At 53.8% G+C, this 68,963-nt stretch overlaps 3 protein-coding genes across 3 annotated transcripts; 2 read left to right on the forward strand and 1 right to left on the reverse strand.

The window, feature by feature from the left end:
- The first annotated feature begins 18,852 nt into the window (after window positions 1–18,852).
- On the forward strand, window positions 18,853–24,506 carry MAPK7 (mitogen-activated protein kinase 7). The gene is made up of 7 exons (XM_026521114.4): window positions 18,853–19,546; window positions 19,840–20,076; window positions 20,732–20,897; window positions 21,500–22,578; window positions 22,685–23,346; window positions 23,734–23,867; window positions 24,015–24,506. Exons 2-7 carry the CDS (start codon window positions 19,845–19,847, stop codon window positions 24,166–24,168), a joined length of 2,427 nt encoding a protein of 808 aa, XP_026376899.1. The 5' UTR covers window positions 18,853–19,546; window positions 19,840–19,844; the 3' UTR covers window positions 24,169–24,506.
- Window positions 24,507–24,623: 117 nt separating this feature from the next.
- On the reverse strand, window positions 24,624–27,748 carry MFAP4 (microfibril associated protein 4). The gene is made up of 6 exons (XM_026521116.4): window positions 27,663–27,748; window positions 27,264–27,345; window positions 26,847–27,001; window positions 26,278–26,374; window positions 26,018–26,200; window positions 24,624–25,706 (listed from the first exon to the last, which is right to left on the reverse strand). The coding sequence occupies exons 1-6, from the start codon at window positions 27,666–27,668 to the stop codon at window positions 25,459–25,461; spliced, it is 771 nt and encodes a 256-aa protein (XP_026376901.1). The 5' UTR covers window positions 27,669–27,748; the 3' UTR covers window positions 24,624–25,458.
- A 28,688-nt stretch (window positions 27,749–56,436) lies between these two features.
- On the forward strand, window positions 56,437–61,124 carry RNF112 (ring finger protein 112). The gene is made up of 14 exons (XM_026521113.3): window positions 56,437–56,588; window positions 56,769–56,809; window positions 57,385–57,670; window positions 57,858–58,064; window positions 58,196–58,324; window positions 58,557–58,661; window positions 59,108–59,158; window positions 59,473–59,529; window positions 59,610–59,684; window positions 59,824–59,941; window positions 60,099–60,265; window positions 60,351–60,404; window positions 60,497–60,571; window positions 60,654–61,124. Exons 1-14 carry the CDS (start codon window positions 56,535–56,537, stop codon window positions 61,122–61,124), a joined length of 1,890 nt encoding a protein of 629 aa, XP_026376898.2. The 5' UTR covers window positions 56,437–56,534.
- The last annotated feature ends 7,839 nt before the right edge of the window (window positions 61,125–68,963 follow it).

Consider the following 68,963-nt stretch of genomic DNA (forward strand, 5'->3'; position numbering starts at 1 on the left):
CAGCTAGAATCCTTACCGCCGGTTCGGGTGGGCCGGCGGGAGCCTTGGTGCACTGGGAGCCCTCAGGCAAGCTGACGCGCAGGTCAGGACAGTCGGGGTGGAGGTGAAAGGCGTCTTTGCAGGTGTGGGTGTGCAGTGGTCTCAGCGGGACACTAGCAGCTGTCGGGGTGGGATGCAGGGATCTGCTCGGGGAGGGTGCGGTGGGGGGCGGTGGGGGGCAGACCCTCAGCCAGGACTGATATCCAGCAGGTTTGCACCATTTCCTGCCCTGCCGGTTATTGGCATCCTGCAGAATTTCCCTCCCTGCCCTGAACGTCCTCCCTGAGAGTCCTCCCCGAAACCCCCCTCTACTAGGGCTCCATCCTCCCCTGCATCCTCACAGTCCTCCCAGGGAAGCTTTAAGCCTGGGTAGGGGACCAGGAGAGTGCCCAGTGCCGGCCACTGGGGCTGGGAGCTGACTCAGGCAGAGCAGGGTGTCCGTGCTCAGCTTCCCCCCCTGCATCGATCGGCTGGCCAGAGCCAGGCTGTTCCCTGGGGCTCAGGGACCCTGGGGATTACTGCTTCTGCAGGTGCCCAGGGCTCCCTGGCTGCCTGCCTCGCCTGGTCCAGCGCCCCCTGCTGCCCTCAACCGTCCCAGGCCTCTGCTCCCATCTTGTGGAATCCACGTCAAACACTTGGGCCCAGCAGAGCTCCCAAGGGGGGTGGGGGGTGGGGGGGAGGAAGGGTTGGGACCGGGTGGCCAGAGGGACAGGCTGCACAGCACTGCTGAGAGATGGTGGCCTTGCCAGCAGGGCCAGGGCCAGGCCACCAGAGCCAGAGCCCTCCCACCCTCCTGGGGACATGCTCTAGAAGTGTCTGGGCCCAGGGTCACCCTGAAGTGGGACCGAGGCCAGCTTAGAAAGCAGCAGGTGGTGAGTCTGGGGGCATCCCTCCTGGAGCCCCTCTCCACCACCCTCCCAGGCCCCCGCACCCATCTACCAAAGCAGCTGGTGCCCGTGAGCACCCCCTCTCGGGAGATGAGGGCCCCTGCCCTGGTACCAGATGTCCAGGAAGATGCTTGCCTGCCAAGGCCACGAGGCCGGGCCCTTCCTGCTGCTGTAGGCCTCAGCCAGCCTGGGTCCCGCACCTCAGGAGAACGAGCCTCACAGCTCCGCTCTGGGGCCCCCGGACTCGGGTAGCCTTCCTCTCTTTCCTATCTGGCACCCCGCCTTTCCATCCAGGCCCCCGCTAAGGTCTGCAGCCCCGGCTCCTACCTCTCACCCCTCCAGCTTGAAGTCAGACTGCCTGCCGTGTAATCCTGGGCGACTTGGAACAAGTTGCTTAACCTTTCAGAGCCTGTTTCCTGGTGACACCCAGGGGTTCGTTCTCAGGATTAGATGTGATGATGTAAGACTGAAGCTCGATGCATTTTTAACTCTTCTTATTAAAAGCAGCTCTTGGAATACTCATGCCTTTTCCTGCTCTTCCCTCTGTCCAGCATACCATCTCCTCCCTGCCCACCCAGAGAACTCCTATTCACCCCTCAAAGCCCACCTCCGTGAAGTCTTCTCTGGACTCCTCTCCCAGCTCCTCACCATCTTCCTCCCGGGAAGATTTTATCACCTTCCTGCCCAGAAGCTGGTTTTCGGTAGGGTATCCAGCTCTGCTTGCTTTTCTCTCAAGACAGGGAACTCACTCGTGACTAAGGCAGCTGGGTCTCATTTAGGTGCCCCACGCCGTCCATCTGGTCACACGCTCAGGATCCTCAGAGGTCAGGTCCCATCTACATGGAGCTCCTCCCTGCAGGCTAGACGCCCCCCCCCCCACTACCTGTCACCATGTCTGTCCCACACCCAAGTTCCTGTTACTCGAACCCAAGTCTGGGTTACCAGTTTTAAGAGAATGTGGACTCCCAGCCCTCAAGGGATGGGTGGCCCCGCTCGCTCCCTCGCCCCCATCCCAGCCCCCTTCCCGCAGCCCCTCACCAGAGAGCAACTGAACGAGCACAGGCAACATTTATGCAGCCGGCCCTGGGTCTCTGTCCCCGCGGGGTCTGGCCTCCTCCCTTTCACCCCAGGACGTTGAACCTCTCCGGCACCCCCTCCCCACCACCCACACAAGGCGCACGTTGGTGGGCAAAAGGGAACTGGTGTGGGGAAGAGGAAGCTTCTATGGCCCGGCTGGCAGGGGGCAGGTGTCCCTCTTACAGACCCAGGCCCATCCGGGTGACTCAGGCGACGGAGAGGGTAGCCGGCCAGAATCCACAGCAGTGGTGACACTCCCACCCTCCCTCTCCTGACACCCCACGGAGCTCCGGGGCGCCCGCATCGAGGGTCCCCCGCAGCAATGCCACAGGAGCAGTGCTCCAGGGCAATTGAGGTCCAGAGAAGTGACTGACTTGGCGAGATCGCTGTGTTGGAGGCCAAGTTGGATTCAAACCACTGTCTGTGCGACTCCAAGTCTCCATATCCTTCCTCTCGTAGCCCTTATCGCTCCCCCTTCCTGGCTCAAGCTCTCAGCTCTTCAGTGGAGGGGCTGGACAGATGGGGAGATGCAAAGGCAGGCCCTCCTGCGGCTGCCCCGCCATCCCCTGCCCCCTAGCCTCGCAGTACTGCACCCCTGCACACACACCGCCTTCTTACAAAACCCATGTATTTATGTTTCGTTCAGGTGGAATTCACGTAAACAAAAATAACCATTTATTTTAAAGATTTTATTTACTTGAGAGAGACAGGGCATATGTGCACACACACGCGAAATGCAAGGGGGAGGGGGGAGGAGCAGAGGGAGAGGGACAAGCAGGGCTCAATGCCACGACTCTGAGGTCATGACCTGAGCCAAAGTCAAGAGTCTGGACCTCAAGGTGTCCCCTCCTTCAGCCTGCCTTTTTCCTGTGCCCCGCCCCATGTTGGTGCAGGGGCTTTCTCTGGACCCCTCAGCCCCTCAGCACAGCCCCACCATGAAGAAGCTGTGGTCCGACTTGTCTGGACCACACTGAGAACTCCATGAGCGCCCATGGAGGGAGGGCACATTAGAGCCCTTGTCAAATGACTGCATGAGCGAGTGAACGACTGGAGGTCTTTGGGGGACACTTTAGAGGGCGGGGCTGGAGGCTTAAGGACCAGGGCTGAGCCCTCAGATTCCAGCCAGAGAGAGGGTGTAGATTCAAGTTGGGGGGGCAGGGAGAAGACTCAGGGACCCCAGCCTCCAGCAGCATGACAGAATAATCAGGTCTGGGTCTCGGGCAGAGCCCAACCTAGAGAGTAGGGCCCTCGGTTCCCATCTTCAGCCTGTCTCCCATTTTTAGTGTGACCCTGGGTAAGTCATTGCCCTACTCTGGACCTGTGTCTGCATTAGTAAGAGAAGGGCAATGCCTGGACTATCGCATTCTCCTGTTGAGATGTTTAAAAGGCTGGGGGAATCCCTGGTGTCTCTAAACCTGGCTCAGGAACAGGGCATGCTCTCTTAACCCCTTGAAGTTCAAGGGAGTGTCTGGAGTGGCTTCTTCCAGGAGTTAACTAGTAGAGGGAGCTGTAGAGAAGTGAGTCAGTCAACACTGGGTTCTAATCCAGACTCTGCCCCGCAGTAGCTGTGTGAGCTTGGGCTGAGTGCTTCGGGTCCCTGAATCCCGGCTTTCCAGGTACCTAGCAGGACGTGGTAAATGGGAACAAGGGTCTCCACAGCGAGGGTGATGATGTGATTGGAGTCCATGTTGCTTGTAGACAAAGTTGACTTGCTGGCCAAATTCTGGAAAACACTGTAAGTCTTTAAAAACCCATTCATCTCTAATCCAGGGGTCTACGCAATGGCAGCCAAAGCTGGGCAGTGACCCGAAGCGTGCCAGGAGTTCACGCAGTGGGCACGTAGCATGCCAGTTAGGCTGCACGGAACAGAAAACTCAGCTGGGGCTTAAAGACATCGAGGTCTTATGTCTCGAATATCCAGACAGTCCCGAACAGACTGCATGGGCTCGGCTCTGCCATCAGGGACCCAGGTTCCTTCTATCTGCCCACTGCACCTTCTTCGTATGTCATTTTTGTTCTCGTAACCACCAGACGGCCGATTCAGCTCCTGGGATAGTGCCGTGTTCTGGGCAGAAGAAGGAGGGAAAGACAAGGGGATTCTTGACACGTAGGATGGGACACCCTCTACAAACCGCTGATTGGATGAGGGCTTTCATACACAGCCCGTTAGCCAGAACCACATCACGGGGCACGTCTAGCTGCAAGGGAGTCTGGGAACTTGAGCATTTCTCTGTCCAGGCTCCCCAGGACAGGACAGCAAGGGACAAGGCAGTCAGAATGAAGGTTGAGTTAGCCAATTCCTCACTTCCATGAAGAACCGTTCCTGCTTCTGTGTATCTTAACAAGCACATCTCCACTTCCAATTTCTGTTTTCCTCCTCTGTTCAAAGGCGTGGCTGCCACAAGTTACTTTCTCTGCTTTAAGAAAACACAACAGTTCAGGCGTGGAAATAAGCAAGGGAATAAGGGAAGCTGCTTCGCCTCCGGCAATTGTTGAGGATGGGGGTGGTGTTTAGAAGACCGAATAACCCTTGCAGCGGGGTGCCGACCCATGCCAGCAGATGCCCAGTTGATCAAAACTATGCCCAAACCAGCCTGCCTGGATCAGACTGCTTTGTGCCTGCAGGATACCAGGCTTGGCTACAGGCGTTTGGATTCACAGTTGCCTGAAATCCTGCTGCTTTAAAGACGGCTGGAGGGCTGCCTGGGTGGCTCAGTCGGTTAAGTGTCTTCCTTCGGCTCAGGTCCTGTTCCTGGGGTCCTGGGGTCCTGGGATCAAGCCCCGCATTGGGCTCCCTGATCAGCGGGGAGTCCGCTTCTCCCTCTGCCTCTGCCCCTCCCCCCTCACTCATGCTGTCTCTCTGTCTCTCAAATAAATAGATAAATCTTAAAAAAAAAAAAAAAAAAAAGACAGCCGGAAAACTTTGTCATGTCCGGTGAATTTTCAGGTGACACTATGTGGGTCAAAAAAAGCCTGTTGGTGGCTGGTGACGTTTACTGTGTCGTCTTCGAGTGCACTAGCTTGTGGGAGGGGCGGCAGGTGCCTGTTGCCCTTTGTGGGCCTGGACACCACTCCCCACGCCTTCCCTGTTCCCCCACCCCGCCCCGGAGCTCCAGCCGGGAGGGAGCCGGGTGGGGAAGGGAAGAGAAGGGAGAGAAGAGCCAGGAGACGGTGGGAGAGGCTCCCTGGCAAGAGAAAGTGCTGAGAACGAAGAGAATCTAGGATGACATCACTTTTAAATGGACCAGAGTCACCAAGGCTGGGAAAAGGGACAAAAGAAGGATGATTTTTTTTTTTTTAAGGTGTCCCAGATGACAAAGCCACGTAAGTGTCTCCATGCTGTGCTGGAGAGGAATTCTAAGCAGAGACTTCCTCTATTTCATGAGAATTTGTGATTTTAAAAAATGCTGTTAGGGGCGCCTGGCTGGCTGAGTCAGTGAAGCGTCTGCTCAGGTCATGATCCCAGGGTCCTGGGATCGAGTCCCTCATCAGGCTCCCTGCTCAGCAGGGAGTCTGCTTCCCCTCTGCACTCCCCCCTGCTCATGCTCAATCTCTCTCTTTCATATAAATAAATAAAATATTTAAAAATTGCTGTTAAAGAATAAATCCAACAAAATGTAATTTGATATTGTTTGTGGCTCTTCTTGACAGATTGTTGAAATTAAACGCACTGAAAGGGGGAAAAAACAAAAAACAAAAAAAACCTGTTTTGATAACATGTAAAATCACACTGTAACCTGTAAAAAAAAAAAAACAAAAAAAAAACAGGAGTTATGTTTTTACATTCTATGAGGCCGATAAGTACTTCTGACAGTTCTAGGATGTTCCTTCCTCATAGCCACAAGATGTTTTCCCCTCTGAGAAATGGCAGGGTGAATGGGGTTCCCAGTGCCATGTTTTAGGGGCTGTAGATATTGCCAAGGACTTTCCCATCCGTTCAGCTGCCTGGCCCCCCACTGTAGTCCTGGCGGTTGAAGTTAGTAGCTCCCTCTCGGGGGGACAAAGCCACGACGCTCAGAGATGGACAGGGCCTCACCAGACTGCACAGCGAGGTGGGAGGGGGCTGGGCTAGAATCCGGCTCCGCCTCCGGCTGGCTCCTTGGGGGGCGTGGCCTCGGTGGGGGCGGGGCAATGAACCCCTACCACCCCAGGCTCGCGGGCTGTTGGAATTGCCCCCACTGAGCATAAAAACTGAACAGCAAGGTCATGAGAGCCTAGTTATGTCTCGTTCAGTAGGTATTTACTGAGCAGCTCCTGTGTGCCAGGCACTGAGCTGGGTGCTTGGGATGATATTGAAAACAAGACAGACGCACCCCTTGCCCTCATTGATTGACTTTCTGGGGGGGAGGGTAGACAACTCAACAGGTGTTCACAACGGTGTGAGACAGGGATAAGTGCTAGGAGGGAAAAATAAAGTGGGTAAAGGGCTGGGGGTGAGCACTTCCAGACAAAGCACAGTAGGTGCAAAGGCCCTGGGGTGGAATACACTGGAGGAACAGAAAGGCAGGCTGGAGCCTGCTTACGCTGACTTGCAGTGACTCACTAGAGACAATTATGCGCAACTCTGCCTTCAGGGATGTGATGTCGGTAGCGTGAAATCAGCCACAGAGGGAGTATTAACACCATGGAAATCGGCAAATGCTAAAATCAGGGCTTTTGATTTAAAAAAAAAAAATTTTTTTAAGTAGGCTCCACACCCGACGTGGAGTCCGATGTGAGGCTTGAACTCAAACCCTGAAATCAAGACTTGAACTGAGATCAGAAGTCGGACGCCTGACTGACTGAGACACCCAGGTGCCCCAGGGCTTTTGATGTTTTATATTTTATTTTCGTTTTATTTTTTCCAAGAACCGCCTCACCAGCATAGCACTGGGGGTAGGAGATGGGTTTAGAGAGCTCACCAGGGCCTCAGAAGGGGTGCAGGGTTTTGACCTGAGGAAGGATGTGAAGTGGCCTGGGTTTTACCAGAGTCTCCAGCCAGCATGTGGGGAAGAGACCATGGGTGTGTGTGTGTGTGTGTTGAGGGGCCGGGGGGGGGGGGTGCTGGGAGGCCAGGGAGGAGGCAGATGTGGCCATCCAGGTAGGGCTGGAAGATTTAGGAAAGGAAAGTATTGGATGTATGCAGCATTTCGGACACCCATAACCAAGCAGCAAATCTTTGCTTACCTGAAAGTCCAAGGTAACTGGTGTCCCATGTCTTAGCTGCAGCCCTACCTAGGGGTGCCAGGCAAGAGAAGGCTGTCCACAGCTGCTTCTGGAAGGCTCACTGCCCAGTCCCTGGGAGAGAGCCTCGCCTGTGGCCATTCCCCCCTCCTGGATCCCCACCAAGCTCCCTGTGACCCAGCCCGCACTACAACCAACCCCGGACCAGCACACATCCTCCAGCCGTTTCCTCCAGCTTTCCCCAGCAGATCTGACAGAGGACACTGGGCAGGGAGCAGATCCCAGATGGGTGACCGGGGTGATCTGACAGGAAACAAGATGAGCTGTCATCCACACCCTGGACTCGGCCTCAGGCCTCAGGGAAGCGAGTCCCTCCACCTCCCCTCCCTTCTTCAAGAGGGGGGCGTGCAGGCCGGTGATGGACTTGTCCTCTGGGAGGACGAAGCTCCTGCGGGGATATGAGCTGATCTATGTTTTCCGAAAGATCTCTCCAGCTGCTGTGCAGGGACTAGGGTACAGGAGCAGGAGAGGAAGCTGAGAGGACAATGGGAGGCAAGGCTGGTGGAACTAGGCTGTGAGCAGGAAAGGTGGTGCTTCTCCTACTCCAGCTCCCCGACTCACTCGGCTCCAGCTCCAGCTCCCTCCCTGTTTCTCCACCACACCAGGGATACCCCTGCCACAGGGCCTTTGCACTTGCCGTTCCCTCTGCCCAGACTGCTTTTCCATCAAATCTCCACAGGGCGCATTTCCTCTCCTCCTTCAAATCCTTGCTCCCACATCACCGTCTCTGTCCGGGCTTCCCTGACACTCTATTCAAAATTATACCCCCCTCTCCGCCCCCATCAGTCCTTCCTACCTCTGTCCCCTGCTTCATTTTTCTGCGTGGTGCTTATGACCTTTGAAGACACTGTATAATTGAGTCGATTTACGCTGCTGCTCTCTTCCAACCAAAATCGGAGCTCCTCAAGGGCAGAGATTCCTGTCTGTCTCACGGCCCGAATCCGCAACCCGGGAATGATGTCTGGCACGTAAAGAGGCTCCGTATCAAGCAGTCAGTGACCGGAGTACGGATCTGGGCCTGTTGGAGGTGGTAGATCGGGGGCGGGGGGGGGGGTTACGGGTGACTTGCAGGTGCCTTCCCTGGATAGAGGTGCCATGTGCTGAGATGAGGAGCCTTGGGATGGGGAGCTGGTGAGCGTGGGGTGCGTCACAGGAATTGGGGGGCTTGTGGGGTGTCCGTGGGGAGATGTGGGGAGCACTGGCTGTTGGAGCTCGGGGAGAGGGCTAGACTGGAGCAGGGTTGAAAGTGGTCAGTGCAGAGATCTCAGGGAGGAACAGAGTGAGGAGGGGACACGGGCCCAGGCTGAGGCCTGAGATACCAACATTCTGGGGAAGGACAGAAGACCAGGGGAGGGGAAATCAGGAGAGGCAAGTTGCCACGAGGTGGGTATTCCTGATGACATTCATCCTGGGATCCGTGGCAGACCTGGGATCTTTCCGAGGACGGAGCAGATACAATTCTCCATCCCACACCCAGGGCAATCACAGGCAGCCCTCAGGAATGTTCTGGGCTGGGCAAGGTCAGCCTCAGTGTGTTTGCCCAGGCACTGGGTTCCCCAGGGACCACAAAGGATGGCGGCCCCAACACGGGGACTCCAGACACTGTGACAGCTGTGACGCTATCCCCCCCCCCCGACCCTAGCATCCCCACCCAGGCCTGGGCAGGCCAAGTGCTGGAAGCCGGGATGAAGAGGGGTGCCCAGAAACCACAAATGGTCTCAAGCGGGAGTGGTCTGGCCATGAGATCAGCCCACCCACCCAGGCCTTTGGAAGCCAGGAATGGGAACTTGCTGGCAGGCTTCCTGCCCTCCCCTCCACCCAAACCACGGTGAGCTCACAGGCCAGTCTGGGGGAGTCCCTCTCCTCTGGGGGTGCGGGCATGCAAATACCCCCGGCCACACTGAGGTCTAGCTCTGTCCCATCCTGTGTCCCGGAGCTGGGCCCCTGACAGCAGCCCCCTTGTCCCCCCTTCCTGGTCCCCCAAGTCTGGGAGTTGACAAGCCTGCCCCGCATGGCAAGCCTTTGCCTCTCTGGATTAAGCATGGGTCGCCCCAGGCTCCCGAATGCAAGGCACTTCCAGGCAGAAATCGTCCCTTCCGGCGGGGGGGAAAACAAAACAAGACGAAATCAGAGAGGGAGACAAACCACAAGAGACTCTTAATCTTAGGAAACACACTGAGGGTTGCTGGAGGGGAGGGGTGGAGGGATGGGGTAACTGGGGGATGGGCATTAAGGAGGGCACTTGATGTAATGAGCACTGGGTGTTGTATGCACCTGATGATTCACTAAACTCTACCTCTGAAACTAATAATACATTATATGTTAATTAATCGAACTCAAATTTAAAAAAGAAAAAGAAATCATCCCTTCTGATTTTCCCCATGACCTATGGGGTGGAGGCAGCTTGTCCTGGCCACTGGGTGCTGAGGCAAAAATAGACCAAGTACAAGCACTGGCGGAAGGAAGGGGTGTGTGTGTGTGTGTGTGCGTGTGTGTGTGTGTGTGTGTGTGTGCAAGCCCCCATGCGTGTCCCACAGCTTGCATATCCATGCGGACGTATCCCTGCGTGTGTATTGCTCCTGTGTGGATGCATGTGTCCCCGTGCCTCCGTGCGTGTGTGTACGTAGCAGTGTCTCTGTGTTTTGTGAGTCCCTCCGTGTGTGGGTACGAGCACGTCTGTGTTTCTGTGAAGCTAAGTGGATTGGGGGCACATGTGGGCACTGGGGGCTGACTGCTAGTGCACACGCGTGTCACGGTGTGACTGTGCTTGGCCTGGGCTTGGCAATGCTGGGTGGCGATCGGAGGGGCAGGCCGGAGCTGCCACCCGGCACGTGCTCACACCCAACCCTGCTTGTCGCCGGGGAGACACTAGGCTCCGGGCTGTGTGTGGCCTTGGCACCTGCTACCTTTTGGAAAGAGCACGGGAGTCCCGAAGACTGGGAGAGATGAGGAGGGTGCTCGCACTGGGGAGACTATGGGCCCCGAGTTGGGGGATCTCGGCCCCCGCCCAGGCTGCCAGCCTTCAGGGGCTCCAGAAGAGCCTCATCTTGGTCTTGGGGACTAAGACACCTCCCACCTGCCCTTGTGACCAGTAGATCTGGCTTTTCCCCGTTTACCTATGAGCTACCTACTCAGTATCCGCTCTCCACTTCTTTCTTTCCAACAAACCCCGATTTGTGGGGCAGCAACGTGCCTCTGGACGCACTGGATTTCTGAGCCTCCCTTGCCGCGGGGGATGGCCTATGACACGGTTCTAAGATGTAAGTGCACGTCTGCTGGGGGCTACCAGGAAGGCATTTGTTCTCGTGATGATGGGGGACGGATATAGCACCATGTCCTTCTCCCTCCTTTATTCTGTCTGGAACATGAATGTGATGGCTGGATTGCAGCAGCTGCCTTGCAGTCATGAGTTAAGGGAGGGAAAATGTCATGAGGATGATGGCAAAGTAAATACAGCCTTAGTCCCTGACAAGGTAAGCCAGGGTCAACAACGTACTTTGGATTTCAGGGTGCCTGGGTGGCTCAGTCGATTGAGCGTCTGACCCGGTTTCCACTCAGGTCGTGATCTCATGGTCATGGGATTGAGCCCGCATCAGCTTCCATGTTCAGCGGGTAATCGGCTTGAAGATTCTCTCCCTCTGTCCCTCCCCCAACTTGTGTGAGTGCGTGCGTGTGTGTGTGTGTGTGTGTGTGTGTGTGCGTGCTCACGTGCTCTCTCTCTTTCAAATAAATAAATAAATCTTTAAAAAAAGAATGCAAAGTATTTGGGATTTCTCATGATGAAAGAAAAATACATCTTCCTGTGTTAAGCCAGGGCTGGTCGTTTTCTGTTACTTGCAGCCTGGTGCAATCTTAATTGATCATTCCAGGTTGAGGGCTGGGAGGATGGGCCACCCTGTCTTCCCCACCCCCACCCCCACCCCCAGCTGTGGGGTCCTCTCTCCCTGATCAGAGTCCTTCCCAGCTCCAGCCGCTGCTGCCATTAACACCAGCACCCATGTTCAGATCAGGATTGGAATCAGTTATAATTTAGACCAGCTCCCCATTTTCAGTCTTGGAGAGACTCCTTCCTGAGTGATGGGAGACTAGATTGCTACCCTCATGACAAAGAAGGGGAGACCAAGCTTCAGAAGGGGCTGAGGCTTGCCTCAGGGGATTACAACTCAGTCCTTACCTCTGGTAAGTTCCATGGGCTCATAGAGGGAGTTCTTTTTTTCTTTTCTTTTCTTTTTTCTTTTCTTTTCTTTTCCTTTCTTTCTTCTTCTTTTTTTTAAAGATTTTATTTATTTGTGAGAGAGAGAGAGCACAAGCAAGGGAAGGGAGAAGCAGGCTCCCTGCTGAGCAAGGAGCTGATGTGAGACCCCATCCCAGGACCCTGGGATCATGACCTGAGCTGAAGGCAGACGCTTAACCCACTGAGCCACCCAGGTGCCCCACAGAGGGAGTTCCCGCTCCCAGCTCCCGTCGCCCACCTATCTCGCAGGTGCCTGATACACCACCTTTGAGAACCGGCGGCGTCCTTTGCACGTTCATCCATTAAACTGGCCCCCTTCTTGGGAGGGAGCATCGTGCCTGTGATATCCACAGGCCACCCTGTCCCACCGGTGGCACCAGGCGCAGGAGGGCTCGCTGAGGAAAGCAGGAAAGGAGAAAGTGGAGGGGATCCCGCCGACTGTTCATTGCTTCCCCTCCAAAGAGTGGGGCCCCACAAGCAGCTTCTGTTGGCCCCCGTCAACATGGGTGTGAGCTGTGGTCTGGCCACACGGGCTTTCCCCGCTGCATGCCCCAGCCGCTCGCTGGGTGGCTGAACTGGATTACTCACAGCCGCCTGCGTTAGTCAGTGAGGTGTGTCTGTCTGTGCAGAACGGAAACTGGGTACAGGGTGTCCGGGATGCAGAGGCAGTCCCCCCCCCCCCATGCTTTGTGGCCTTGGGTCACTTTCTCTCCCCGGCTGAGCCCATGTTCTCAGTGATAAATTGTGACAGTGCCTCTGCCTGGAAGGGGAAGGTGAAGACAGAAATGTTCACACATCGAAGATGCGGCTTAAAAGAGCCCGGGCTTAGGGGGAGTGCGTGGGAGCAGGGACGGCTGGTCTAACACTTCAGAAGACGCCAGGAGCTTTCCTGGCTGTCATTTCTCAAATCCATGAAACAACCCAACCAGGGAGGTCTGAGCATCCCCACTTTACAGATGAGGACATTGAGGTCGGGGCTGTCCAGTCCTGGCTCCCTCCACGGCCTCTGGGTCCTGCAGAGTTCAGGCCCCGTCTCTCCTCCATTCTCCTGGCCCCTTTGGCTGGCCGACTCATGCTTGTCCTTTAGGTCCCAACTGAGATGTCCATTTGTCCATCCTTGACTTCCCCAGCTGGGCAAGAGGTCTCTCCGAGCTCCCCGGTATCTGACCATCCCCACCTTGTCACTTCTCACGGGGGACAGTGGCTGTGTGGGTAAGACGCTGTCTCCCCTGTGAGTGGGCTGGGACCGTATGTATCCTCATGGTGTTGACCCCAGGACACAGCTCAGACAATAAAGAATACCATGGCCGTGATGTGGCAGAGAGGGGTTCAGACCCAGGGGTTTCTGGTCCCAAAGGACATCTTTTCACTGTGGGATTGGAGGGGAGGCGGTAACACAGGATAGCAGTTTCTTCGGATGGAGACCACCCCTTGCTCCTCTAACTTCAACTACCCTTCTCTGGCGGCAGAGGGGTGTGGATGGGCAGGTCGTATCTACCCTTTCGACTGGCCCAGCGCCCAGCCCATCTTCCTAAAAGCACAGGTTTACTTTGGGAAAATGGCTCTCTGCTGCTCACAGTCTGAGGCGTTTGGCTGGGGCTGGAGTCCCCTCCCCCTTCCAGAGGAGGACAGGGGACAATGGTCTAGCCACCAGCACACAGCCACAACGCAGAGATATTGCGGGTTCTGCTCCAGACCGCTGCAGTAGAGCGAACATCACGACAAAGGGAGTCAAACGGGGGCGCCTGGATGGCTCAGTCATGACCTCGGGGTCTTGGGATCGAGTCCCGCATGGGGCTCCCTGCTCAGTGGGGAAGTCTGCTTGTCCCTCTTCTGCTGCTGCTCCCCCTGCTTGTGCTCGCTCTCTCTCAAATAAATAAATAAAATCTTTTTTTTTTAAAAGGAATCAAATGAGTTTTGGGGTTTCCCAGTGCACATAAAGCTTATGTTCACATCATAATCTCTTAAGTGTGCAATAGCATTATGTCCTCAAAAGGTACAGAACTTAAGAAAAAAATACTTTATTGCTGAAAACTGCTCACCATCCTTTGAGCTTTCAGCGAGCCCTAATCTTTTTGTTGGGGGAGGGTCTTGCCTCAGTGCTGATGGCTGTAGACGGACCAGGGTGGTCGGGGTGCTAAAGGCTGGGGCGGCCGTGACAATTTCTTAAAATAAGACAGCAATGCAGTTTGCTGCATTGTTTGACTCTTCCTTTCCTTCTTTTTTTTTTTTTAATATTTATTTATTTATTTATTTATTTATTTATTTGACAGAGATAGAGACAGCCAGTGAGAGAGGGAACACAAGCAGGGGGAGTGGGAGAGGGAGAAGCAGGCTTCCAGTGGTGGAGCCCGATGTGGGGCTCGATCCCATAACGCTGGGATCACGCTTTGAGTTGAAGGCAGACGCTTAACGACTGAGCCACGCAGGCGCCCCTGACTCTTCCTTTCATGAATGATTCTTTCTGTAGCACGAGATGCTGTGTGATAGCAAGATAGCCACAGAACTTCTTTCAACATTGGAGTCAATCCTCTCAAACCCCGCCACCAACATCTTATCAACTAAGCTCACGGAATATTCTAAATCCTTTGTTGTCATTTCAGCAGTCTTCACCAGGAGTACATTCTGTCTCAAGAAACCATTTCTTTGGGGCGCCTGGGTGGCACAGCGGTTAAGCGTCTGCCTTCGGCTCAGGGCGTGATCCCGGCGTTCCGGGATCGAGCCCCACATCAGGTTCCTCCGCTATGAGCCTGCTTCTTCCTCTCCCACTCCCCCTGCTTGTGTCCCCTCTCTCGCTGGCTGTCTCTCTCTCTGTCAAATAAATAAATAAAATCTTTAAAAAAAAAAAAAGAAACCATTTCTTTGCTTATCCCTAGGAAGCAATTCCTCATCCATTCACGTTTTATCATGAGATGGCAGCCATTCAGGCTCCATTTCTAGTTCTTGTTATCTTGCTGTTTTCGCCATATCTACCGGTACCTCCCCCACTGGAATCGCGATCCTCCAATTTGTAAAAAAGCGCATTATCCGTGAGGCGCAATAAAGCGAGGGATGCCTGTACTCCCTCCCCGGGCTTTGCCTGCTCAATGAGAGGCCACCCAAACCTTGCCTGGGACTACTGACTACCCCCATCGTCACAGTGGGGGGCCCCTGGAGGTTGTTGGAACAGTTACACTTGGTCTTGCCTTTTTTTTGAGACACACGTCCTCTCGGCCTCTTTTATTTTCCTGTTTTTAAAATATGCAGGAAACCATGGTGCAAGCGAAATGATGAATGTCATCTGACAGTTGGACCATGCTGGGGTGGGCGTTAGGGAATGGTGGGGACTGTGGTAAACTGGAGAGCCCATGCCCTTCCAGTGGTGGGGGTACTGCTCCGCTCCAACCCATTATTGCTATGTGTCCGTGCAGGTCTGAGGCTGACAGATCTTCTGGTTTTCTGGAAGAAACCAGAAATTGGGATTTTTATGAGGTATCTCCCTATTTTTAACATAGGCAATAATTCCAAGCTTTCAAAAAGCTCTTGTGAGTCATCCCCCCCTACTGCTGCTAAGTCTAAATTGGTACAATCTCTAAGGACCGAGTTTTGAGATTAATGATAAAATTGTAAGTGCGATATCCTGGAATGTGGTGCTTGGACTTCTGGATAGTCAACCAGCAGATACACTTGCAATGTGCACAATGAGGTGTTCAAGGTAATTTATTTCAGGATTGTTTGCGATGGCAAAAAGTCTGAATGCATCTAAATATCCCCCGATAAGAGATTATATTGGTAAAGGGACACTATGTAGTCATAAGATATAACACAGCAAAAGCCCAAGTGACAAAAGACCAAAATAGGTAAATTGGAATTCGTCACCATTCCAAAACTTTCAAATTTTAAAAACTTCTGTGCTTCAAATGATACCATCAAGAAAGTGAAAGGAGAACCCGCAGAATGAGAATATCTGTAAATTATATGTCTGATAAGGGACTTAGATCCAGAATATATAAAGAACCCTAGTAACTCAGCAATAAAAAGGGAAATAACACAGTTAAAACCAAAGGATTTGAAGACATTTCTCCCCAAAAAGACTGATGGCCAATAAGCACATGAAAAGCGGCTCAACATCATTTGTCATGAGGGAAATGCAAATCAAAACCATGATGATACGCCATTTCATGCCCCCTAGTTTGGCTCTAAAAAAATAAGGGGGGTGCACCCAGGTGGCTTAGTCGGTTAAGCGTCTGCCTTTGGCTCAGGTCATGATCTCCGGGTCCTGGGATTGGGCCTGTGTCAGGCTTCCTGCTTGGTGGGGGGGGTCTGCTTCTCCCTCTGTCCCTCCCACTGCTCCTGTGTTTCCTCTCTAAGTAAATAAATAGAATCTTTAAAAAAAAAAAAAAAAGGAAAGTAACAAGTGTTGGTGACGGTGAGGACATGGAGAAATTGAAACCCTCAAATATGGCTGGTCAGACCGTTTAATTAATGCAGCCGCTGGGGAAAAGTTTGGCAGTTACCCCCAAAAATTAAACTTAAAAGTTTACCGTATTTGGGGTGCCTGGGTGGCACAGTCATTAAGTGTCTGCCTTCAGCTCAGGGCGTGATCCCAGCATTCTGGGATCGAGCCCCACATTAGGCTTCTCTGCTTGGAGCCTGCTTCTTCCTCTCCCACTCCCCCTGCTGTGTTCCCTCTCTCGCTGGCTGTCTCTCTCTGTCAAATAAATAAATAAAATCTTAAAAAAAAAAAAAGTTTACCGTATGACCCAGCAAGGTCGCCCTAAGGTTTAGATCCAAGAGAAATGAAAACATGTCCTCACAAAAACTTGTGCATGACTGTTCATACCATCATCATCGATAATCGCCAAAACGCGGAAATAACCCAAATGTCCACCCACTGATGAATGAACCAAATGTGGTCTATCCATACAATGGAATGGTTTTGGTCTTAGAAAGCAATGAAGTTCTGATGCATGCAAAAGGATGAAACTTGGAGACGTGCTAAGTGAAAGAAATCAGGCAGAAAAGGTCATATACTGTAGGATTCCATTTGTAAGGGATGTCCAGAATGGGCAAATCCAGAGACAGAAAGTAGATTAGCGGTTGCCAGGGGCTGGGGAGGGGAAATGAGGAGTGACTACTAATGGGGCTCTTCTTGGGGTGAAGAAAATGTTCCAAAATTAGGCTGTGCTTGCACAACTCTTGTGGACATACTAAAAACCACTAAATTGTACACTTTGAAGTTTTGCATGAATTTTATCTCAAACAAGGTTTTATAAAAGAAAAAGAGTGAGGGTCCTCTCTGGTTATTGAGACTTACCGATCTTCAGGGAAAATGTACATAATTTGTTGCCTTGTAATATTTTAAGGAGGCTTTGGACAAGAATGTGTATTTATATTTGCTTGTGTTCACTTTGTAGAGACAAAGCAACCCCCTGGAGTTAGGACCAAGATTTTTCACTTAAACCTTCTTATAATGAGTTTTGAGCCAAATGAAACGATTTTCTAAGATTTTATTTATTTGACAGAGTGACCGAGCACAAGAGGGAGGGGAGGGGCAAAGAGAGAGGGAGAAACAGACTCCCTGCCGAGCAGGGAGCCCGATGCGGGGTCAGATCCCAGGACCCTGGGATCATGACCTGAGCTCAAGGCAGCTGCTTAACTGACCGAGCCACCCAGGCGTCCCAGAAATGACTTTTTCCTAAAGAAATGGTCAGTTGTATCAGCTGCAGCAGAGCTCAGTAATGGCAAGGACTGAAGAATGTCCGTTGGATTTGACTACAGTTAGATAACTGATGACTTTTCCAAGACAGAGTCAGGGCCGAGTGGGGGTAGAGGCAAAGCCCCTCAGTGTGGATTGAAAAGTAGATCAGAATCAGTTTTTGTCAGAGAATGTTGAATAGCCTGTAACTTGTATAACCAGCCTAGCTGAACTATTTATAGAGAATTAAAGTAAACATAGTTTAAGAGTCTCTTGGGAGATTTTGTTTTATTCCTGGATCAGACAGGACCATCAGGCAGCTGCCTACTCCGTCCCCCGAAAAGATGGGTTTGTGTCTTGCTTTTGCAGGCTGTCTACTTACATTGAGGGTCACCGCGGGCCTTATACTGCTTGTATTTCAGAGTTAGGGAAGACTGTCTAACTGTATCCCATTAAGGAAGGCCATCAGAGAAATACTTTCAGACCTCAGTGACAGAAAAAGTTCATTTTCCCCAAGTATGGTTTATTGATTAATATTCAATGCAAATCATATAACACATAATTTGGCTTTTTGCTCGCTGTGAGAAAAAATCAGAAACAAATTTATAGTTCAGCCTTAACTGAGGAGACCCATGTGATCTTTATACATCTAAATACTAGATAGCTGTTTTTCCAGAGGCTGACCTAATACTTACAAATATGTTTTTCCCTGGGTGTTTAAAAACGCGGTATCTACTTTTCCATTTTAATGTATGATCCCAACAAACCTCTGAAAATATGGGAAAGGATTACCAAATACAAACTGTCACCATTAGAAAAGAGAAGGAACTTCTGAGCAGCTGATAATTTATCTGAATTCAGCACAACGTATTAAATTTGTGAAAACTGAACTATACACTTAGGTCTTTCTGCGTGTGAAAAGTAAACAAAAACACAACAGTGTGGAATAGAAACAAAATTTTTGTTTAAAACAAAACTTCTAAAAAGTGTGTAGGCTTGCTAAAATTCATTTCTGGTCTGGAAATAAGGAATAGACCCCTCGATCTGGCGCTCAGAGTCTAAGTATTGGGTTCCATCCACCGGTCATTAATCAGGGCAAAGACCTGCAAAGCCTGCGTTCCTCTCCTTCTCGGTCTCCACACCTTTGCTTACTCGTGTCCCCAGCTCCAAAGCCCTTCCTTCTCTTCTCACTTGGTGGAAACAGCCACTTTTGGAGTGCCAACTGCAAAACGCTCTTCCTTACAGCACGACCTCGAGCTCCCTGCTGAACACCTCCTCCCCCCCCCCCACCCCGGTTCCTACTGCCCCCCTCCCCCCGGTGTCACCGCGGCCTCCTCAGCGCTGGGCTTTTGAGGGATGGTGCTCGATAAATATTTGTTATTCCAATGAACCACCGGGCCCTGGAGTGGGGCAGAGCACCTGGATTCCAGGGTGGGCTCTGCCCTCTCTGGGATCGGCTGACCCGCCGGCTCCACGGAGGTGTAGAGGCCGGACGCCCCGCCCGCTATCCCCCTCGGGTCTCCGCGAGCCCACTGCGCGGGAACACTGGGACAGAGCCACCAAGCGGTGGGAACACGCCAGACACCTGGAAAACCCCAGCAGAGGCCCAGGGACGCCGGAAGCTGTGCGGCAGAGCAGCCACCGGAAGTCAGTGGAGGCTTCAGGCCGGACGCTCTAGAATCCCGGAGGCCCAGCGTCTCTGTGGTTGGGACGCATCGGATCAGTCTACTTGGGGTGGCGCATTACCAGAGCCGGGCTCCCGGGAACCGATCGGGAAAATGAGGGGGTGGTGCATAATTCCTCGGGCGATGGGGATTGACAGGGGACCAGCGGCCTAAAGGAGGGGCATTTCGTGAGCCGGCCGACAAGGTAACAGATCCACGCACCCAAGCCCCTCGGAACTCCCGGGACCGGCAGCAGTCAAACCCTTGGATGGCGGTGCGCAAGCACGCACGGGGGCGTTGCCTTCCATTCGCGCGGCGCCTGAGGCTGCTAGCGCGCATGCGTCAGAAGACTGCGCCGGGCCGAGAGCCTGCGAAGCGCCGAGCGCCCTTTGGGCGGCTCCCGCGGGCAAGCTGGACAGCGGCGCGCGCGCGCGCGGGCGGGCGCGGGCGAAGGCGTGGCTTCCTCTGCAGGTGGTATCGGATTGGACGCAGGAAGTCGAAGGGGTGGGAACCTCCGCAGAGACCGCCCAGCGATTGGCCAGAGGCTAGAGGGAGCGTGGTCTTGGGAGGCGGGGCGGGGGAACCGGCGGGGCAGAGCGCGACGCTGAGGTGGTGGCGGCGGCCTTGAACAAGTGAGCGAGCGACTCTTGGAGTACCCCTCCACTGGGGACGGGAGCCCGGGGAGGCGGGGAGCGCCGGCGACTTCCGAAGGCCCGGAGGAGGCGTCGGAGTGAAGCGCCATTCGGTGAGTGTTGACCGAGAAAAGCTAAGTGCCCCGCCCCTCCCTTTCTTCCTGGACTGCGCCTGGCGGCGCCTCCCCCACCTCCCACCCTGCGTTCCACCCCGGACCTGAGCTCTGGGTTCCAAGTCCGGGTGTGGGACGACTACTACGTGCCAGACGATCTCTTTCGCTCCCTACCCGGCCCCCATCGGCTTAGGGAACTTGGAAATTCCCTGGTCCTGTTCCCCAGCCTTACAGAGGGGAAACTGAGGCCAGGCGGGGGAGGCGGGCCCCTCCTCACCAGCGTCTCCACACAGACGCCATGGCCGAACCCCTGAAGGAGGAAGAAGGCGAGGACGGCTCTGCGGAGCCCCCCGGGCCGGTGAAGGCGGAACCCACCAACACCGCTGCCTGTGTAGCGGCCAAGAACCTGGCCCTGCTCAAAGCCCGCTCCTTCGATGTGACCTTTGACGTGGGGGACGAGTACGAGATCATCGAGACCATAGGCAACGGGGCCTATGGGGTGGTGTCCTCTGCGCGCCGCCGTCTCACCGGTGAGCTTCCCTATTGTGCACCGCTTACAGATGTGGAAGCCGGCCCCAGAGACTGAGAAACCTGCCCCATCTCAAGCAGCCAGGAAGGAAACCTGGGATCTAAATTCTGGTTCAAGTCAACAGTGCTGGTTAGGTGCCTTCTGGGTGCCAGGTTCTGTGTCGGGCACAGTTCTCTGAAACTCCATTTCTTTAGAAAAATGACAGTCCCAGTTAGACCAGGGTGGAGATCCTGTTTTTGGTTTCTAAAAGAGAAATGTGTTCTGAAGCCAGAGACTGGTGCAAGGAATTGGTGGTGGGATGGGCGAGGTGTGAGATGGAGAGAGAGAGTGTAGGGAGGTAGAATGAGCACAGACGTTAGAGTCGAGACTCTACCACTAATTAGCTGTGCAGCCCCCAGCAAGTCGCTGAGCCAGGGTTTCGTCATCTCCAACTTTGAACCCTTAGTATCTGCCTCAGGATAGATGTGAAGGGAAAATCTGATCCGTCCATAAAGTGCTTAGTACAGAGCTTGGCACGTAGTAGGCTCTTGCTATATGGTGGTTGTTATTTAGTATATGGTAACTGGATTCTAGAAGAGAGGTGTCGAAAGGGGCTTTTGCCAATCTGCAGCTGTTCTGAGGTACCTCATGGTATCTGCCTTTTTCCTGCTCCCCAGGCCAGCAGGTGGCCATTAAGAAGATCCCTAATGCTTTTGACGTGGTCACCAATGCCAAACGGACCCTCAGGGAGCTGAAGATTCTCAAACACTTCAAGCACGACAACATCATCGCCATCAAGGACATCTTGAGGCCCACCGTGCCCTATGGCGAGTTCAAATCTGTGTAAGGAGCAGGGATGGGAGGGGAAGGCAGAGGTAGGACCTGAAGTTTCCAAAGGGCAGCTGAACCTAATGTAAGGCAGGCTGGGAAAATTCTTGTGATTCCAGGACCATTGTCCCTTAGGGCTTTGCCCGGGACAATTGTGGTTGCTGGAGAAGAGGCAGATGTTACGGTTTTATAGAATCTTAGTATGTAGGATGGCCAGTGTAGGACATTCATACAATAACCGCACTCTTCTACTCTCCGCACATATCCCCGGTCAGTCGTAGAACACTTTCTTAAAAAAATGGGCAAGCCTTCACAGTTTTCCCCAGTCTTTCAGGCAGCCATACCAAACAATAGCGATGGCCCCAAAATTAAATCTATCGGCCAGTCCTGTTGTAGTTCAACCCCATCTTTTCTTTGATGGGGAAACTAGATCTAAAGAGGAAAGTGATTTCACTTCACTTAAGTTCATGGAAATGGAGAAAATCTAGAATCTTCATACCATGCCATTGGCCTCTGCGGAATGCAAGCTGAGGCCATTACCTCTCGAGCTGGGAGGGTGTAGTGAGCCTGGGGCTGGCACGTGGGCGAGGTAACCATGCCTGGCTTGTCCCCTGTAGCTATGTGGTCCTGGACCTGATGGAGAGCGACCTGCACCAGATCATCCACTCCTCCCAGCCCCTCACTCTGGAGCACGTGCGCTACTTCCTATACCAGCTGCTTCGGGGCCTCAAGTACATGCACTCGGCTCAGGTCATCCACCGCGACCTCAAGCCCTCCAACCTGTTGGTGAATGAGAACTGTGAGCTCAAGATTGGTGACTTTGGCATGGCCCGTGGCCTATGCACCTCGCCCGCTGAGCATCAGTACTTCATGACCGAGTACGTGGCCACACGCTGGTACCGTGCTCCTGAGCTCATGCTCTCGCTGCACGAGTACACGCAGGCCATCGACCTGTGGTCTGTGGGCTGCATCTTCGGTGAGATGCTGGCGCGGCGCCAGCTCTTCCCAGGCAAAAATTACGTACACCAGCTGCAGCTGATCATGATGGTGCTGGGTACCCCATCGCCAGCCGTGATCCAGGCTGTGGGGGCTGAGAGGGTGCGGGCCTACATCCAGAGCCTGCCACCACGTGAGCCTGTGCCTTGGGAGACTGTGTACCCAGGCGCCGACCGCCAGGCCCTGTCACTGCTGGGGCGCATGTTGCGTTTCGAGCCCAGCGCCCGCATTTCCGCAGCTGCTGCCCTTCGCCACCCCTTCTTGGCCAAGTACCATGACCCTGACGACGAGCCTGACTGTGCCCCACCTTTTGATTTTGCCTTTGACCGCGAAGCCCTCACTCGGGAGCGCATCAAAGAGGCCATAGTGGCTGAGATCGAGGACTTCCATGCACGACGAGAGGGCATCCGCCAGCAGATCCGCTTCCAGCCTTCCCTGCAGCCCGTGGCCAGTGAGCCCAGCTGCCCTGATGTTGAGATGCCTAGTCCCTGGGCTCCCAGTGGGGACTGTGCCATGGAGTCGCCTCCACCGGCACCACCGCCATGTGCCGGTCCCGCACCCGACACCATTGACCTGACCCTGCAGCCACCCCTGCCAGCCAGTGAACCAGCCCCTCCAAAGAAGGAGGGTGCCATCTCAGACAACACCAAGGCGGCCCTCAAAGCTGCCCTGCTCAAGTCCTTGCGGAGCCGGCTCAGAGGTGCCTTGCGGAGGCAGCGACTGGCCGGGGAGTGGGGTTGCAGGGGGGCACTCCCAGCTTGGACAGGCCACAAACTCTTACCTTCTCCTTGCCAACTTCTCTGCAGATGGCCCCAGCGCTCCCCTGGAAGCTCCTGAGCCTCGGAAGCCGGTCACTGCCCAGGAGCGCCAGCGGGAGCGGGAGGAGAAGCGGCGGAGGCGGCAGGAGCGAGCCAAGGAGCGGGAGAAGCGGCGGCAGGAGCGGGAGCGCAAGGAGCGGGGGACCGGGACCTCTGGGGGCCCATCCACCGATCCACTGGCCGGGCTGGTGCTCAGTGACAACGATCGCAGCCTGCTGGAGCGCTGGACTCGCATGGCCCGGCCCCCAGCCCCCATGCCAGCCCCAGCGCCAGCCCCAGCCCATGCCCCCGTCCCAACGCCCAGCCCAGCCCAGCCCAGCAGTTCTCCTGCTGGCCCCCCACCACAACCTGTAGGCTCCACCCCTGTTCCTGCACCGCAGCCCGCCTGCCCACCCCCTGGCCCTGCTCCCCACCCTGCCAGCCCTTCTGGGCCCGTCCTTGGCCCTGCTCCACTCCAGACTGCCACCTCTAGCCTCCTGGCCCCCCAGCCGCTTGTGCCACCCCCTGGGCTGCCCGGCCCCAGTGCCGTAGGTGTTCTGCCTTACTTCCCATCTGGCCCACCCCCTCCAGACCCTGGAGGGGCCCCTCAACTCTCCACCTCCGAATCACCCGACGTGAACCTGGTGACTCAGCAGCTGTCCAAGTCACAGGTGAGAGGCTGTAGAGACACCTGGGTCTGGGCCCTGGGAAAATGGGTTTGTGAAGTCCTTGCTATTTGGCAGGGATGGGGACAGGAGAGGCTGTGGTGTGTCTCTATTCTGTGACAACTGAGTGGCAGGTGGGGCTTTACCTCTGAACTTGTCCTCTTGCTCTTAAAAGGAGCACAATGACAATGAACAGGTTGTTGTGAGACAAATAAGAGGCTTCCTAGGAAGTTCCTGGCCTGGAGACGGGCCCTCGACCAGCACCCAGTGATTGTCCAGGCTGGTGCTGTCACCCGCGGCTGTCCAGAGTCACTGGCATCGTCGGGACAGACTTGCAGACTTCTGTCCGCTCTTGGTAGTGTCTGGCTTGTAACCTGCCATCGTCTGTTGCAGGTGGAGGACCCCTTGCCCCCCGTCTTTTCGGGCACTCCAAAGGGCAGTGGGGCTGGCTATGGTGTTGGTTTTGACCTGGAGGAGTTCCTAAACCAGTCTTTTGATATGGGCGTGGCTGACGGGCCACAGGATGGGTAAGACGGCTGGACCAAGCTTCTGGAATGGGGCTGTGGGTAGGGTTTCCTGGTGCAGGAGGAGCTTGCCTGTGGGATGGGCAAGGAGCCAGCCTAGGCTAACGGTACCTCTCCCCTCCACTCTCCCTGCTTTCCTTCTCCCTGCAGCCAGGCGGACTCAGCCTCACTCTCGGCTTCCCTGCTTGCTGACTGGCTGGAGGGCCACGGCATGAACCCTGCCGACATTGAGTCCCTGCAGCGTGAGATCCAGATGGACTCCCCAATGCTGCTGGCTGACCTGCCGGACCTCCAGGAGCCCTGAGGCCCACAGCCTGTGCCTTGCTGCCAGGGGCGGACCCAGCTACGAGACTCACGGGAACATTTCTAAGGGTTGGAGCCCCGGGCCCAGCAGTGGAAGCTCGGCTTCGATTATTTGCAAGTTCATCTCAGACACACTCTTGCAGCCTTAAGCAGCCACCTGAGCCACCACCAAGCCATGGCAGGATCAGGAAACCTCTACTCCCTGAGCGATCCTTTTCAGTATTGTATTTTTATTATTATTATTATTATTATTATTGTAATTATTATATTAATATTATGGCGCAGTCTTTTTACCATCAAAACGAGGCCTGTGAAATATGAGGTTCCGTTTAGTGCCTAACTCTAGGTGTCTCTTTGGAGTTGAGGGCAGGGTGTTGTCAGGGGAGCAGGGAGGAGCTGGGTCATCACATCTGGGGGCCAAGCAAACACATTTGCATGCACAGCAGCCAAAGCCAGTTCATTCCGATCCTGAGGTTTATTGAGCTCTTCACTCCCCACCTGCTTCCAGCCCCATGGAGGTTGTCCTCTGCCCCCCCCCCCACATGGTCAAACCTCAGCCCTGGGGGGGGGAACCCCCATGTCTATGCGTACCTTGGTTGTAACTGTTTAGAATGGCGTGCAATAGCTGTGCTGAAATACGGTTTTGGCATTGAGCTTTGGGGGCCTGGGACAGGCGGGAGGGGACAGCAGAGTAGGACCGTGAGGTGGGGCTGGGGGTCCATGGTGCTCACCACTGCGAAATGAGTTGATGGGAGGGAGGCGAAGGATGGGAGATACTCTGAGGATGGTGGGGGAGGAGGTGCTGGGGGGTGGCGGTGGTGGCCGCGCACGGGTGGCCTGGCGCACGCCGTGGGCATGGGTCAGACTGCGCCACCCCAGTCTAGCACGCTCGGGGGGCTCCAGACGGCGGAGTCCACAGCAAGGAGGCTGGCTAAGGTGGAACACAGGCCCACAGCCTCAGAGGGCGGCTCCCGGCTCTCCGCCTGGAGGGGGAGGGCGGAGCCAAGGAAGAGTCTCGCGAAGCCGGTCAGGTCCAGGCCGGAACGGCTGTGCCTTTCGGAGGCTGCCTGGGAAAGCTGCTGGCCGCGTGGCCGTAGGTGAGGGCAACAGGCCTGGCTTTCAGACGGACGCCCTAGGTGTGACGGGATGCGTGGGGCCAGAGCCGTAAGGCCCCCTGTGAGAAGCAGGTGCTAAGAGAGCAGCGGGCAGGGGCGGGTAGGGCGGGGGCGGAGGGAGCGCTCGTGGAGACCGGAGCGGCCAGGGAAGCCTGGGCCTGCTGGGGGCCAGCCCCTCAGGCCCGGCGGATTTTCATCTCGGTGCGCTTGAGGGAGTAGTAGAAGCCCTTCCACTGGGCCCAGTTGATGCCGTTGGCGTAGGAGAGGTGGGAGCCGCCCAGGTAGAAGCCGTTGAGGTTGGCGAAGTGGCAGCTGCGGAACCAGAAGGCTCCCGAGGAGAGGGCCGCGCAGTTCTGCACAAAGAGGTCCTGGTCCCGGTCGAAGGTGGAGAACTTCTGGCCGCTGTGGTAGGACAGGGAGTCGCCTGGCGGGAGGGGAGGAGGGACGGGGCTGCTGAGGCGGGGAGCCGGTGGGGCTGGCGGGATGGGGCGCCCTCCCCGAGCCGGCCGCGGATAGCTGCGCTCCGCCTGTAGACCAGCAGCTGCTCCCCACGGGGCTGCCCCAGTGAGCGGACGCCGCTTCTCCGGGGCCCCGGCCCGAGCTGGGTGGGAGCCAGCAAGGCCCCTCTGGGCCGCGAGGGGGACGGAGCGGCCCGACGGGCTCAGGGGTCCAGCGGGCGGTGCCAGCCGTGCCTTCTCGCCCGACGGCCCCGCGTCAGGCCGGCAGCCGGCATACCTGCCCCGCCGTCCTCGAAGCCCGCCACGTAGAGGGTGTAGCCGTCCTCCTCCGCGCTGACCGCGTTGGGCGAGATGGAGAATTCGGCGTACTTGGCGGCCGCCGTGTTGTTCTCGAAGTCCTCCAGGTCCACGCGCAGCTCGTACTTCTGCTTCAGCGTCAGGAGGTGCAGATTCTGCAGCCCTGGGGAGGGGCGGGGCAGCTGGTCAGCAGAGCCCGGGCTCGGGGCGGCCCACGGGACGCCCCGTTCCCCGCCTTACCCAGCCAGTACTCCCCGTCGGCGCGGCCGAAGCCCAGCTTGTAGTCGTTCCAGCCCCGGAAGAAACTCACTGAGCCGTTGAATCTCTTCTGGAAAACCTGGAGCAGAGAGGATAGGCCTGGAGGATCAAGAGTCCAGGGGGCGGGAACCTCCCCCAGGCACGGACCCTGTCATGGGGATGGGGTTTTGTTCAAAGACTGAGCCGGGGCCTAAAACAAGGCCCGCTAGGCCCGGGCCGGCCCCAGGCCCCTTAGTGAGCAGCTCCTGGCGCCAGGCAAAGGTTAAGGGGGGAGCGGCTCTAGAGTTCCGGCCGCAGGCAGGGAGTCCCTCCGGGGTGGGCTTCGTGACCTTGGGCGAATTACTTCACCTCTCAGGTTTCAGTTCCCCTGTAAAGTGTACCTTCCTCCCAGGGTTACTGTGGGGGTGCAGGTACTAACCTGCCTCAGGCACCTAGAATGCAGCGTCGGTGTCGTGATCCCCGTTTTAGAGGTGGAAAAACTGAAGTGCAAGGTGAAGCTGGGTCGCACAGCGGGGACCAGAACCAGGCCTCCGTCCCCTCCGCCCACTCACCGTCCACTTCCCGCCCTCGGTGGTCATGTCACAGAAGACAGGCACGGGCACGCTGGGGCCCGAGGGATAGATGAGGTACACGCCGTCCACCTGGTAGCCCTGGGCGTAGATGTCATCGCAGTCCAGGGGCTGCTGAAGGCAACCCCTCTCCAGAGCTGGGGGCGGGGGCGGGGGGCGTGAGGACAAGGGCACCAAGGCACAACCGGCCCCTCGGCGCGCTGCGGTTTGCCTCCCTCCCCAGGGTCCCAGGAATTCACAAGATTCCCTGCAGGGGGGTGCTCGAACTTGATCTCCACCTGCCCCGTGGTAGAGAGGAGGGGATGGCATCTGGCAGGGGCTCAGCCCTGAGGCCCGACTCCCGGAAATGATGGCTCGGAGTCACCTCTCCTCACCCGGCCTGCTCGCCAGGCTGCTTACCATCTCCCCGGATCCCGGAGACCTGGGGGGCGCAGGGGGGCATGGAGAGAAGCAGCAGCAGCAGCGGCAGGGCCAGGAGGGCCTGGGACAGGACAACAGGGTCACCTCACCGCAGCCCCCTGCCCCCGCCAGCCCCGGAGCCCCTTGAGGCTCTGCACTTGTCCCTCCTGCAAACCACCCCCTGCCGGGAACTCCTTTTCTGCCCTTCGGCCCCTCTTTCCGCGCCTGAGAAACCCCACTCTCTGGGACAGGCTCGGGGCCCTCATAGCCTCCGAGTTTCAACTGGATCACGAGGATCCCGTGCCTTCACAGGCCCCTCTCTGGTAAGGGTCCTCCTCCCGGAGTGGGCTCAGGCCCCCAATGCCATGAGCCCCCCAGCCCCAGCCCCAGGCCCGGTACCTTCATGCTGCCAGTTCAGCTCAGAGCGGCTGGGTGTCTGCTGCCCCAGACTGCGCCCCAGACTGCACCCGCCCAGAGTTATGTGCTGGGCCCCGGGCCAGCCGCCCCGGCCCCGCCCCCTGTCGCTGCAGAGCCCCCCTCTCCCCTCCCCCGGCACTGAACCAGCATCTGCTTACACGGTCAGGGGGGCCGGGGGAGGTGGGGCCCGGGCCAGGGGACCACCTGTGTCTCATTAGGCCTGTCAGGGGCAGAGCACTAAGGACGTTCACTCCCTGCTGAGTCACACTGCTCCCTGGAGCCCCTCTACCACCCGCCCCCTGGACCTGTGGACCCCTGGTACCCCCAGCCCATCCTCTGCTTCTTCACCCCCCACCCCATGTCTGTTTATTTTCTCCTCCCCTAGCCTGTGTTTCATCAGCCTTTGGGGGAAGGCTAAAGAGTGGTGGGGAGGGTGTGAGTACGCCTGGGTTCTGGGGAGGGGAGGCCCATTCTGGGGGAGCAGAAGGCTGGGGAGGCCGCTTCAGAGCTCCTGATGTGGGAGCCTGTCTGGGGCTGGAGGGGGATAGGGGCAGCAGGGGCCAGGCAGTCTCCTGGCAGGGCTGGGACATTTCTGAGCCATGAGCACAGCCTGCAGGCGTCCAACTGTTGTCTGCCCCAGCTCAAGCCAGGGCCCCTCTCCAGCCTCTGTCCAGCCCCCCTTGCTCGGGCCCCTCAGGCCCCCTCCTTTCCCCTCCCACAGAGCTCCCCGGTGATGTGTCTGGCTCACACACCCACAAGCGTGGGGCAAGCGTGGGGCCTCTCTCATTTCTCTTCACCTCACCACACCCCCCTTCCTTCTCTCAACCCCACCTCAGACTCCCTCCTAAGTGGTGTCCCATTTTCTCAGCCCTGAAAGCCCACCTCTTGCCTCCTTGCTCACCTCCCAACCCGCCCTGAGGCCCATCTGCTCCTTTCTCCACTGAGGTTCCAGGCCTCCTCTCGGGGTGCTCATTGCCCCCAGCCCCTTCGTGGATGTCCCCGCTTCTGTTCTCTCCCCCTCCATCTACCTGTCTGCACAGGCTGCCAGAACGCTCTTTTTAGAGGGCTGCTCCGTCATCACCTGCTTTAAGTCTCGGGTGGCTCTCTGCGGCCTCAGGGCTGAGGCTCAGTTTCTCACCTTGGACGTGAGAGGAATTTTAATTCTGGCTCACGGCTACCTTAGGGACCTTATCCCAGACTGCTTGTGACTCATAAAGCACGATCTAGCCACACCGGGTCTCTTGCCATGGAACCCCCCACCCCGCCTTTGCCTGCTCGGTTGTTCCCTGGGGGGCCCACCTGTTGGTCTTCTCTGCTTGGCCATGAGCGCAGGCTGGCAGGGTCAGCGTCATTCCTGCACACTTTGCACACATCCCAGAGCCTGGCACGCGCCCTGAGTCACAGATCAAATGTCTTGTGAGCACCTACTTTGTGCCGGCTGCTGGGGATAGGGTTTCGGCCCCTAACGAGTGGCAGACGCACGCATCAGACACTTCGTTGTATGGTGCCAGCACCTCTGTGGAATGGACCAGCAAACGAAGTATCCAGAGGCACAAAGTAAGAAAGAGAGTGGCTCTGCGTCATGTCCCCTCTCCTCACTCCTAAGTCAATAAGCCCCTCGGATGAGCCCAGGCGGCTTTCGTGGTTCTGTAATTGCCGGAAGGAGTTGTCCGTCTCCATAGTGGTGGCACGGCCTGGGGGTTCTGGAACCAGGTTACCAGCGTCCAAATCCAGGCTGTGCCACCTGTTAGCTGGGGGACCTCGGACAAGTCCTCTCGCCTCTCCGTGCCTCAGTTTCCCCCTCTGTAAAATGAGGATAGTCACAGTATCTCCTCCAAAGAGCTACGGTAAGGATGAAGGACTACATAACCGACAACACACAGCTATGCCTCTGATCGGTAAGTAATAAATACGAGCCATCTCATCATCAGAAACCTTGCGATTGTTCTTTACGCGAGTGGATTGTCTTCCGTGTGATCTTTATCCTTGTCTGTGGAAGAGAGAGTGGCCTGCCTCTCAACACCCAATTTCCCTCAGTCCTAAGTGGTAAGGTTGATTGTCCAGCCTCCATGGGTGGGGTCACAGATCTGAATTTTGGCCGCGGAGCTGCAAACAGAAGTTCTGCAAAAGTGGGGAGCTGTTCCATCTTCTTCCCGCTGTTTGGCCTGTTGCGGGGCGCGATGGCTGGAGCTCCAGCCGCCATCTTGAACAGTGAGGATGAGGCCCCAGCAAGAGATGGTAGAAGGTGGGTGCACCCAGCTGGCTCAGCTGGTGGAGCATCTGACTCTTGATCTCGGGGTCGTGAGTTTGAGCTCCACGTTGGGGGTAGGGATTACTCAAAGAAAAAGAGCTGGTGGAGGGTGCTCAGAGAGGAGCTAGGTCCCTCAGGACCTCGTGGAGCGGGTCCAAGGCCAAGCTCTGGACTGCCCTTCCCTAGGCCTCACTTACGTGGAGGAGAAAGACGCTTTTATCTAGCTTAAGCCTCTGTTGTTTGTCCCCTGCTGCACACAGCTGAGTCTAATCCTAAAACATCTCTCCTTTCAGCAAATGCCCGCTAATTTTAGCACTGGCTACAAATAGGAAAATGATGAAAAAATCAGTCATCAAAAGAAATAATAAAACGTGTAGACTACAACTAATAAACAAACATAGGAACACAAGGAAGAATTAAGCAATGAGGGATCAACCATTTTTTGCCCGTTAGTCGTTTTTTCCTCTAACTGCCCAGGAACGTATGTTAAGTGGCAAAGCAGGCAGTGTGTTCCGCTCCCTGGATGCGGTTGGGAATGAGTTTAACTCTTCGGGGAAAGCTAGAAAGGGTTGGTCACACAGCCCACGTCAGGAACACCGCTTTGAAGATGCCGTCTGAAGGAAACGCTCTGACATACTGAAAAACGACGTGGATTGGTCAGTGGTCGTATTCGTTGGCTGCCCGCTGTGGGAACCTCCCCATGTTTCGGGGTCCCCCCCACCCCAACTGGAAGGCAGGTGCCTGCTCTCCCAAGCTTGCTGGCAGGGCTGTTGAAAGCACGTGACCTCAGTGTAGCTGATCACGTGCATCACCCCGGGCTTCGTTTTGGGAGATAACTGATGTAAGAGGCAGGAGAAGGAAGCACTCACTCTCGGGGTGGTAGTGACCCCAGAGGCGTCTGGCTTCCAGGTTCTCTGGCCGGTTGGTGGTGACTTTGCAAGCACAGTGCTGAGTCATATTGGCTCTGGCTTGGGCTGCAAAGCCCTCAGCTGGGTTCTCCACTCCTGGCAATTGCTTTTTCTCTGCCCATGATTTTTTTTTAAAAAGAACCCCCCCCCCCCATGGGTGAAGATGTTTATATCGGGGCCTTTTCACGGCCAGCAGCTGACGCCAACTCTGACCAACTTTGTTGGGAGGCTTGCAGGGCCTGGCAGTTGTGGAGAACTAGCTTGAGCGGGGAGTGGGGGTGGGAGCTGAGGCTGCCCCAAGGCTCTGGGAGGCAGGTCCCCCGTGGTGGTCTCATAGTGGGGCCAGTCTGTCAGGGTGATGCCGCTCACTGGACAGGCCATGTCTTTGTCTGCTTGACAGCCAGGTTCCTGGAGGCGGGGAGCATGCATCCCTCTGGCCTTGGCACGGGTCACTTGCCTACCCACTCGGCATTTGCCTTTCTACCCCATCTTTCTCTGTCCTGCTCTAGTGGCGATGCCCCGGGCATCGCTGTGGTCCCATGGCCCCTGGCTTCTGGCTGGATTGGGCCAATGGGAGGCAGCAGCTGGAGACGGAGGAAGAGAGTGGTTGGGATGTTTCTCCCTGACTCCTGTCATTCCCAGGACTGCAGTTTCAGCAATGGCTGTGCCCGCCTCCCTACCTCCAATTACAGCTCCTGCCCTAACCCCCTTCACTAGACCCCAGACCTCCATTTCCTCCCCTTACCCCTGCAGCCTGGGACGGTAAGCCCCCTTCCCCCTATTGCTAGTCCCAGGGGGCTCCAGGATCCCGTGCTGGCTTCCTAAATGCCCATACCCAAGGAAGTAGTCCCTTCATTAAATTCCTCAAGAACGAGACAGAACAGCCGAGTCTGCCTTTGTTTCATGCCAGGACCCTGATTGCCGCAAGCTCTTACTTTGGTTTCGTTCTAAAAGCCAGCAGCCAGTGGAATATCTTAGACAACAGCTGAAGACAAGACGTCCGCACGTCTCTGCAGGTCCCGGGCGGGCATCATCTCCCCCTTGACCTTCCCTAACTGCCCCTTTGCTCCTCACCCCGCCTTCAGCCGGAGCCAGAAACGGCCGAGGAGGGGAGTTTTCGAAGGGAACTCAAGAAGGGGAGAGGGGGCGTCCCCCCAACCCAGGCCAAGTGAGGGGGCTACGAGAAGGATGAGGCTGTTTGCCAGGTGAGACCCTGGCTGAAACAGGACGCTCCTGCAGCAGGGGGAGGGGCTGTGGGGAAGGGGGCGGGGCCCGCGAGGCCACCAGCCGGACGAGGATGCGTCCCTTGAGCACCCACTAGGACACATCGGGCACCCTTTAACCCCTATATAGGCAGCAGGGAGCAGACACAAGCTTCAGCTCTCCTGGAGCCAGAGAGGGAAAACAGCGAAAATGAGTGAAATGATGACAAGCAGTGAAAAAGAAAGCGGGGGGTGGGGGTGTGGTGGGGGCGGCGGCTGGGGCGGAAAAGAAGGACTTGGTGAGAACGGGCGGTGGCTGGCTCGGGGTCCACGGTCCGGCATGAGCTTTCGTGGTGGGGGACACGTCCCTCACTCCCCATATTTTCTTTCCCTGGAAAGGGCGAAACGAGGAGGTATTTGGTGTCTGTCCCCACTTTTTTGAGCAGTTTGGGGCAAGTTCAGTGGATGGAGCCCTGTAGGTTGGAGAGGGAGGGTATTGAATGCCAGGCTAAGGGGCGCCTGGGTGGCACAGCAGTTAAGCGTCTGCCTTCGGCTCAGGGCGTGATCCTGGCGTGATGGGATCGAGCCCCACATCAGGCTCCTCCGCTGGGAGCCTGCTTCTCCCTCTCCCACTCCCCCAGCTTGTGTTCCCTCTCTCGCTGGCTGTCTCTATTTCTGTCTAATAAATAAATGAATAAAATCTTTGAATGCCAGGCCAGGACTTTTGAAGCTGACCCTGAGGCCTTTGGAGTTAGGGTATGTTGAGATACGAGCTCTCCTCTCCTGTTGACCACCTGGGATTTACGTAACTTGGGTGCTTGATTTTATTTCGACGTGTGAGAGGTCCGCCTGCCGCGTCCCAGGCAAAATGCGTACAGATCAAAGGTTGGCTTTTGTGTTTTGAAATAAATGAATGCATGCACAGAGTTGGAAAAAAAAATTTCAAAACAGCAGTCCCCACCCTGGTGTTCCTGGGGGTGGGTCTTTTCCGGTTCGTTGTGCGGCCACTGGGGGGCCCTTCCACACTGGAGGCTGTGTCCTCATTCTGAGAATGTGAGGCTCTCTTACCCCTTCTTTAACTGCTTTCTTCTTCTCCATTTTCTCTGTTCTCTCTCTCTTTTTTTTTAACCTTTAAAGATTTTATTTTTAGCCAGTCTCTACACCCAACATGGGGCAGGAATTTATGACCCCGAGATCAGAAGTCTCAGGCTCCACGGACTGAGCCAGCCGGGTGCCCCTCTGTTCTCTTTCTGATAATTTTATTAGTTGGATGCTGGATCTCCCGAATCGATGCTTATTTGTTCTTATTTTTTGCCTGACATTTTCCATCTCTGTGTTTTTAGTTCTGATTTCTGGAGCACATGCTTAAGGCCCAGCATTCCTAGTGACTAAAAAATTAGCTTTTGCATTATTTTTATTTTCCAGTTCCTTCTGGTTTTAAGGGTTTATTGGGAGGTGTAATTTACATATTGTAAAATCGTCCGTTGTAAGTGTACAGTTTAACAATTGTGCCTTTTAAAAAAATAGCCTTTATTTTAAATTATTTTTTAATTTTTTTTATTTTTTTCAAAGATTTTGTTTATTTATTTGACAGAGAGAAAGAGAGAGAGCACAAGCAGGGAGAGGGGCAGAGGGAGAAGCAGGCTCCCTGCCCGATCCCAGGGGACCCTGATCCCGATGCGGGGCTTGATCCCAGGAACCTAAGATCACGACCTGAGCCGAAGGCAGATGCTTAACTGACTGAGCCACCCAGGCACCCCTAGTCTTTATTTTTTAGAAGACTTTTAAGTTCACAGCAAAACTGAGAGGAAGGTGCAGAGGTTTCCTATACACACACACACCCCTGCCCCCACGATCCCCTAGTGGAGTGGGACATTTATTACAATGGATGAACCTACGTGGACACATCATCATCGCCAAAAGTCCATAGTTTACATTAGGGTCATTCTCGGTGTTGTACATTCTTTTTTTTTTTTTTTTTAAGATTCATTTATTTATTTGAGAGAGAGTGTGCATGCAGTGGGGGAGGGGCAGAGGGAGAGGGAGAGAGAGAATCCTCAAGCAGACTCCCTGCTAAGCATGGAGCCCGATACCCGGCTTGATCCCAGGACCCTGAGATTGTGACCCCAAGAGTCGGCTGCCCAAACGACTGAGCCACCCAGGTGCCCTGTCGGTGTTGTACATTCTACGGGTTTGGATGGATGGATAACGCCATCCCCCCATTAAAGTATCATATAGAATAGTTTATGGCCCTAAGAATCCTCTGTACTCCACTGATTCATTCTCTGCTCCCCACCCCGACAACCACAGATCTTTCTATGGTCTCCATATTTTTCCCCTTTCCATAATATCATATAGTTGGAATCATACAGTACGTGGCCTTCCAGATTGGCTTCTTTCACTTAGTGATACGCATTTAAGGTCCCTCCATGTCTTTCATGGCTCGATAGCTCGTTCCCTGTTAGCACTGAATAATAGCCCACTGTCCAGACGTACCCCAGCTTATCCGTTCACCTACTGAAGGACGTCTTGGTTGCATCCCGGTTTGGGCAATTGCGAATAAAGCTGCTATATTTGGGCAAATACCAAGGAGTGTGATTGCTGGATCGTATGATAAGAGTATGCTCAGTTGCATAAGAAACTGATGAACTGTCTTCCCCAAGGGTCGTACCCCCTTGCACTCCCACCAGCAACAAATGAGAGTTCCTGGTGCTCCACGTCCTTGCCAGCGTTTGGTGGTGTCAGTGTTTTGGATTTTTGCCCTCTAGTAGGTGTGTAGTTTCGTTGTTTTAATTTGCAATTCCCCAATGACATATGACGTGGAGCTGCTTCTCATATGCTCACTTGCCACCTGCACGTTTTCTTTGGTGAGGCGTCTGTTCAGATCTTTTGACCATTTTAAACCAGGTTGTTTGTTTTCTTACTGTCCAATTGCTCCTTTTTAATAGCACGAAGTGTTTTTGTTTTCGTTTTGTTTTATGAATTCCTATCTTCTGTTACTTCTTTGAGGCTATAAGTTATAACTGAAGTTTTCTTCTGTTGCCTGCATTGTCTCTATTTTCTCCATTTGTTTGTTTGTTTGATCTGGTTACTGTCTCATGAGTTTAAGGCTTTCTTCAAACACCTGCTGCTGATTTATTCCCATTTGGGAGAAGGCTCTGGAAGCTGTTAAGAGGATTTGTGGACCCGGGTGGGGCTGGGTCTTGCTGTGGCCAATGGGTCAGAAGTGTGTTCTGCAACTAATGAATCATCGAGCCTTACATCGAAAACCGGGGATGTACTGTATGGTGACTAACATAATATAATAAAAAAATCATTATTATAAAAAAAAAAAAAAAGAAGTGTGTTCTACTCCACAGGACAGAAAACCCAACTGGCACAACGAGTTGGAGATAATTTATTTTTATTTTCTTAAATATTTTCTTAAAGATCTAATTAATTTATTTGACAGAGAGAGCACAAGCAGGGAGAGGGGGAGAGGGAGAAGCAGGGAGCCTGATGTGGGGCTCGATCCCAGGACCCTGTGATCATGACCCAAGCCAAAGGCAGACACTTAACCAACTGAGCCACCCAGGAGCCCCAGATGGAGATAATTTGTTTTTGTTTTTACACAACAAACAAACAAAATACAGAAATGGGCAGAGCAGCTACCTGAGTGTTGTAACTTTTTTCACTTCCTTACTGTATTTTCAGTGGGTTTTGAAGGAAGAGGAAATACTTGTGAGACATAAACCCACCAGATTTAACCTCCTGGGTTATTGACACACTTCATCTTATTTTAAATAATTTCTTATTGTAAGCACAATTTTCTGCCTTTTACAAATGAAGAAACCGAGGCTCAGAGAGATGGCAGGACTGGGGTTAGAACCTGAAGCTCGTTCTTTTCCCATGTTCCTGGGAGCTCCAAGGGACTTGTGACCCCATGGGACAGGAGAACGTTAAGTTCCTGAGACACATGTGGGAGCAGAGCGGGCCACAGGTGACAGAGGGAGATCCAGGTAGGAGGAGGACAAGGACTCATAGCCCTTGGAGGGTGAGGGAGGCTTCTTAGGGTACCAGGTGGCGGGCACGACACACGGCATTTTCTGTAATGCCAGTGGCGCGCCTCCCTGATAGCTGGTCAGTCAGCCAGGTCCTGGCTTCTGTGACCTTGCTTCCTGTGCCTGCCTGCCCATCAGCTCCCCAAGGACAGGAGCTGGTCCCAAGCCTGTCCCCTGGCACTTGGCACCTGGCAAACACCAAGGAGCCACTTTGAGGTGCTGATGGCAGGGGTGGGAGCAGCTCTCTGCCCAGATACCAGCACCTGCTGAAGGAAAAATGCATGCCTTCTGGGATCCCCAGGAGTAGGAAGGAGCAGAGTCATGGAAGGGAGGGGACAGGGAGTCCAGGGGCCTGGCAGAGGGGAGTGGGAAAGAAGGAGAGCTGATGCTGGGGGTCGGCTCATAGCACAGGAGGGCTGGAGGGCTGGTACCAAAGTGATGTTGCTTTGTAAACTGGGAAGTGCCCTACACATCCGAGAGCCTCTTCCTGGAGATTTCTTGCCCTCTTATCCCTTCATTCCGCCCGTGCTTCGGTCTTTTGACCGTGCTGGACGGCCGGTTACAGCCCTGAGAGGCACAGGCCCCACCTTGGTGCTTACGATGCTGAGAATTTAGGGAGACAAATGAAACGAACAGTCCTGCACATCCACATCCTTCTTGGTTCACGCTACAGAGCCCTGACAAAATGCCACTCTTGGAGCAGGGGGGGTACACCAGGAACAAGACCTCCGCTGGGGGACACACAGTAAACATGACACATAGGTGGCTTATATAGCTGGCTGGGTGGTGAGGAGTATAAGGGAAGAGAGACAAAAAGTGCCTGTGGAATCGATTGAAAGGGACTGAAATTCTAGATTTAGGCGCGGCCAGGGAGGGCTCAGTGACAAGGTAAGATGGGATGAAGCAGGCCTCAGTGAGGGTCAGATACTAACTATTTTAGGCTTTGCGAGCCATATGGTCTCTGTCACAACTCTTCAACTCTGCCGTTGGGGCACAGAAGCAGCCGGAGACCATCCACAAGCTCATGAGTAAGGCTCTGTTCTGATAGAGATTTGCTGACAAACAATGGGCGTTGGGCTGATTTGGTCCACAGTGTGCCAAGCCCTGGAATAAAGATGTAAAGGAAGCAAGGGAGGGAGCCGTGAGGATATTTCAGTAAAGAACAGTGGGAGCAGAGGAAGCAGCATGAGCAAAGGTCCTGAGGTGGGAGTGTGCCAGCATGTCTGGGGGACACTGAATGAGCTGGGGTGGCTGGAGCAGAGAGGACAAAAGTGGGAATGTAGTAGAAGGTTCAAGAGGAGATGGGGCAGATTCTCCAGGGCCTTGTCCCTGCAGGAACTTTGGCTTGTGTACTAATCAACCGTGGGAAGGTGGGGCTGTAAAGGACTCCAGGGCTGGTGCATAACTGTCTTCATCTCAATACACCAAGACTAAATGTCTAGTTCCCGCCTGAGGTAGGACTAAGAGCAGGTCCTTCTTTTTTCCAGCAGAGAATTGGTCATGGTCTAGGTCCCAAGAGTCTCGCCAGGTTGAGAAAAACCAAATGCCCTCCCCCGCTCTTCCAGACACAGCAGGCACCCCCCCCCCCAGGGCCAGGCTGAGAGTGGAACCAGGCAGTGTTGGGGGGAAGGATGTGTGTCATCCAGGTCACCTGTGTGCCCCCCCGCCAGGGACTAGGGCTCCCTGATCCAGTGGTAGCATTGACAGCTGGGTGTCTTGAGATGTCCCAGGTCCGCCCTGGCTGGATGAGGCTGATCTTGGCTGTTACAAGCTGAAGGGCAGTCACATCCTGGCATTTTGAATACAGCTGGAGCCAAGTTCAAGGTCTATCAGCCTGACGTCATCATTTTTCTTTTCTATTGATGTATAACAATTGTACAGGAAAGGGGGCACACACCAATTAAGTGTCCAGCATGATGAATCCTTACATGGGTAAACAGCTGGGTCACCACCCCTAGGTCAAGAGAGAGACTATTTCCAGCCCCCAGGAGACTCCCCCTGCCCCTCCAAGTCTGCATGCCCACCCCAACCTGAGGTAGCCTCTATTCTACCTCCTCTCGTCTTGTTAGTTTTGCTCCCTCTTGAACTTCCTGTAGATGGAATAATTCGGTATATATTCCTGGTTTCTTTTGCTCAACAGAGGAGATTTTTTAAAAAGATTTTGTTTATATATTTGAAAGACAGAGAGAGAGAGAGCACAAGAGGTGGGGATGGGGGAGAAGCAGGCTCTCTGCTGAGCGGGGAGCCCAATGTGGGGCTCGATCCCAGGACCCCAGGATCAAGACCTGAACTGAAGGCAGGCACCCAACCAACCGAGCCACCCAGGCACCTCAACTCAGGGGTGTCTCGTTGTTGTGGGTATACATAGTGGTTCTCGAAGTGTCATCTGGGGTGCCCCTGAGGGTCCCTGAGACCTTTTCAGGGCATCTGAGAGATCAAAATGATTTTCACAATAATACTGAAATGTCATTTGTGGGGCACCCAGGTGGCACAGTTGGTTAAGCTTCCAACTCTTGGATTCTGCTCAGGTCATGATCTCAGGATCGTGGGACCAAGCCCCATGTTGGACTCACACTCAGTGGGGAGTCTGCTTGGGATTCTCTTTCTCCCTCTCCCTCTGCCCGCCCCCCCCGCCCCGCTCTTGCACTCTGTCTCTCTCAATCAATCAATCAATCAATCAATCAATCTTAAAAGGTCATTTGCCCTTTCACTCTGGTTTTCTCAGGAGCATACAGCGGAATTTTCCACAGGCTGCACAGTGTATGGTATCTCAGTGGACTGAATGAAGACGTGGACAAGAGAACCCAGCTGCTTTTGATTAAGCCAGATAATAAAGAGATTTGCAAAAATGTAAAGCCGATGCCATTCTTATCGCTGATTAGTGTGTGTGTCTGTAAATAGGGTTATTTTTATAAAAATAGCTTATTGATGTAAATACACCACGGATATGTTATTATCATTTCAACCAGTTGGAAAATGTATTTTTGTAATGTTAGTTTTAATTTCTAACTTGGTCAGTGTCAGTGGATATAACCCACAGAAATGGGTTATATGGGCTCTGTGTGGCCCTCGATCATTACTAAGAGTACAAAGGCGTCCCGAGACCAACATGTTTGAAAACCTGCTGCTTTACAGTATTTCACTGCATGAATGTGTCCTAATTTGTTGACCCGTTCTCCTGTTGGTGAGCATTTGGGTTGTTTCCAGTTTGGGTTATCACGAATCATGCTGCTGTGAATTTTCGTGGATCTGTCTTCCGTGGACACAAGCCCTCACTCTCCGTGGTTATTTGCCGAGGTGTGGAGGCTGGACCACAGGTGGCCCGTGTTCAGCTTTGGGAACCACACTCTCCACAGTGGTTGTACCAGCTCACACCCCCAGTGGTGAGGCGGGACAGTCAAACTGGGGTTCATCTGGCTTACTGAGTGCAGCTAATTCACCACATGGTCTGATACCCAAGATGGAGGCACCGCAATGTACAGTGGCTCTTTCTGGGGCATTGTCCTCGTGTCCCACCAGCACGGGCGCTGTGGCCGGCCGCACAGGCAGGCTCCGAATCATCACAAGTGGTGTACGAGGGTAGAGTCTAGTGTGTGGCCCCCGAGGGGCTGTGTGCAGGAGAGAAATGGACCCGCTCCATCTGGAGGGTTAAGGAAGGTGAGGGAAATCTAAGCAGAGACTTGAAGGATGAGGAAGAGTGGCCAAGACAGAGGAGAGGAGCAGCATTCCAGGCTGAGGGAGCCTCTCAGAGGCCTGGGCTGCACTTGCTGTGGTTGAGAGGCATAGAGGAGGTGTGGGGAGTGAGCGAGGGGAGTGGAGAAGGGGATGGAAGGCAGAAAACCTGTGGTCTGGGCAAACCACGTAGGGCTGTGGCATCCATGGTTAGCAAGATGTTCAGACTATCCTAAGGGCAACATAAAGCTGTTGGAGAGTTTTTAAGCAGGAAGAGACACATTTTTTAAAAATTCGTATTATATTTTTAAGTTAGATTTTTTATTTTGATATAATTGTAGATTTACATGAAGTTGTATGAAATAATACAGACAGATCTCATGTATTTTGTACCTAGTTTCCCCCAGTGGTAACATCTTGTCAGATTATCGTTCAGTATCACAACCAGGATACTGACATGGATGGAGTCAAGATACAGAGAATTTCCACCACTGCGGGATCCCTCCTGTTGCCCTCTTATAGTGACACCCACTTCCTTCCTCCCCCACTGCTTCCTTAACCCCCGGGCAACCACCAACTGTTCTGTTTCTATAATTTTGTTGCTTCAAGAATGTCGTATCAATGGAATCATACAACATATCACCTGTTGGAATTGGCTTTTTTCATTCAACGTAATTCTCTGGAGATCCATCCAGGTCATTGCATGTGTCAATATTTCATTTCCTTTTAGGGATAAGTAGTATTCTGTGGCCTCGGTCTACCACTTGTGTAATCATTCGGCTGTTGAAGGCCGTCTGAGTTGTTTCCAATTTGGAGCTATTATGAGTAGAGCTGCTATAAATATCTGTGTACAGGTCTTTGTGTGAACGTAATTCTTCTTCTTTTTTTAAAGATTTACTTATTTTTTTAAGAGAGAGAGCACAAGCGGGGGGAGGGGCAGAGGAAGAGGGAGAGAGAGACTCTCCAGCAAACACCGTTGAGCTTGGAGCCCAAAGCAGCAGGACTCAATCTCATGACCCCAAGATCATGACCTGAGCTGAAATCTGGAGTCGGATGCTTAACTGACTGAGCTACCCAGGCGCCCAGAACTTAATTCTTTATTTCTTTGGGATAAATGCCCAGGAACACAGTTGCTGGGGTCATATGGTAGTTGCATGTTTAGTTTTTTTAAGAAACTCACACTTGTTTTCAGAATGGCTGTATCATTTTACATTCCTATCAGCACGGTAAACATGTGAGTGATCCAGTTTCTCCAAATCCTTGCCAGCAATTGATATCACCATTATTTTAACCATTCTGATAGAAATATAACGATATCTCATTGGGATTTTAATTTGCATTTCCCTGGTTGTTAATAATGTTGATCTTGGGGCGCCTGGGTGGCACAGCGGTTGAGCGTCTGCCTTCCGCTCAGGGCGTGATCCCGGCGTTACGGGATCGAGCCCCACATCGGGCTCCTCCACTATGAGCCTGCTTCTTCCTCTCCCACTCCCCCTGCTTGTGTTCCCTCTCTCGCTGGCTGTCTCTATCCTGTCGAATAAATAAATTAAAAAATCTTTAAAAAAAAATAATGTTGATCTTTTCATGTGTTTATTTGCCATCTGTCTGTCCTTTCCAGTGAAATGTTTGTTCATGTGTTTTGCCCATGTTGTAATGGGGTGGTTCACTTTTTCACTGCCAAGTTTTGAGAAATCCTCATCTATTCTAGATGATAGTCCTTTGTCAGATATGTGACTTGCAAATATCTTCTCCAGCTCAGTGACTGGTCTTTTCCTCCTCTTAACAGAGTCAGGCTTTCATAGAATGAACACTATACATTTTGATTAAATTGAATTTATCAAATTTTCCTTTTAATGGATAATGCTTTTGGTGTCATGTCTCAACCTTTTGCCTAGTTCTGGGTCCCAAAGATTTTCTTCTATTTTTTTTTTCTAGAAGTTTTATAATTTTACATTTAGGTTGATGATACATTTTGAGTTAATTTTTGTATAAGGTGTGATGTTTAAGTTAAAGTTTTGTGGGTTGTTTTTTTGGTTTTGGTTTTGGTTTTTTGCCTATAGATATCCAATTGCACCAGCATCATTTATTGAAAAGATGATCTTTCCTCCGTTGTATTATTTTCATACCTTTATGAAAAATTAATTGGGTTTTTGTGGGTCTATTTCTGGGCTTTCTAGTTTGTTCTATTGATCTATATGTCTGTTCCTCTGCCACACAGTCTTGATTACTGTAGATACATAGTAAGTCTTAAAATTGGATAAACTCATTTATCTTACTTTATTTTTTCCTTTTCAAAAATTGTTTTCACTACTCCAATTCCTCTGCCTTTCCATATGAATTTTAGAATAATCTTATCTGTGTGTAAAAAATGTCTTGGTCTTGGTCTTGGTGGGATTTTTATAGGAATTGCATTAAACCTAGATTTTAATTTGGGAAGAACTGATCAACATCTTTACTATGTTGAGTCTTCTAATCCACGAACATGGTGTGTCTCTCCACTTATTTAGATCTTTGATTTCTTTTATTGGAGTTGTGTAGTTCTCAGCATACAAATCCTGCATGTGGTTTGTTAGATTTACACTTAAGTACTTTTTAAAGTGATTGTAAATACTCGAATATTGTAAAAAATATTGTATTTTTAATTTCCATGTGTTCATTGCTAATCTATAGAAATAGGATTGATTTTTGTATGTTTTTCTTATATCCTTTGACTTTGCTGAACTCATTAATTCCTTCTAGGAGGTTTTTGGCTCTCTTTTTTTGGTGGATCCCTTGGGATTGTCTACACATACAATCATATCATCTGAAAATAGGGATAGGTTTATTTTGTCCTTTCCTACCTGTATGCTTTTAAATTTCCTTTTCTTACCTTATTGCATTGCCTAGAACTTCCAGTACTATGTTGAGTGAGAATAGTGAGAGCAGACATTCTTGCCTAGTTCTTGATCTTAGGGGGAATGCATTCAGTCCTTCACCATTATGTATAATTTTAGCTTTAGGGTTTTTGTAGATACTCTTTATCAAGTGGAGGGATTGTCCCTGCATGCCTATTTTTCTGAGAGTTTTTGTTTTGTTTTGTTTTGTTTTAACCCAGAGTTTCACTGGGTGTTGAATTTTGTCAAATGTTTTTTCTGCACCAGTTAATATGATTGTGTGACTTTTGTTTTTTAGTTTGTTCATATGATGGATTGTATTGACTGGTTTTCAAATATTGAACTGATCTTTCATCCCTAGAATAAGTTCTACTTTGTCATGGTGAATATTTCTTTTTATATATTGCTGAATTGTATTTGCTAATATTTTGTTAATGAACTTTGCACCTGTTCATGAGGCATAGTGGTCTGGATATTTATTTTTTGGGGACTGTCTTTGGTTTTGGTATAGGGCAGTACTAGCTTTATAAATGAACTGGGAAATGGTTCCTCCTCTTTCCATTTTTCTGGGTCATGTTGTATAAAATTCATATTAATTCTTCTTTAAAAGTGTGGTAGAATTCTCTAGGGAAACCACATGGGCCTGGAGATCTTTTCCTTCCTGAAAAACACTGTGCTGCTTCCTTCTACCTGCGTGGTTTTTGAGGAGAAATTTGCTGTCATTTGAATTGTTTTCCCCTATAGATATGTGTTGTTTTTCTGTGACTGCTTTAAATATTTTTCTTTGTCTTTAGTTTTCAGAAGTTTAATGATGAAGTGTCTTGCCTTGAATTTGAGGAGGGGTTACCTTGTTTGGAGTTTGCTCATCTTCTTTAACCTGTAGGTTTATGTGTCTTGTCCAATTTGGGAAGTTTTCAGCCATTATTTCTCTGAGTACCTTTACTGCCCTTCCCCCCTTCTCCTCTCCTAGGACTCCTGTGACACAAATGTTAGACCTTTTGTTATAGTTACACAGGTCCCTAACTCTGTTCGTTTTTTTTCCCGTCTTTTTTTCTTTGAGTTGTCAGATTGGGTAATTTCTGCTGTTTTACTTTCCAGTTCACTGGTTCTCTCCTCTGTCTGCTCCATTCTGCTGTGGAGCCCATCCACTGAGCTTTATATTTCAGTTATTGTATTTTTCAGTTCTAAGATTTCCATCTGATTCGTCTTTATAGCATTTATTTATTTATTTATTTATTTATTTATTTATTTTGGTGAAGCTTTCTATGTTTTCATTTGTTTTAAGTGTGTTTGTAAGTGTTTGTTGAGGCATTTTGTCATGGCTGCTTTAAAATCTTTGTTAGATCCTTCTAACATCTTTGTCCTCTTGCTGTCAGCCTCTATTGATTGGTCTTTTCATTCATAGTGAGATCTTCCTGGTTCTTGGTATTGAGATAGAGAAACTGAAGGGACCCCATTAAAAAAAAAAAAAGCTGTTTTTAGTTTTGCTCCTCTTCCTGCTCCTATTCTTGCTAGGACCTGTACCCCCTCTTTATACAAGCTTTACGGAACAGAGAATGTGTGTTCTCCTTGTAAAGGTCAAGGAATTAATGATTTCTGTGGAGTCTTCCAGCACAATTGATAACATCAAAGGAGTTACTGGGCAAAGTTGTCATGAAGGTTTTCCAAGACTGACTCATCAAGAGGTGGCTTATGGAGAACACCTCAAAACTTATCTTTGGCGGCGCCTGGGTGGCTCAGTCATTAAGCCTCTGCCTTCGGCTCAGGTCATGATCCCATGAGCCCCGCATTGGGCTTCCTGTTCGGCGGAGAGCCTGCTTCTCCCTCTCCTTCTGCCTGCCACTCTGCCTACTTGTGCTCTCTCTCTATCTCTCTGCCAAATAAATAAATAAATAAAATCATTTAAAAAACAAACCAAAAAAACCCCCAAAACTTATCTTTGTTCCTGGATTACTGACTGAGAGGACACGTGCCCCAGACCACTATCCTCAATAGAAAGACTCACTCTTTTTTCCTTTCTGAGTCTCCCAGACACTCTGTCTGTATCTACACTCTCTCTACAACTTTAAAAGACTCTGTTCTCATTTTCTCTTGGCTCACATTCGATTTTGAGCCTGTGCAAAGCCAAGGACCCTCTTGGCTGGTCCTGCAGACCCCCTCTGGGTCTTCAGACCCAGCCAGCCTGCATCAGTATGATGAGTGATTTTCAAATGGAAATTTTCTGATTATGTTATGAGACACTAGGTCCTATTTAAATCTATCTTAGCTGGCTTTCTCTGACACCCCCCTGGCAGGGAAAGGGGGACACTGCCTCAGTATCCCAGGTGAAGGTAGAAGTCCAGGTTTCTCTTTCTGCCTCACTGACTCCCCAGCAGGGGCTCCCTGTGACTGCTGGGTGGGTCAGAGTTTTGGCTCCCCATGTGGCCTTTACTAACACATCGTGGTCAGGGAAAGCACTTGTTCCAGGCTGGGAGGAAAGTCAAGCCCCCCTACTTGGCCTTCTCTGACTCCAATCAGGTGAGGTGGGATGTCTGGTGGTGTGAGTGGGGGTGGGGCTGCATCTTTTCTGTGTTGTCTGGCCAGGGTATTTATTGTCTAAAAGTCTCCTGTCTTGGGGTGCCTGGGTGGCTCAGTCTGCTAAGTCTCTGCCTTGGGCTCAAGTCATGATCCTGGAGTCCCGGAATTGAGCCCCATGGTGGGCTCCCTGCTCAGCAGGGAGTCTGCTTCTCCCCCTGACCCGCCCCCCCGTCGTGCTCTCTCTCACTCTCTCTCAAATAAGTAAATAAAATCTTTAAAAAGAATTCAAAAGTTCCCTGTCTTGCCAGGCTGTCTTTTTCCTGGGGCTTTCACTAGAGAGACAGTCTTTTTCAGGGGCTTTTTTTTTTTTTGCTTACACTTGCTGCCATTTCTAGATTGCTCTCTCCTCCAGCCCCCCAGTCTGTGACAGTGAGACAAAAAGAAAACCCAGGACACGCACCTCCATGTTATTCCTTGGGTTCCGAGGGGCCCAGCCTGTCTGCTTTCTTTTCTCTACCTTTCAGAGTCCTTTTGTATATTGTTAAAACGAAATCATAGAGCCAAAATGGCGTCACTACGTTAAGCCCCACCAAGAATACCTAACCTAATTGCAGTTTCCGCCTCTCCCAGGAGTAGAATTTTAAACCCATCCATCTGGAATTTTCTGGTCAGCACTAGTGAGGTAATCTCCTTGAGAAGACCCCCTGCCTTCCCCTAAGAGAAGGTGACCTTGCCTGAAACAATCTTTTGCTAATAACATCCTGTCCCACCCATTACCGCCTATAAAAAGCCTTCCATTTTTTGCAACTCCTTGGACAACCCTTCTATTTGTTATGGTGGAATTGTTGAATAAAGCCAATTAGATATTTCAAACCTACTTAGTTGAATTTTTTTTCTTTAACAGTCGCTAATGTCCACGATTTCTTGTATTTTGCACAGGAATAGGAAGAAGCATATCTACTGATTTTCCTGCAAGTAAAAATCCCTTAAGCAAATGATAAAGAGGTGTAATTTACCTGCAGTGCGGCAGACCCGTCTTCACAGACACATACACCCACTCACCACCACCTAGATGACACATTTCTAGCAGCCCAGCTGGCTCCCAGGTCCTGGGAAGGACTCATTGTGATTTAAATACCCTGGGCTGGCTGGGATGGAGGGTGGGTTGGTGAGAGGCAGGGAGGGAATGGGCTTCTCAGCCAGTCATCTGTTCTCAGTGGCCCCTGTGGGTGGGTGGGTGGGGCTGGCCTGTGGCCTGGGCTCTGTGGATCTCTCCCAGGTCTGCTCAGGGCTCTCAGCTGACCGCGTCTCCTCCTCTCAGCACTGGGACATCGGTTGGGATGCAGCGGCCTGGGTTGTCTCATCAGGGCAGAGAACTTCTGCCCTTTTGCCCCCAGACTCATGGTCGGAAAGCAGGGGAGGATGGCACCTGGGGCGATGTGGGCTTGCCTCTCAGGCTGATTAACAGCTAGCATTGCTTGAGCACCAACTGCATGCGAGGCTCTCTGCAAGAACTCTGCACAGGAGCAATGATTATCTTCAGTTTTACTGCCCAGAAACTGAACTTGAGTGAGGGGAGTGACTTGGCCCAGGGAACTGGGTGGAACCAGCATTTGAACTGAGGCCTGTTTGATGCCAAAGCCTGGGTGCTACCCACTGTCCCCCACAACCTTGCTGGTCTGGTCCAGCTGAAGGAAGGTTTAGGCCAGCTGGCCAGGGAGCTCTATACACAGAGGTCTGGACCACAGCCGGCCCCCGGCTCTGTTCAGTCTGGCTGTCTGCCCAGGTCCAGCTGCAAGGCACTGGGGGACGTGGGTCCAGCTGGGCAGAGTCTGTGATGGGAAGTTTGCTTCTCAGGGGCCAGCTGGCTACGACTCTCAGCTTCTTGGCTGACGGCCTGGATGCTGCAGACCTGGGTAGGCGGCATGGGAGTCGGAAAGTGGGTGGTGCAGGGGAGCGGAGGAGTCTCGAGCCAAGTCTAGAATCAGATTTGGGGGGATGATGATGCATGAGGGTGGGCCGGCTGCCAGCAGCCCAGGACTCCTGCCAGCCAGCGTGAACCTCCAGAAAGGGGCTTGTGGGGCTTCCAGAAGCCCCAGTGATCACCACTATTGCCTCCTTCTTCCTCTTCTGCTGTTCCCCACATTGATTAGTGGTCCCGCCTGTACATCCTGCTTGACCCTGCCCTTGCAGCACACCTTCCTATCTCTTAATATTTGAATTTTGGCTTCTCTCCTCTTTCATTACACTCAGGAGATGGCTGTTGCCCCCCCCCCCCAGGCCTGACCGTTTCAGCAGCTGAAACTTCAGTGAAGGAACAGATGTGAAGCCTGAGGAAGTCATTTAACCCCTCAAGCCTCAGTTTCCTCATCTGTACAATGGGGCAAGGGTTAATTCTCATATCAGGGCATTGTGAGGGTTAACAAGTTTCTGGGCACCTCCTGCCGCTCCTCCCAACCCCCACAGACTGGCCCCCCGGCTTCTCTCCCCTTCTGATCTCCCACGCCAACCGCCAGAGTGAGCATCCAAATGTTCTCCTGAAAACTCCACTTTTCTGGTTCCCAGGTTTATTTTTAGGGGACAGAGTCTGGTTTTCTTAGCCTGATAGCCAGGGCCTTTCTAGCTCCCGTCGGCCCCTCCAAGCTTCTCTCCTCAGCTTCTCCACCTTCACATGCTAGTCTCCCACTTGGGGCCTCTTATGAGCTGAATCACATTCCCTCAAAATTCCTATGTTGAAGTCTTAACCCCCAGGATCTCAGAAGGTGACTGAAGATGGAGCCTTTTTTATGTTGATGGTCTTTTAAAAATAATTTTCAACCTTTTTTTTTTAACTGTAATAGACCTTTTTATTTATTTTTTTAAAAGTTTATTTACTTAAGGAATCTCTACACCCAACGTGGGGCTCGAACTCACAACCCTGAGACCAAGAGTTGCATGCTCTTCTGACGGAGCCAGTCAGGGGCCCCAGAAATAGAGCCTTTAAATAGGTAATTAGGGTAAAATGAAGTCATTGGGGTGAGTGAGTCCTAATCCAATGACTGGTGTCCTTACACGAAGAGGAGATCGGGACACAAACATTCACAGGAGGCAGACACATGAGGTTGACCCAAGGAGAAGGCGGCCATCTACAGGTCAAGGAGAGAGGCCTCAGAAGAAACCAACCCCGCTGATATCTTGATCTTGGACTTCTTCTAGCCCGCAGAGCTAGAATTTTTTGACAGAAAATTAATTTCCGTTGTTTAATCCCCACCACCTTTCTGTGGTCCTTTGCTATGGCAGCCCCATCCGATTCATACAGGACCCATCACAGCCCCGTTACCAGGGGCCTCCCATTTAGATCGCATGACTTCTTTGTTGTTCAAGGCATCCCTTGTAAAATTTAAAAATATGTCTCAGCTTCCATAACCCTGTATTGGCATGACGTCATTTGTTCATATGCCAGAAATCTCCCGAACCGGAAAGTGGCAGGGGCCTCCCGATCTTTGCGAGATTCCTCCCTCTGCCTACAGCGCCCCTGTCCCTTCTCACCTAGTCTTCTCTTCTCCTGAAGTCCGTGGGAAGTGCTGCTCCTTGCAGGTCCTTCCCTGCCCACTGCCCACGTGGCGGGGGTCTCAGGGGTTGCTGCCAGCTGTGCTGATGGGCAGCCAGGGTGAGCCCCTGAGGCTGGGCTCCATCGGCTGCAGGCGAGGGCAGGTGCCACGTACCCCTCCTATCTCTCATATGAGAAAATCAGCAGGGTGTGAGGGGCTGAAAGGGAGAGAGACAATCTCAAGCAGGCTCCACGCCCAGCGCAGAGCCCGGATGTGGGGCTCGATCTTGCAACCTTGAGATCGTGACCTGAGCTGAAGTCAAGAGTCCCATGCTCCACGGACTGAGCCACCCAGGCGCCCCAGTAAGAGCTTGGATCCTAATCAGGAATGGACTCAGTCCAAGGGACAGGCCTCTGGGTGCCCAGCAAGGAGCAACAGCTTCACCTAAGTAACCCTGGGTTACGTTTAGTTATATAATCATCAACTATCTATTTATAACTGGATATTTAGGAGGCTTTCAATCTTCCCCTTTAAAAGGAAAAAGAAAAAAAAATGACCCCGTGCGTGTCAACAAGGCAGATGGATAACCTCAAAACCCTGGAGCGAACTCGAAACGCTGCGTAGACCACAGAAGCGTCTTTCAACCCGTGCAGCTGCAGTTGGCCAAGATCAAAACGTGTGATGAGGCGCCGTGTTGGTCAGGACCTCCCGAGGTCACATGATGCAGGTGGGACGTGGTATCAGAACAGGAATGATCATCAGAGCACTGCAGGTGACAGCCAAACCTTCATGATAGGCTCCTGAGCTCTGTCACCAGGGCACGGGGTGGGTGGGGGACTAGCTACATCTTCAACGGTGCACAAGAGACGTGGCTATCCAGAACTGTAACCGGTCTCCTCCAAGGGACAGACTAGGCAAAGTAACGGCTCAGGGACACAGATCTGATCACGGGCTACCTGCGACAAATCATCTCTGGTTCCCATTGTCATGCAGGTAGGGCGTCTCCATGGCCCCCGACCATCACTGCTCTGCTGACTGCACTCTGGGCGCCCTCGCCCTGCATCGACTGTGCCTCCAGCACCCATGCTGTGCCATACCCTTTGCACGTGGCCTGAAATCCCCTCGCTCCCCATTATCTGGCATGGGGTTCACAGCCACTCTTCCTGCAACAGCGAGCCTCAGTGGCTTCCAAGTCTGGGAGAGGGGCTTCCGCAGGGGCTTCTGTACCAGCCCTGGCCCCGCGGAGGGGCAGCTGCCTGTCTCCTGGTTTGAGCTCCTGGGGGACAGGGACCCCATCTGTTACATGTAGCCCCTGCATCCAGCCTCATGCTTGTTTGGCACATAGGAGGCCTTTTCTAACTTTGAGAAGCAAAGGGGAGGCGAGGGAAGGATGGGGAAAGTTCCTGCAGGAAGTCTGAGCCAACCTGGACCTGGGTGACGATGGCGAGGGTGTCCCAGGCAGGGGGAGTGGAGAGACTACCTGGGGACCGGGTTGAAGGTGTGACACAGGCCTGGGAGTCGGGGAGCCCGGTTCCTCCTCCAGGCCTGGCACTGGAAGGTCCCCTCAGCTTTCTGAACCTCAGTTTCCCCGTTCAGAAAGTGGGGCTAATGATTGCTGTGCTGCGGTGGGAATCAACAGAGGCGGTTCACGTGGCAACATGCAGATCCAAAGCTGCTAAGTAAATGTTGGATTGTTGTTGCTTTTTTTTTATTATTATGAAAGGCACTTGAGGAAGTCTGGGATCAAACTGATGATGGGGGCTTTGAGAAAGAGGCTGGGGAGCTCAGACTTTCCTCTAGCTGCTGACAGAAGGTTCCAGAAGCTGGCAAGCAGAAGAGGGCTGCAGCCAGGGCATCTGGACTGTCTCCTGCCCAGCTATCGAGTTCAGGAACCGGCCTTGGTGTCCCTCCCTGCTGACTGTCCCCCCTCGCAGCTCTGAACACAAAGATGGAAGCTAGATACCCCTTGTAACCATGGCCATCCGTGGGATGGGGAACTTGTGGCCTCCCGATCGAGCTGGCAGCAGCCTCCCCCCATGTCATCAGGGCCTCGGGCAGCTGGGCTGCGGCCTGGAACGGGCCTTGCAATCCAAGGGGAGGTCTCGGGGCAGGGCTGGGGCCACCTGTGCTGAAAGGGGACTGATGGACCCCGGGAGAGACAGTGCATTGAGTGGATACCTTGTTTCCTCTCCACAAAGGCAGGAATTCCGCCCTGTGCTTGGCCTTATCTTGATCTTTATTCAAAACCTAAAGATGCCAGCCAAGTGTGGCAGGTGCTGGGGGACCTGGCACCTCCTTCCAGCTCTGCTGTCTCTGGTCTGGCTCTGGTCCCACTGCTGTTCTTCAGCTGAAGGAGGCCTGCCCCCTGGGCCCAGCTGCTGGGCCGGATCTCTGATGCTCCCACAAGGGGGCCTGGCACGGAGGCACCTTGGTGAGGGCCAGGGTGAGAGCAAGGGCAGCCGCTGGGCCCGTCGGGCATAGGGAGCACATTCTGCCGTACCTAGAGGGCCCATACCTGTGTTGGCATGGGCGCCAGGGCAGCTGGGGCTCCCGCAGCACTTGCCCTGCCCAGCTCACCACGCCCGACAGCACCCAGGGGCTGCTGGCCTGACAGGATAGGGGGCTCCTGAGCCCCGCAAGAGAGCCGTGTGGGGCCGGGCATGAGGGATGATGCCAAAGGCTGGGAGGGTTACCTGCCCCTGGGTGCCTTGGCCCCCGTTCCCCTTGCTTCTCCTCGCTTCACAAGCTACATAAGGGAAGCTCTTTATCTTGTACCTCAGGGTCTTTGCACGTGCTGCTGTCCCTGCCAGAAATGTTGTCATCCCACGCCCACAGCTTTGCTGGCCAACTCGTGTTCATCCTTCAGGCTTAGCCTGGGCATTGCCTTGTGCAAGATGTCTTCCCAGATGTCCAGATCCGCGTGAGCTGTGGTCCTCCCGCCTCACCCCTCCCTCACCCTCAGCAGAGAGCTTATCACCCAGGACTTGTCTGATGATTTTTCTGCTTCACCCACCAGACAAGAAGCACCATGATGGTTCATCAGTATACTCCCAGGGCCAGCATGATGCTTGGCATATAGTGCCTGATATATTTCTTCAATATGGGTGGATAGGTATAAGAATGGATGATTGGATGGACAGACACAGGTTGAGTGATGGCTGGAAGAATGGATGGATGGGAGGGGTGAGGGGGTGGATGGGTGGGGGGCAGGTGGGTGGGGGGATGGGGGCAGGTGGGTGGGGGATGGGAGATGGGTGGATGGGGGTGCAGCTGGGTGAGGGGATGGATCGATGGAGGGGCGGGTGGGTTCAGGGGTGATGGGTGAGTGGGTAAGCGGATGGAGGAAATCACGCATACGCCCATGGGTGGGAAGATGTATGGATGAGTACCAGGAATGGATGGATGAAAGAATGCAGAAAATGAATTGTGCATCCATGGAAGAACTGATGGTTGACCGGGTAGGTGGGTATATAAGTTAATGAGAGGGTAGATAATTAATGCGTTCATAATGGGTGGTTGGAGGAATGGAGAATGGTGGGGTGGGTGGAGAGGGCAGGGGGCTGGGAAGGGCTTGGGGAGGAGTGGAGAACAGCATACCCGGGCTCAGGGTGGAGACAGGTGGAGGGATGTCCCCTCAGCCCGAGATATGGGCTTGTTTCCTTCACTTTCTCCCAGCCAGTCACCCGTCAGGAAGTGCTGTCGGGCAGCTGCGCGGCGGCCAGGGGGTGGGGAGGGCTGGATCTTCCCAGACAAGGCAGACCCCCGACATCTACACCAACAGCGCAGCAAAGGTGAGGGAGCGTGTGACGGTCCCGCCATGACCTGCGCCTGGCTGGCAGTGCTGGGGGCATCCAGGTGGTTCCTATGAGCAGCGAAGACGGAGAGCTGTCTAGGTGGCAAGGCCGGACGGCGAGGGACCCAGAGCTTACCAGGGTCTACTGTGCCAGGCTTCCTGGTGAATGCCGGCCTGCCCTGTGCCCTCCGGAAGCTCACGGCCGGGGAGGCAGGAGAGAAGCAGGATTCTCCCGCAGAAGGGCCCTCTGGTCTCATTGAGCCCCCTTCCACGTACACATCAGGAAACTGAGGCCCAGAGAAGATCAGTGACTCGCCCAAGGTCACACAGCAAGCGGGGGTCAGAACCATCCACAACGAAGTTGCGTGATTCCGAATTCCAATCTCCACCTGGACCAGGCCTGGGCCAATTTTTCTTTCCTTCTGGGGAGTCAGTGACCGCATACCGACACAGCAGGACCACAAACTGCTTTCCAGGCTGATTATGGCGGATGTGATTTCTGCCACCCAGAAAACCTTAGAATGTAGTGGTCAAGAACTTGGGTGCGGGAGCCTGACTGTCTGGGTTTGGATTCCAGCTCTGCCACGAATGGCAGTGTGACCTTGGACAAGTGACTTAACCTCTCTGGCCTGTTTCTTCACCTGTAAAATGGGAGTAATACAGCACTTCCCTCATAGGTTGTGTTACTCGGGGTAAGTTCACGCACATAGGGTGTGGGGGACAACCCCCGCGGGTGGAAGCGTGTGGCCTGTGTGTGTGCCCATGGGAGTAAGCGTGAGCTCATGTGTGAGTGCGCACAAGTAGGAGGGCCCTGGCGTGCATGCGAGTGTGTTTGTGTTAAGGAGCGAGCATGCGAGTGTGTGGTTGTGCATGTGTGGTCGTGAGACGAAGCACACGTCTGTGACCGTGTGCACACGTGCGTGAGTGCTGGGGATCTATGCAGACAAGGGACAGTGTGCACGTGTGGGTAAGTGGGACTGTGTGGACCGTGTATGTGTGCGAATTTACATGGGAGGGCATGAGAGGGTGTGTGTGTGTGTGTGCGTGTGTGCGTGTGTGTGTGTGTCTCTGTGTGAGATCCTGCCTGCATCAGGGGACCCAGACGCCTTCCCAGTCAGGGGCCCAGTCTCGAAAACTGCATTTCCGGTTCCTGGTTTTTCCGGAAGTGACTCTACCTCCTCCCCTCTTCCCAGGCCGGAAGCTGGAGCCAGAGGTCAGGAGGTCAGCGGCCTGAGGGGCGGGGCTACCGGAAGCTGGGCCACAGAGAGGGAGGGGCCGCCATGTTTGCGGGGGGGGGGGGGGGGGGGGAGGGAATGAATGAACCAACTCACTCCCTCTCCACAGCGCAAGCTCCTGAAACCCAGGACCACCCTTTCGCCCCAGCCCCTCCCCGTGGGCCGTGCTCGCTCTGAACTCACCACTCTGCTCCCAGGAGCACCGGAGGCCCGTCTACCTTGGAGGGCCAGGCCTGGCTCAGTGTGACCTTTCCCGACCCTGTGGGTCCCTGGGGTGGGCTGGGGGTCCTGTGGGGGACCCACATGGTATCGTCACCCGCTAGAAAGCCAGGGGCGAGGCAGAGCAGAGTTTCCTCCTTTCCTTTCCAGACGCTGTGCTCCCCACTCAGGCACCGCTACTCTCCCCTCCCGGCCAGAGGGCCAGGGGGACGGGGCTGACCGGCAATGCCCGGGAACTGTGACCTTGGGGAAATCTCCCTCCAGGGCAGAGCAGACACACCCAAACAAGTGTTGCCCACACCCACACAGAACTGACATGGGGGGGGGGGCTGAATTATTTATTTATTTAGAAGGTTTTATTTATTTATTTGAGAGAGCGAGAGAGAGCAGGGAGCCCGACTCAGGGCCTGATCCCAGGACCCTGAGATCATGACCTGAGCCGAAGGCAGGTGCTTCTCGGACTGAGCCACCCAGGTGTCCCCTGACCTGAATTTTTTTAAAGAGGATTTGTATAATCCTTTCACAGTTGAATTTGGTAAGAACACGTGACTCGTTGTGCCGGAACACGTGACGACGATCCTGGACTCTAGCTCGGGTCTCCGCACGTGTTCAGGACACAGTGATCGACTCAGTGGCGCTCACGGTTTGAATCTGACTTCACAGAGGATAATCTGAGTTGAATTTACCGGTTGACACCATGTAGACGGTAGCGGGTGCCCAACTCAGCTCAGGTTTGGGTTGACGTTTTCTCCTTGTAGTTTGCAGGTTCTTGCATAAGAATCCCATCAGGTTTCAATGTTTCGCGGAGACGGTAGAAACATTCACAGGCCTACAGAGCCTCGTGGATAGACTGGGGCCATCCACACCTAACCCCCCACAGCCGGTCTCCCTGGGCAAGGGGTGCCCCTCAGAGCCCCAGATAGCAGCAGGGGCCTCTAAGAGCAAAGGGCTGGGTTTCAGGCCTTTCTCCGGGAGGCGGAGGCTCTCAGCCCCAGGATAACGGTGTTTCCCGGGCCTGTCCCTCTGCAGGGCAATTCCCGCAGGCCTCTCTCAGTGCCTGGAGGGGGTGGGGGCCCTAGCCTTTGTAGCCGGCCTCCCCGCCCACCTCCAGCCCCGTCCTTCCAGTCCATCATCCACACAGCAAGCCCAAGGGACCAGCGCCGTCCCGTTTCCAGGTGTGTTAGGGGAGGTCTCTCCTGGACTTCTCCAAGTGAATCCATCCCCCCATCCCCCCCCCCCCCCCGCCCCTCTGCATCCTAGCACCTAGGGCTTAAGAATAACTTCCCCCGGGCAAGCGGCTTTCTGTCTGTACTTGTGACCCCTCAGAGCTCAGAGCTGTGAAGGAAAGCACCCAGGGCCCCTGGCTCATAGAGGTCAGCTGGGAATCAAGCCCGGAACAGTCTGGCTCCAGGGCCCTGGCCACTTGGAACCCATCACAATCAGGGCCCTGACCATAAGCCACCTGATGGCAAGATCACGTCCGGTTGGGAAGGAGGAGGCAGGGAGGCTCCAGGAGGGGAGGACACAGGAGCTGGGCCAGCGAGGGTCTCTCAGGAGGGAGCAGGGGGAGGCCCTGCTCCTGGCAGGGAGAATATGGAGCCAAGGCGCAGAAGCAGAGAAGGGTGGAAGAGGGCAAAGCCTGGAGAGGAAGTTTCGGGCCCACAGATGCAGGCCAGGTGGTTTGGGTTTTGATCTGATGGTCCTAGGGAGCCATGGCGGGTATTGGAGCAGCATGTATCAGCTGTGCTGGGGGGGGGGTGACACTGGCCGTTCCCCGGGGCAGCCAATGGGAGGAGCCCAGTCAAGAGGCAGTTAGAAGGTCCAGATGTGACACTCACAAGCTTGAAGCAGGGTGAAAGCCATGGGAAGGGGAAGACACCAGGGGACACACAGCCAATGTCAGAGACGTCAGGGGGGGCTGGGGAAAGCTGCAGCTGGGACTGGGCACCAGTGAGACGAGCCTGGGCCACATGCAATGTGCTGGCATCCCCGGGGCCCCTCACAGAGCGGGTGCTCAGTAAAATGTTCCTCCAGTGAAGGAAGGCCTACTCCCTGTCCCTGTCCAGGTCAGTTCGGGTGGTGCCGTCCCCTGTTTCCCACACCCCTCCTTTTGCACACCGTGCTCGGTGGCCCCAGAAGAACCCTGGCTGGGCCAGTAGGGGCAGTGCCTGCCCACGGCTCCATCTCTGCCATGCACCCTTATAGCTGCTCTCTCTCCATCCCTCCTCCCCCCTCCCTGTCCTTATCTTTCCCTTCCGTCTCCATGGCGACTCCCCACCTCGGCTCGCCTGCATCCCAGCCTCTGCCAGGGATTCTGGGCCCGGCTCCGTCCCTCCCTCCTCCGGAGCCCTGGTTCCCGCAGTCCTGTCTCCTCCCCTTGGGGTGAGTCCAGAGGCAGCCTCCTCTTTCCCGACTGTCACATCTATTTTCCAGCTCTGACGAGTCTGGGTCGGCTCCTCCGGGGGAGACCATCCCCCAACCCCCCACCCCCTCCACCTGCCACGGGTCCGCCAGCCCTTCCAGGAGGAAAGCCATCCTTGCTGCTGCTGACCGGGTCTGTGCCTCGGGCCTCCTCTCTCTGCTTGCAGACCTCTCCCCACTCCCAGCACCCCCCATGCCGAGGTCCGCCTTGTCAATCATCTCCTTTTGTCATCGGCTCGGCAAACAGGCAAGTCTTGGGTCCTGAGATCTGGGGGGGAGGCTGGGTGGGGGTGGAAGGGGCCACCTGGGGACGAGGGCTGGGTCTGCAGAAGGGGGACGGAGGCACTGACACCCAGGAGGAAGACCGAAATCTGGATTCTCTTCTAGATAACGTTTTATTCCCCCACCCCCCAATTTTGTCTCCAAGGAGAGAAAACGGAGCTTCATGGGAAGCAGTCGCAACAGTTGGTAAGTGGCAGGGCCTGCCAGCTGGACCGTTCCAGGGCCTGCTTGCTCACTGTGGGGCCAGGAACCCGGGCCCTGTGGCCACCGGCCTCCTGCGGGCTGTCCTAGGGGAGGGCCCGAAGCTGGACCTGTGGGCCTGGGGAGGAAGGGTCAGGGAGTACTGCTTGGAGAGCAAATCCAGCTCCGAGAGGGAGCACGGCAGGAATCTTCTAAGAACCAGAGCCATCTGCCCCACCACAGGGAGACTCGCCCTCTCCTTGTGGTCCCGCAGCGTCTGCAGATATCACTCCTGGAGGGTCCGGCTGGAGCCAGTAACTGCCAGTGGGAGCCCTTGCAGGGGAAGGCTGTGGGCTAGGGGTTTCAGGAGCATTTGTGGCAGGCACCGGGCAGGGCACCCTAACGGCCCCGTCACCTCTCCTCTTGCCGATTAGGAACCTGGGGCTCAGATCAGTCTGTGCAGGAGCTCGCCCGTGGCCGCACGGTGGCGGTGGCCTTGGGGCAGGGTTAGGACTCCATCCAGGCTCCTCCCTGCCGGGAGCACTGTCCCCACGGCTCTGCTGCCTGCCCCCCCCCCCCAGGTCCCACACGCCATTCCCCAAGTTGGAGCTGGGCCTGGGGTCCCGGCCCGCGGCACCCCGGGAGCTGCCCGCCTGCTCCATCTGCCTGGAGAGGCTGCGGGAGCCCATCTCGCTGGACTGCGGCCATGACTTCTGCACGCGCTGCTTCAGCACACACCGCGTCCCCGGCTGCGAGCCGCCCTGCTGCCCCGAGTGCCGGAAGATCTGCAAGCAGAAGAGGGGCCTCCGCAGTCTGGGGGAGAAGATGAAGCTCCTGCCGCAGAGGCCCCTGCCCGCCGTGCTGCAGGTCCGGGGACCAGGCCTCGGCGCGGGGCGCGGGGTTGGGAGGGACCCGGGTCCAATCCTCAAGGAGTCCGGCGGCGTTGGCTCTGGTCTAGGAGCCAGGGTGGGGAACCTCCGGAGTCTGGGGTGGGACACCCTGTACACGTGGGGGGCCACTGGCTGCTCAGGGAGGCTTCCTTCTCCTGGCGCAGGAGACCTGTGCCGTGAGGGCCGAGCCCCTGCTGCTGGTGCGTATCAATGCCTCTGGCGGCCTCATCCTGAGGATGGGGGCCATCAACCGCTGCCTGAAGCACCCCCTGGCCAGGGACACCCCCGTCTGCCTCCTTGCTGTCCTGGGGGAGCAGCACTCAGGGAAGACCTTTCTCCTCAACCACCTGCTCCGGGGCCTGCCGGGCCTGGTGAGGGCAGGGCTGGGGCACGGGGCTGCGGGAGGGGGCAGGTCGGGCGGGGGGGGGGGGAACCCAGCCTGGCTTTGGGAGGGGAATGAGGGCTGGATGGACCAACGGCTGCTCTGTTCTCTGCCTTGCAGGAGTCAGGGGAGGGCGGCTGGCCGAGAGGAGGAGGGTCCCTGCAGGGGTTCAGGTGGGGTGCCAATAGCCTGACCAGGGGCATACGGATGTGGAGCCACCCTTTCCTGCTGGGGAAGGAGGGGAGGAAGGTGAGGGGCACGAAGGGCAGAGGAGGAGAAGATTGCGGGGGGCAGGGGGGGTGAAGAGGGTGGCAGATGGGGAGATCATAGACAAAGGGAAGGGGAACAGAGGAGGAAGGCTTGGGGTGCAGGGTCAGGAAGTCGGGGTGGACAGAGGGAGGGTTGGGGGCAGCACGTGGAGGAGTGAGGCGGGCCTGAGCCCTTGGTTCATCTCCCCACCCCATCCCCACCCCTTGTACAGGTGGCCGTGTTCCTGGTGGACACAGGGGACGCCATGAGCCCTGAGCTGAGCAAAGAAACCAGGACCAAGCTCTGCGCCCTGACCACGATGCTGAGCTCCTACCAGGTGGGGGCGCTGTGATCTGCCGCCCCGCCCCATGGCCGCGCTCCGCAGCTTTCTCCAGGACTGGGAGGTCTCAGCCGGGGCTGGTTGGGGCTGGTCCTGGGAGTGCTTACCCTGACCTCGCAGACTTCTGTGTCTGGGGTCACCACAGGTTCTGGGGTTGCCCCTGCAAGGGAGGGATGCCCCCAGCTGGTGAAGGTGGGAGCATGGTTTGTTCGAAAGGGAAGTCGAAGGGCCCTGCCAGCCACTGAAGGTCAGTTAGGACCGTTCCCGGGCCTGCCTTCCGCCCCTCAAGGCCCGCCCAGGCCCTGCAGGCTGCGGAGGCCCCGCGGCAAGTGCCTCCGGGGTCCCGGCCCAGAGTCGGCCTGCGAACTCCTTCCTCACCGGGGTCTTCCCAGTATCTCTTTGCCTTTGCAGACCCTCTTCCACCTTGTTCTCCTTGGTTCCAGATCCTCAACACCTCCCCGGAGCTGAAGGATACAGACCTGGAATACCTGGAGGTGAGGAGAAAATTTGGTCCTGCGGTGCCACCGAGTTCCTGCCCTGACCGTAAGGCCAGGGGACTGGACCAGCCGTAATGGGGTGCCTTCCAGTTCTGGCCTAGGAGTTCATGACCTGGAGCTGGGCTAGTGGGTTTGAGGGCAGAGGGTGAAGCAGGAGAGGCCTGGTTGGGAGAGGCAGGAGAGTCCCAGAGCTGGAAGTGTGGGGGATGGGGAGGTCGGGCGCCCCCCCCCCCACACACCGTGGGCCCAGAGGGGAGGGAGCCACGGTCCTTGGGGTGACCCAGCCGTGATCCCTGGTGCCTCACCCCCAGATGTTTGTCCACGTGGCCGAGGTGATGGGCAGGCATTATGGGATGGTGCCAATCCAGGTGAGACACCCATTTCTGGACCTGTCACCCCAGACCCTAACACCCCCCGGGTGCTGGTGTCAGGACTCCTTCTCTTCCAGCACCTAGATCTCTTAGTCCATGACTCATCCCACTCCAGCAAGGCAGGACTGGGCCGCATGGGTGACATCATCCAGGTGAGGGGTGCCGAAGGAGGGCATGGACCAGGGGTGGGGGCAAGTGGGCAGAAGGGGAGGGGAGGCGGGAGGGGGCCTGCAGGTGAGCCAAGAACGGGAGCCTGGTCCTAGCTCAGAGGTCTCCCCATCCGTCTCTCAGAAATCCTCCGGCAAATACCCCAAGGTTCAGGAGCTGCTCCAAGGGAGGCGTGCGCGCTGTTACCTCCTGCCTGCTCCGGGGCAGCGGCGGGCAAGCAAAGGCCATGGAAGCCCCGGCGGTGAGTGTCCCCGGGAGCAAGGCCTCCCCAGCTTGCCCTCCTCCCGGCCCCGCCGTGGCCCCAGCGAGCTGCCCCCTGCCTCTGACACCCTTTCTCCTCCCAAAGCCCGGTCCTGCTCAGCCCCCGGCCTCCTCAGCATGAGGAATCTCTTCCTCAGACACAGATGACGATTTCGGCCACCTCTGTGCCTACGTGGCCGATGTGCTGAACGCCGCCCCCCAGCACGCCAAGAGCCGCTGCCAGGGGTACTGGAGCGAGGGCCGCCCCGTGGCCAGGGGGGACAGACGCCTGCTCACGGGGCAGCAGCTAGCTCAGGAAATCAAGGTGCGCCCCCCAGCCCACCCGGACCCCCACCCCAGGCCCCCGAGGGCCCGCGGACCCCCTGACCCCTCCCCTGATGTCTCCGCAGAACCTCTCGGGCTGGATGGGGAGGACGGGGCCCGGGTTCTCCTCCGCGGATGAGGTACTATGGGGACCCCCTCGGAGGGTCTGGGGGGCCGGGTCGGTGGGCCCTGGAATGGGAGGAGGGAGGCAGCCTGGCTTTGCCGTGGACAGATGGCCGCGCAGCTGCACGACCTGAGGACGGTGGACGCCGCCAAGAAGGAGTTCGAGGAGTACGTGCGGCAGCAGGTGAGCCGCGGCCCCGTGCGGGAAGCCAGGCCTCGGGCTACCGGGCGGGCGGTCAGCGCGCCTTCCTTTCTCCCCGCCGCAGGACGTGGCCACCAAGCGCATCTTCTCGGCGCTGCGGGTGCTGCCCGACACCATGCGCAACCTCCTGGCCAGCCAGAAGGATGCCATCCTGGCCCGCCACGGGGCCGCCCTGCTGTGCAAGGGCCGAGAGCAGACCCTGGAGGCCCTGGAGGCCGAGCTGCAGGCTGAGGCCAAGGTCTTCATGGACTCCTACACCATGCGCTTCTGTGGCCACCTGGCCGCTGTGGGGGGCGCCGTCGGGGCCGGGCTCATGGGCCTGGCAGGCGGTGTGGTGGGCGCGGGCATGGCAGCGGCTGCGCTGGCTGCGGAGGCCGGGATGGTGGCGGCTGGAGCTGCCGTGGGGGCCACGGGGGCTGCCGTGGTCGGGGGCGGCGTGGGCGCTGGCTTGGCTGCCACCGTGGGCTGCATGGAGAAGGAGGAGGATGACAGGGTGCAGGAAGGGGACCGGGAGCCCCTGCTGCAGGAAGAGTGACGGCGCCCAGGAGACCCAAGGGAGGAAACTATGCCAGGTGGGAGGGAAGGAGGTGTGGGAGGGGAGGTGTTGGGGGTGGTGCCGCACTGCCCCGGTGGAATGGCCAGCGTCTGGGTGGCTGAGTGAGCTGGACCGTCGAGGTGGCTCCAGGATCCTGGAGAGGCCGCCTGGGGTCAGGAGGCCGTGTCTGGGGGCAGCAAATAGAGCATAGGGCCTGTTTCTGGTGGCAGACCATTGCTAACCTGCCGTGGTTCCCAGGTCCACTTGACCCCAGTGTCTCCCACCAAGAATGAGGCTCCACCCTCCCCACCCTGGCTTGTTTCCCTGATGACCCCAGATTGTAGGAAGGCTGAGCAGGCGCCATTCTGGAAGTCTCCCTTGGGTAGAGAGGATCTATCCCTTCACAGATGGGAGAAGGCCCAGGTTGAGTGACCTTGGTGCTCAGGATCGGGGAGCACAAAGGAGGGGCGGAGGGGAGAGAAGGAGGGGGCCACCGGGCAAAACCAAAGAGTCCAGGTATGGCGCACAGTGGCCTAGACCCCGGAGTGGAGCCATTTGCCCTGTCGACTCTTCCCCAAGCTGCCCTAGGAGGTTAAGGGTGGCCTTCCCTACCCACTGCAGCCCCAGGGAGGCCACATGCGCCCTTTGAATGGGGGTCCCTGCAGCTGTTCCCTCATGGTCGTGCCCTTTGTCGAGCCTGCTCAGACAGCAGAGTGCCCAAGTTCTTTCTGGAATGCTGTCCCAGCAATAGGTTAGATGCCAAAGAAAAATGCCGGTAATTGCATTCTGAGCTAAACCAGACAGTGCTCGTAAGTCTAGGGAAGTCCTGCAGAGGACAGCAAAGGGACCATTTTCCACCCTGGCCACCAGCACGCCCTCTTTCCCAAACCCGTGTCTGCAGGAGACCTGGGTGCAGCCCCCCATGGAAACCCAGAGGGCCCAGCGCCCTTCCACAGGACAGGGAAGTCCTGCCGGAAGACTTCTAGGCTATTACCGTGTAAAGTATTCATGGGCGCATTATATGAAAAATAAAATATGTGTGCTTGAACCTCAGCTTCCCAGTAAATTATTGAAACAGGACTTGAATTCAGCCCCCAGAGGGCTTTGGGGCAGAGTGGGGGGAGGTGAACAAAGGCACTCCATCGTGGGGACCTGCAGACAGGAAGAGGGAGGCTGACATTCAAGAGATCTGAGAGCTGAGTGTCCGAGGCCCCACATGGGGGTTGCAGGAGAGCTCAGGCCAAAGGCCAAGGGCACAGCCCCCTTCCACTAGAACTAGGGGTCCTGCTCCCCTACTCTCTCCTGCCTCAGATGACCCTGCAAGCAGATTGTCACCTGGCATCTGTCCTGGCAGGAGAGAGTGGAGGCAGAGCTGGGGAGTCCTTCCTAAAGCCTCGGAGGAAGGAGGTGCCCAGGCCCACCTCTGTGGGGGTTAGCCAGCCGGGCGCTCACCTGCTTCTCGTCTCCGCCTCAGCTCCCCATCTCAGACTTAGAGCAGTGGCCACTGTGTCCAAACCCTGCCTTTTACAGATGCAAACGCAGAGAGGGGAAGTCTTAGCTAATGCTCCCCAGCTGGCCTAGGCAGAAGCAAGAGAGCTCCAAACTCCTGATCCCCCAGCTGGTGTTCCCCACAGATGTCAGAAGAGAGATTTTTTTAAAGTCAGATGTGCTGAAAGCAAGATGCTCCTCCTTGGTGATTTCTTCCCCACCACCTCCTGTTCAGCTCTGGGAAACAGTGTTGGGGGGACTGAGGCAGAAGACAGGGTCTGGGACACGTGCCCAACAGTAGAAGCTCACTTAGCAAGCTGGGGACAAAATAATGACACAGAGAAATCCCAAAGCCTAGTCTGGGGACAGGTGGGTTGAAGACAGAGGGCTGAGGATGATTCTGACTTTTGGAGACTGGGCCAGAGGTGAAGGAAGGGTCCACACTTTGTCCGGGGTTTGCCGAGAAAGGCTCCCCGGAAGCATCGTTTGGGCCGTTGCATGGTCACGTGGTGGACACATGACCTACAACACCTCCCAGACTCTGGGGCTGCCAGCCTTAGAATTTGGGGGGGGCGGCTCCAAGGATTCCCTGAGGGAGGTTTTGTCTAGCTAGAATCCCACCTAATAGCACTGGGAGGAGCTGTCGTGGGCTGCTTTACCCTGATCTTTGAATGGAAGTGAGCTGTCGGCCAAGTGGGGGAAGGGCTCCACAGAAGCAAGATGAGTCATATTAAGTAGTATTTGCCTTGCGCCCTTTAGTTTCAAAGCATCTTCCCAAACATCACCTTCCTTAAGTCTTGAAACCATCTCATGCAACTCTTAGGGCACCCATGTCTATGGAAGCTCAGAGATATGACTAGTCAGACGTAAGCCAAGACTTGAACCCAGTGTTTCTGATGTCAGGTTCCTTGCTTAGGGGAGCCCTCACCGCACAAGTCTCTCCAGACTCCATGACCAGGCCGCTGGGTCCCAGAGCCAATTAGGGGGCTTCCTGGGTTTCCAACGTCAGTTCTGGAATTCACAAGAGCCCACGTGACTCTGTGCTCAAGGTCCCTGTGGGGTGCTGATGCCCACCGATTTCTCTTCTATGACCTGTTGAAGGTCACGGACCCCAAGATTCTGGGTTAGGGATCTGGGGATTTGGCTTGCGGTTCCTGCTTCTGAGGCCAGTCCTCATGTCGGAGATGGCAGCACCACCCCACGAAAGAACCTGCCTTCCTAAATCCTGCTGTGGGCTGAACCCCACCCCCAACCCTATTCATGCATGGAAATCCTAATCCACCATGTGATGGTATTAGGAGGCGCGGCGTTTGGGAGGTGATCGGGCCATGAGGGTGGAGCCCTCATAAATGGGATTAGTGCCCTTAGAAAAGAATCCCAGAGAGATTGCTAGCTCCTTGGCCTGAGGTGAGTGCACACAGCCATCTAATGGACCAGGAAGGAGGCTCTCACCAGCCACCACACCAAATCTGCCGGCATCATGATGTTGAACTTTGAACTACCAGAACCGTGAGAAATAAATATTTGTTGTTTGTGAGCTCCCCAGCCTGTGGGATTTTCTTGCAGCAGCCTCTTGACTGCATGGGGCAGGACCCCCTAGATCCCCCCACCTGCACTAAAAAATGCCCTGAGCAAGGAAGAAACTTCACTTGCATTGAGTGAATGAGATATACAGGTTTATTTATTACTGCAGCGTAGCCTAGCCTAACCCTAACTAACATGGCAATTTGCTCCTTGAAATGGGGTGAAAACCTGAAACATCGCTGGCTGGTTGGGGGGCAGTGAAGAAACACACTGTTGGGTCCATTTAATGTCATGATAACACATTTGGTAAAACTGTCCCCTGCAGTAGCATGGAAGCTGGACTCTTGCACTGTTGAGGAAAACATTTTAAAAAATGAAATCTGCCCACGCAGAAAACCTTCCCTACTAAGGTTGAAAAGGAATAGTTCTCTTACGAAGCATTAACTCAGACTGGGCTGTGTCACAGGTCATCTGCTACTTAAAACATAAAATTATTAAGACAGAAGAGAAATCCCACCACTTCCAGGTGGCCAAGCAGATACGACCCTATGTGCATATTCTCAGGTATGAGCACCTGTCAGGTGAGAGGACTCAACAGTCCCACTCACTGTACGTGCTTTCAGATTCACTTTGGGGTGAATGATCATTGGGGTGAATGATCACTCTGTGGTCATTGGGGTGGCTGTCGTGCTAGTTAATGACCTCTTTCTAAAGGAAAAATGAAAATTCTTGTACCTCTATGATGAGAAGGTAGTTGAGGTGCCTCGGCTGGATTCCCATGGTGACAGGGAGATGGGGTGCTCTCTTCTTTGATGTTGACATTGAAAAGACATGGCTCCCAGGCCCTGCTGAAAAATCTTCCTGGGTTTTAATTCTGGTAAGAGGCTTATGTAACCTTTAGTAAGATTTGCATGCATATCAAAAGGACAGAGGAATTCTTTACAAATACAAGTTTTCTCCAGGAAAGGTTCTAAGAAAAGGAGGGAGAGAAAAGATCTCTTTCCTTTCGGAAAGGAAATTCAATCTTATTTTTATTTACCCTTGCAGTTTTCCTCTTTTGTCACTATTTTAATGTAACGCTATAATTTCTGATGATCTCTTGGGGCGCCTGGGTGGCACAGCGGTTGAGCGTCTGCCTTCGGCTCAGGGCGTGATCCCGGCGTTATGGGATCGAGTCCCACATCAGGCTCTTCCACTATGAGCCTGCTTCTTCCTCTCCCACTCCCCCTGCTTGTGTTCCCTCTCTCGCTGGCTGTCTCTCTCTGTCGAATAAATAAAAAAAATCTTAAAAAAAAATAATTTCTGATGATCTCCATTGCTGTTTCTACCTTTCTCTTGGCATTTTGCAGTCGTTGAAATATTCGGCGATTCTGTGGTAAAATACAAAGCAATTATCAGAATCACGCTGGGATGAGTAAAACATGGACTTGTGGAAAAGTCTTCAAATATGTATACCAACAATACACATTTATTTAAAGCAAACGTAAGGGAGGAAAAATATCTTTTCCTTTTACTTGTTAAAAACAAGACAACAGGGGCACCTAGGTATGTTTTTCTCTTACTAACCTGTCTTTTGCATTTTGGCTTAGGTCATGATCTCAGGGTCGTGAGATCGAGCCCTGCATTGGGCTCCACTATGAGCATGGAGTCTGCTTAAGGTTCTCTCTCTCCCTCTGTGTGCCCCCCTCCGTGCTCGCACATGCTCTCTCTCCCTCTCTTTAAAAGCAAAAAGAATAACAACAAGAAAAAACATTAAAAACAAGACAACAGGTGCAAAATGGAGTTGCTTATGCTAAGCCCATGTTACCAAACTGAGACTTCATTAGAATTTCAGCTCTTCCAGAAATTGAACTTTAAACCATTCAGGAATTATTTGATCAGTAAGTAGTTAGGCCATCAGCCTGATAGACCCTTGGCAATCCCCTAAAGGAAAATGACCTTGCGATAACCAACCCGCTTTTCTGCCTAGTATAACTTCCTTGTTCCTGCTCCCTTCTGCCTATAAAAGTCTTGCGTTTCATACAGCTCCTTGGAGCTCCTTTCTATCGGCTAGATTTAATGCTGCTCAACTTATGAATCATTGAATAAAGCCAATAGGATCTGAAAAATTTACTCAGTTGAATTTTTTTTGTAAACGTACTCTTCTAAATTCTTGGCTAAGACCCCTATAGCAAAAGACAGATTAATAAGAGAAAAGCATACAAATTTATTTAATATAAGTTTCATGTGTTGTGAAAGTCTTCACAAGGAAATGAAGACTGGAGGAAGTGGTTATGGCTGAGTGTTTTTATGCTGGGTTTGGTGAAGAGTGGAAAGGTGTGGAAAAGTATGATAGAAGGGGAAACGAAGCAAGGACTGTTCATTCCGATTCCTCTTCGCCTCACTTCATCTTCAGAGATAAGGGTGCTCTTTCCTCTGGGTATAAGGAGGGTGCCTCTCACATGAGAGTTTCATGACCTGTTTTAGGGGAAGGTCAGAAAGCTCTTCCTGAGCCTGCCATTTCTCAAATTCCTTCACCTTCAAATACTCTATATGCCAAGGTGCCATTTTGCAAGGGGCAGGGGTGCACGGTGAGTGTGTCTCGAACCCTGCTGATAAGCAATAAGCAAAAATTCTCCTTCAGCATACATTAATTTTACAAACTGTGTGTTGATTTTATTATTTGCCCTCTCATGGGATTAACTATTTGAGTATTATTTTGTAGTTGTTCATAAACTCTTACCCCATCTTAGTGGAAGGAATAGCGTAACTTCAGAGCCTGATAATCTAACATTTTAAGAGTTTTTCTTGTAAGGCCAATACCTTTGTCCTGAGTTCCCATCAATTGCATGAGTAAACTCACATTTACATGATAATTGAGGTCCTTCAGTAATTTTTCTATCACCCTATACAATATTTCTTGATGCAAGACGTTCCAAGATGTCCATGGCCTTGATCTAGTAGCAAAGGCTTCTTCTGAGGGACTCTTGGAATAGTAGAATCAGTTTGCAGTGCGTACTGTCCATGGCTCTAGTTGTTCTAAGTCTCGAGGATAAACACCAGTAGGCTATTGTTCACATCAGTTCAAGTCAATTATATGATAGCAGGTCTGTCATGATGAGCTAGTGGTAATATCTCAGCTGCTGGCTAGCTAACCACTAACTGCTTTGTTGCTGAGCACCTCCGAGAACTTTGTAGTGAGTTTTTCTTCCAGTGTTGAATTATTCCCAACAGCGCCATTCCAAGTGTCCGCCATTTCCACTGCAATCATATTACATATTTTTGTAATTGTCCTGAAGCACTGAGTTTATTGGTCAAAGTATCATATCAAAAAGCATTAACTAGACCTTGCCTGGTTTATTCCCCCCAAGGATTGTTTCTAATAGGCTTCTTTTTGTCCTTGGATGGCACCCTTAATAAGCAAATTTCATAAAGGGGAGCCTAGTGGGCGTGATTCCAGTTGTAAAGACTGTTAGCCTGAGACATTTGGTGTCAGATTTTGGGTTTGAGTATTGACAAACATTCTCACCTTGACCAAACTCTACGCCAGACCTTGTTGGACTCACTTCTCACCTAGGCCCTGACTTTGTGGCTTTCATGTTTATCTCTCTGTTGCCCACTCTTAGCAAGCATCCTGCTAAATCAGTTTAGCCAGAACTCCCCATCATTGATATCTGATCAGCTTGGATATCTGATGGGGTTCCTCACCCCACCACTCTCAGGTGATGTCTGATCACCCTGGCTTGCCTTCAGCAAGACTCCTATTAGGTCAGTTTAGCCAGAATCCTCCCCGACCCCTAATGTTTCCTCTTGGTGATTTTCCATCCACTGACCACCCCCCACCCCATCCTACTCCTTGGCTATAAACTTCCACTGTTCCTTGTTGTGTTTGGAGTTGAGCCCGATTTCTTCCCCCATTCCAAGACCCCCTTTGCAGAGGTCCCTAGACCTATCCCATGGTCCTGAATAAAGTCTGCTTTATGATTCTCTAAGTGTCATGAACAATTTTTTCTTGACTAGTATCAAGATGCATATTAGTTCCTTTTACTTTAACATTGTCAAAAATGTTAAAGTAAATGGTCCCAAAAACCTCACTTGGCCGATAATAGGTTGTTGGACTTTTATGTCCGGACTGTGTCTCTCCTGGGAGTACAATATGGAGCTGATCAGAAACATGTAATTGTGAGGGTGCCTGGGTGGCTCAGTCAGCTAGGTGTCTGCCTTTGGATCAGGTCATGACCCCAGAGTCCTGGGATCGAGCCCTGCATCAGGCTCCCTGCTCAGCTGGGAGTCTGCTTCTCCCTCTGCCCCTCACCCTGCTTGTGCTTTCTCTCTCTCTCTCAAATAATTAAATAAAATCTTAAAAAAACAGAAAAATGTAATTGTGGAAACCATTCAAAAGAACTAGCAATAAAAAAAAAAGAAATAGCAATGTTCCAAATAACATGTTTGTATCTGGTAAATTTTGAGTCTTAAAGTAATTGAGATAATCACTACTGTGAATAAGAGACCAGGGGTGTTTATGATAATAATAATAATTTCAGTAGAAAAGCTCTTTTCTTTAAAAAAAAAAAAGCTCTTTTTTATTGAGCTCAATACCAATATCAGTGATTCTAGAACACTTGTTTCAAGTCCTTGTGGGAACCTCAGTCCCTTCCTCCTGAGATGGTAACTTCACATTAGAAGCATGAATCCAACTGGATTTTTCTTTCACTTTGATAGCTGTATCAGAACACTTGAAAGGATCCCTTCCAACGTGGTGACAGGCATCTGTCCTCTGGAACACCTTTATGTACATGAAATCCCCCAGCAGAGAGGGGTGGTAGACCTCCTCCAATGGGTCCTGCC

Source organism: Ursus arctos, unplaced genomic scaffold, assembly GCF_023065955.2.
Source record: "Ursus arctos isolate Adak ecotype North America unplaced genomic scaffold, UrsArc2.0 scaffold_14, whole genome shotgun sequence".
NCBI classification, from domain to species: Eukaryota; Metazoa; Chordata; class Mammalia; order Carnivora; family Ursidae; genus Ursus; species Ursus arctos.

Bases quoted from the DNA above. Each gene is read 5' to 3' on its own strand.
- MFAP4 (XM_026521116.4), bottom strand. The intron at 26,375-26,846 runs GTGAGTGGGCGG...TCTCTGCTCCAG, and splicing joins CCGAGGGCGGGAAGTGGACG to GTTTTCCAGAAGAGATTCAA. The intron at 26,201-26,277 runs GTAAGGCGGGGA...GCCCCTCCCCAG, and splicing joins CGACGGGGAGTACTGGCTGG to GGCTGCAGAATCTGCACCTC.
- MAPK7 (XM_026521114.4), top strand. From the start codon at position 19,845: ATGGCCGAACCCCTGAAGGAGGAAGAAGGCGAGGACGGCTCTGCGGAG. The intron at 20,898-21,499 runs GTAAGGAGCAGG...TGTCCCCTGTAG, and splicing joins TATGGCGAGTTCAAATCTGT to CTATGTGGTCCTGGACCTGA. The intron at 23,868-24,014 runs GTAAGACGGCTG...TTCTCCCTGCAG, and splicing joins GCTGACGGGCCACAGGATGG to CCAGGCGGACTCAGCCTCAC.
- RNF112 (XM_026521113.3), top strand. From the start codon at position 56,535: ATGCCGAGGTCCGCCTTGTCAATCATCTCCTTTTGTCATCGGCTCGGC. The intron at 58,065-58,195 runs GTGAGGGCAGGG...TCTGCCTTGCAG, and splicing joins TCCGGGGCCTGCCGGGCCTG to GAGTCAGGGGAGGGCGGCTG. The intron at 60,405-60,496 runs GTACTATGGGGA...TGCCGTGGACAG, and splicing joins GGTTCTCCTCCGCGGATGAG to ATGGCCGCGCAGCTGCACGA.